At 42.8% G+C, this 72,089-nt stretch overlaps 1 protein-coding gene across 3 annotated transcripts; it reads right to left on the minus strand.

Annotated features, from left to right (window-relative positions):
• Window positions 1-4,334: 4,334 nt before the first annotated feature.
• Window positions 4,335-52,291, minus strand: PRIMA1 (proline rich membrane anchor 1). Of its 3 annotated transcripts, none has more exons than XM_069858751.1 (4): window positions 52,076-52,291; window positions 46,118-46,268; window positions 23,593-23,722; window positions 4,335-5,206 (listed from the first exon to the last, which is right to left on the minus strand). In XM_069858751.1, the coding sequence occupies exons 1-4, from the start codon at window positions 52,166-52,168 to the stop codon at window positions 5,107-5,109; spliced, it is 474 nt and encodes a 157-aa protein (XP_069714852.1). In that variant the 5' UTR covers window positions 52,169-52,291; the 3' UTR covers window positions 4,335-5,106. The 3 variants fall into 3 exon arrangements, with proteins under 3 accessions (XP_069714852.1, XP_069714853.1, XP_069714854.1); XM_069858752.1 differs by lacking the exon at window positions 4,335-5,206 and adding an exon at window positions 8,104-8,259; XM_069858753.1 differs by lacking the exon at window positions 4,335-5,206 and adding an exon at window positions 16,800-16,824.
• Window positions 52,292-72,089: the final 19,798 nt, after the last annotated feature.

Below are 72,089 nucleotides of genomic sequence, written 5' to 3' on the forward strand. Positions count from 1 at the left end.
TTTGTCACCTGGCTGTCACTGAGGAGGAGTTAGTTTAGGCTCCTTCTGTGGTTGGGGAAGGAAAAGCCCTGTTCTGAGGGAGGGTTCAGGTTGTGACACCTCCTTGGCTTCAGAAGACCCCATAGTGACTGCGCTCTTCACCACTCTCTATTAAAGGCCTAAAACTGAGGGGTGAATCCCAAAGGATCCAGGTTTAGCTACTGCAAGCAAGTGTTGGTCTGTTAAAGGACTGGTCCATACTTTGCCTTTGTTCTTGCATGGAACAGGGTGGGTCTGGTTGACACAGGGAGTTAAAAACATTGAATGGTGCACATAATTATCTCTTGCATAAAAATAAACAAAGGCATGGAGTATTATGTGAAAGTTAAAAGAAATCGCTCTGAAACTAGAGTATGTTGTTAGGGAAACTTCATCTCCTTTGGCATAAAGGGGTTTCTTGAGCTTTGGGGGGGGTTGTAGGAATGTACAAGTGTAATTCCTTTGTTTACAAAGCACCAGCAGTGCACTCAAACTGCAGGGTTAGGAGATAAAGAACACAGCCAGACACAGGCATGATCAGCAGCCTTGAGCTTCCCCACAATCGGAACAAAAAGTGTGCAAGCATGCAGGGTAAATTTGGGCAGTAAGAGAAGTGCAGCCATGGCTCTGCAGCCATTTCTCCCTTCGGCATTTCTCTTCAATGCTCTGTTCTCAGCTAGGCTCTGTTCTCAACTACATAGCTGACAGGACACAGGAAACTTTTTACAAGTACATTTTTATTTAAAATAAAAATTAGTTATGGTGCCTTTTTAAAATAGGGTACTGCACAATCTGTATATGCAACACAGTTTTTGGTACGGAACATATTTATTGAGCAATATCCTTAAATACTAAATATACATTAATGGCTTGTTTGAGAAACATGACAACATTAATTCTGATATTTTTCTCTTTAGTCATTTAACCACTGATACAGATTTCCTATAAACAATATTCGTTTTCATCTGTACATGTGGTACACAGTCAAGAAGGCAAATCTTAGAATATTTACATTCATGCATTGATTTAAACACACTATTTTGCAGTTTAAAATAATATATTTTTGTTTGTACAGGTGCAGGGAGTATCGTAAATACATATCTACCACAGGCCTGATTCTCCTTTGCTTGGCAGCATCTATGGTCATGACCTGGTTGGAGTAGGAGGCCCACACTCGCTTGACATGCTGTGACCATATGGCATGCAAGACTGGACAATTAGGTCTCTGTATAGATATATATCAATATATTTATAATCTTATACTTAGTAGAACTCTCCTCTTTCCTTCTGTTGCTGTTTTTGCAGCATCTATCCAAGGTAGAGATGCTTTCCTGGTCATACCACTAAGCCAGGGTCTGAGCCAGGGAGGATAGCAGGGCTGGGGCTTCAGCTCCACCTTCTTGGCGCTGCTGAGGACTGAGGAAGTTCAACACTTTGCAGCTCAGGCTCTTAAAGTGCATTGCCTGCTTGTGTCTGCTAGTGGTGATCCTGGAGAAGAAATTTTGAGTTGATGCTGTCCCCCAGACTGAACACAGCAGTTTTCTGAGTCTGTCTGGTGGTGGTAGAGAGGTCAGAGCAGAGCATTTAACTTCTGCGTAGAAACTGGCCACCTTTTAATCTGCGGGGAATCTGGCTATTTTGTGAACAGAGCTATCCATGACCTTTCCAGACCTGATATTTTGGTGGCTAAAATCAAACTCAAAATGCTTGGAAAGCTGTATTTTGGATTGCCAGTTCCCAAGATTCAGGGTCACTGTTTAGTGAAGCCCATATCAATCAAGCACATTTCCTTCCCTTTGCATTTAATTATATCATAATAAGGAAGCCTCTTTTATAAAACCTTTGCAAGTAGTCTGTAGATTATTAAATGCAATCTTAAATCACATCAGCAAACATCAGAAATCATTCCTCAACGGCACCATCTTTCTAGCCTCTCTTTTCTGAAGACCTACATCTGCTTCCAGTATACTTCTACAAGTACCTTTCTGAAGATCACCTTAAATTTGGGTGCAATGTAGTCAACTGTACTTAGACAGGAATCTAAAGGCAAAACTACCCTGTGCAGATTTTCTCATCTCTCTCTGCCATGGAGCTGTGGAAGAGTTGAGAGCAAAGACTTTGGACAAGCAGAGGAGCAGCTCTCAGCCTGTCTGCTGCTGTCGCTCTTCTGTGGCAAACGGATCAAAAAAGCACACTGGGAAATGTTTGTTTCCGGAATAATTATGGTGAGGATGTGTCCAAATACATTTATTTAATGTCAGCATATTTGATATAATGACGTGTACCTGCTTATGCAAATAGGATGCATCTATATCTCTGAAAATACTGCCACAGAGCTGGTAAGTATTTTTGTCTTGATTATATAGATGGGTAAATTGAGGCACAGAGAGGCAAAATTACTTGCTAGTAAACAGCAGATCAGCATCTGAGTTGAAAGTAGATCCCAGTCCTTGCAAGCTGCTCCTTGACATGTCCTGTCTCTCTAACTCTCCATATAGTTTTTAACACTTAATGTTCCACTGAGGAGACCTCGTGGGTCTCGGGTTGGTTTGCTTGTGGGTTATGTCATGCACCAGGATTATCTCTCAGTGAGGACATTTTACCATTGACATCACTGAAAATCAGACAGCATCTGGTGACCATCTTTTTAGACCTCTTCTTGCAAACCCAAACACATTTGGATGGAAATAATGAGCTACAAATCCCTTTTGTGATTTTTGGCCTTACAGAACATGCCTTTAAAGCTGTATGAGGATATAAATAAAATCAACAACCTTTAGGAGAAAGTGCTAATCCTGAGCCCGTATCATGCTAAACTCATCTGTATTCATACTTTATACTCTCAGCTAAACATGCAACCAGTCTCAAACTATGGCACATTTAGGCAGAAACAATTGGAGTAAAAAAAGAAAGGCAAACATAGGTAACTACACCAAAATAAAAGTTATAGCTTAAAAAATACTCTAGAAATATACTTGCAATATTTTTAATATAGTATTTAGAGGCTAAGTGTTTTAGGCAGTCAACATTTGGGATACTAGAGTCAAAGTGTAAATTCTGTCATTTTAATCCCACTTTGGATCTAAGAACATATCACTGTGTCTTGTGCAAGCACACAACATGAATATGGCAGAAAATTATCGTACTCTCGGGCAAAGGGTTACTTATTCCCTTTCACTTTTGTAATTGCATTCACTTCTCAAGAAATTCTACCCTTTAAAAATAATTTTATGTACCTAAACTTCTACATAGTGATGACAGGCTAAAAAGCTAAGTGAGTAACTCCATAAATACCTCAACAGCAGTATATAGCAGCATTTCATTTCATCATTGAAAAGATACTTATATTTACATACACCCTATTGTTCAATAGGTAATAGAAAACTAGAGATGGGCCTGAGCTGGAACTGCTGATGTGAACATCCCAGAGCTTCTTCGGAAAGACCTGCAGAACATCATCTTCATCTACCATCAGCCCAGACTCTACATCCTGGTGACAGACCAACCACAGACAGGAATGTGTTCAAAATCAAAGTCTGATTTCCGCAGTTCAGGCACATCTTTATATAAAATAAAGCATTGGTGTGTTGCAGTACAGAGGGACGTGATAGCCAGGGCGCAGCCAAGTCTCGGAGTGAGACTGGCTCAGTGCCTGGGAGTTTCTCACAGACATGGAGACCTAGTGGTATCAAAGCTTAATGTTCAGACAAGAAGCCAGGGCTGAAATTTTGTCTTGCACTGCATCACTACTTTCAGCACAGAGGTAAATGGAGACATAGGCGTGGAGGTGTGACATGGAGGAAAGTTTTCAGGAGGCGGGGAAAGACCAGTGTCTCAGCTACTCTCATCACTTTTATCCTAAGGGTTACTTGATGAGTCTAACCTGAGATCCTACATGAAATGAATTTGGGTGGATACAGTTTTGCTTTATGTAGTCTGCAATCCACATCACAGAAAGTAAAACACTAAGCTGTTATGCTGAATTTGGCACGATTGGCAGTCTCTGCCCAGGAGAGGCAGAGAGTGAGTTAACGTGGGCACAACCAGCTTACCAGACCCTCAAAAGTGGTCCTCCAAGTCAGACCTACAATGTCCTTGGTGGATCAGTTCAGGAAACTCGACACTTGCAGGAAACACCACTGATCAGTGAATGAAGAGGACTTCAAAGGGCTGCTAGTCCTTTCAACACAACCTTGTCCAAACACAAGATGTAAACCAACATCTTTCCCACAGGGGTTTCCCTGGGGAATCAGCATGATGCAAATATAGAGAAATGTGTACAATTTCACAAAGGAGGAACTTTTTAAAGATTAAAAAAATAAAAACGTGATGCAAAAAAAGGAGGCTTATTATGAAATAATAATGTTCAAAGCACCTCTTAATAATATCTCCCTCTCAATAGCAATACTAATTGCTAAAATCTGACATTTTGATTTCTTTTGCCTGAAAAGTCCTCAGCCATGGAAATTGCATAGTCACCAGACCGCAGACGAATTTCCTAGGTTAAGTCACAAGTTCATGCAATTTTTGGTCGTTTGATGGCTTAACAGAAACCTTTTTTCCCTTTTTAATAATGAAATAATAAGAATGATAAGAATGAAGTAGAAGTGTATAAAAACCTGCACAGGCTGGAGAAGCACATAGCTGACAGCTCCACCTGTGACCCTCAGACCCACTTACAATAAGCTGCTGCCACTCTGGCAGATCACTTTCTCCTTGAAAGACCCCATTTAAGCAGCTTTTTGCAGACACTCAATTCAAACTGAGAAGTAGAGGGGAAGAAAGGAAGAAGAAGAAGCGGGAGGCATCGTGACATTGCTTTCACGAGTTGCAGCATGCAATGCTTATGCCTTTGTGAGGCCTTTTCTCCGGTCAGCCCGGGTGGGCAAGTTTATACTCCCTTGGAGTAGCAACAAGCCTGAAGAGCAGCCTGCTTTTCTCTTCTGAATCACTGATGCGTGCACTATTTCTGAAATGAAGTCCTTGGACACAGAGCTCCTTTCGTTGCCTTATTTCACCCACCTTGCATGCTCCATGTGTGTGCTTTGAAAGTTTACCACCTCCTGCGCCTCAGCGGGGTTTCGGGGATTATACAACCGCATTGTTATCAACTGTTTTGTTGTTTTGGGAGGAGGTCATTGCATATTCAGCCCGACTGGTTCCGTTCTCTTCTTTTCTCATTGGTTTCCTTGGGTGATCCCAGGTTTGGTGATGTATAGGCAGGGTGGGGGGAGAAGAAAGAAGAGAGATAAACATCTTCTTTGTCAATACAGATTGAAAGCAAGGACATGTAACGTGCATCATAACACTGAAATTTTCCTCTCTATTTTTGCTTTCTGAACAAAGGTTGAACCAGCAATTAAATTTTGTCAAGCCTCATGATCCACCTGGAAGATGAGGGATCTGGTCCTAAGGCCTGTTGATCTCCTCTGTACTAGTCTGTATATAGATACAGGCATGTATTTTGCATGAGATAAAGGCTGCTGGAAGCAGTGCCCTCCACCATCACCTTCATCCCTGGAATGAAGGCTTGAGCGCTGGGTCAGGCTCTGCCTTAACACAATCCTGGGCCTCTCTCCTCATCATTCCAACTGGCACGATGACTAGCCATGTCCACTGAGGATCCAACTCACTCACCAGTCATCACAGTAACACCATGTTTGGTCCCTAGGAGAGGACCCGTTTGACCAGTGTAGATATGTACATCTGCGGTGGCTAACCCAGCCTACCTCCAGTCAATGGAGAGAAACATGTACTTTTAAAACATGGTTCAGAACAGCTTTTAAAGTGAATAACCAAAATATGCGAGATGCTTTGTGCTCAAGGCATTAGTGTTTCTCTGCATTGCCTGCGAAGGAAGGCTAATGTACTAGTTCAGACACAATGTCCATGTTCCAGATGTCTGAGTTAGTGACTGAAACATGGTGCCTGGTGATCTACCAGTGCCAGCACACCAACCACCGAAGCATGCTCGTTTTTATTTTGTTTGGTGGCCAGGACCACCAGGGCTAATTGTGAGGCAGTTCAGGAAATACCCAGCAAGTGCAGAAATCTAACAAACACCTGCACATTATGGAACATAATAATTTTATTTGTAATATTAAAATGACTGTGAAAAGGCAGAAACTGAGCGTAAGTCCTGTAACAGAACATGTTACATCATATAAGTGTTTCCCCCACAACTTCTTTCCTCAAAAGTGGTGTGACCTTTATTTAAAGCTGAAGCTGTACACGTAGGAGGAGAAAAAAGCTTCATGCTTTCCACACAGATATTTCAGACATTAGTGCTTTAAGTTGCTTCTAAGTGCAAAAAGAGGATCAGATAAACAAATGTAATGCAACAGTTCGTGCACTACTGTTCCTGACACAATTTAACAAAACAAGCAACAATTAATAAAAAAATAGATAATTACACTGAATTTCAGCAAAGTATTAGTATGATTACAGGAAGATGAATGTGTTTTGCTTGTAATCTCGAAGAAAATACTTTTGACTCTGCTACCTCACACTGCTCTTTGGCTTGTAAGAGTTAAGGCTTGTTAACATTAGCCACGATTCTAGCTGTTAAAGAATGGAAATGGAAGGGAAGGGGAGACTAAGACCTTGGCTGAACCCTTTTTCAGCCATTAACATGCTGTGCCTGTCTGCATCTGACACAAGCTTCTGCGGCTCTGTCTTTCATGACATTCTAAAGCATTCATCCACCCAGCCACATCCCTGACAAGAGGAATGAAGAATTTGATGGCAACACTTCTCTTATTTTTCCCTGAGCAGGACAAATGGTGTGGCTGTGTTTAAACATCTCTGCTGCTTTCAAAAACTATTCCCCCAGTTCCAACCCTGAGTCAGCTCTATTAATGGTCAAAAAATGAAGACATTTTGTCCACTTCTATTTGCAATCTGTTTGCTTCCTATTTCCCCCCTCTCTTTCTTTGTTTTGGTCTCCTATGCGTTTCTGCACCTCTCCAGTTCCATTTTCTTCCCCTGTCTAGCTTTCCTATTCTTTCATGTTAAAAAATGTCTTCCTCTCATTTTTATCTACATTTTTCTTTTTTTCTAGAAGTGATTTCAAGACCAACTTCTTCAGTCCTCCTGAAACACTTTTTCCTTTCCTGCCCCTTTTTTTGCCTCAGTTTCTCTTCCCAAGAGCAGTCATTGGCTCTTTTTCCCTCCCCAGTCTGGTCTCCCTGTGCAGACCTGAGAGTTTTGGAGGCTCTCTTCTGAAGGTGAGACCTCTCTGGAGACACTGCTGGAGAGGCTGATGGTGATATTACACCACTAGCACTAGCATACACTGGAAGCACATTTTTTCAGAGAATGCAAATAATAGAATAGAGACATCATCAGGGTTCTGCTTCTACCTTATTGACTGCTCAGAGTCATTGTTAGCAAAACAGAGCAACTGCTTTCTTGGGTCTCAGTGAAATGGCTGTTTGAGCCATTTATGTATTTGTTTATGGCAGACACAAAAGTTCAGGCTTGGAGAATGATCTGTTTACCTTCTTCACTCAATTTGTTTCCCAAAGTATGTCAGGCATGGATTTAGAGTTAAACTTGCCTCGGTTACACCATTTAAATGCCTGGCTTGACAGACTTGTATGCTCTTGCCACAGAAATTCAAATTGACCTATATATTTAGATATGCAAAATCCTTCTGGCCTGTTGTGATTTTTCAACTGCCTTTTAGCATCAGGGTACTAGGTCTTTTTGCGCCACTAACTCTGCGTGTCACTAGCTCCTTTTTACCTCAAATTTCATCCAGTGTTGAGATCCAAGCATGCAAGTTTTCACTTACATGCCAAGGGGAGCCCTTTTACCCTATTTTCTGCCCTATAATCTAGGTTATGTATGATGTTCCTACATGTAATACTCCAAGCCCCCTTTCAGCTGAAGGGCTGTGACCCTGTTGTTATACGTTTCCATTTGAGGGTTGCTCTTCATTAGTGAAAGCGATGTTTCAAATTAGTGAGGGAATGAGTAGGAAACTGCTCATAGCTGTGACATACTCACTTGGTGGCAGGTGAAACAGGCTGTTCGCTAACAAGTGGTTTGCACTGCTCTACAGTATGATTTACAACTCACTGTGCTTTGATGTTTAGCAAACAAATTGGTGCAGTCTTCATGCCAAACATCTGTGAATGAAAGGTACATGCAACTCTGTACAGCTTAGTACACGCCTGAAATGACGCATCAGGGTCCATAATGACCTCTCCACCATGCATGCATTAATTTGCACGTGTCCTAAAATCAAGAAAGCATCAACCATTTAATAGTGTATTTCACATATCAAGCTTCAATTTCAGATGATGTTCTGATCACATCATAAAACTTATTTATCAAAGATATTCATATTGGCTTGTACCAGTTCTCTGCAGAGTCCTGTGTAAAGGTCAACATAACGATGCACAGTCAAACATAACTTACATTTTCTGTCCTTAGAAGCTATTTCTTAGAGGAGAAACAGATTTTGGCCCTTGATCCTGTCTAGACACGAAATTCAGTTGGCAAATTTGACAAAACCCTCCCTGCCAGCTTTGGCTGCTGGTGTAAATTTGGCATATACCTACTGTCTGCAAGGCAGCTGTGTGGTAGAGTACTAGGGCAGGGTTTCACCTCATATCTCATTTGTACACACTTAAGAAAAAATCTCTCTATATGACTTCTCAGACAAAATCAAGCAAAAGCTGAGCAGACTACTAATTTAATCGTGACTTTGCTATGCCTTGTTACTTTTAGGCTTTTTGAAGCTTTGAGGAGAGTAAGACCACCTAGACACAGGAATAGAAGTTTTGCCCAGAAAAGTAAATGGCAATAGATTTTAAAATGCATAACTCAGTCTATAGGCTCATACTCCTCAAGGTACTTTGTGCTTGGAAGAATGAGAGTTAAGAATAAAACCTGATTTCATAAGACAAGCCTGAGTATTGTGAACCTGTTTCCTTCTGCCTACCTCCAGATTAATGTTTCTGTTGAGTGCCAGTGCACCATGGGCAGCACCTGGGAAGGCTGGTCCCTGGACAAACCCAGCCAGATTATGAGGGGGTGACCTTGGCTGGCAGCAGAGAAATAAAAGGATCCTAAATTCTTCTCCTTCTGGGATTCCGATACTTGAATCAGCACTTTCAGGAGGTGCCTGCCTCCACATGGTATTTGCAACCCTGTGTTATCCTCTGAGGGAAACACCTATCCTGTGTCTTAGAGAACACAAATAGTGTGTCACTCTTCTAAAATGCAGCTAGAGGAGGGAAGGCTGCTTTTCTCTCCCTGCTCTGTGTTGCAGAAGATGCCCAGGGCTCAGAAGACTACAGTGCAACTCCATTCTTTCCTGAGCATTGGTAAAAAATTGTAAATTGTCGTTAAAAGGCACCTGCAAAATTATATATATAAAAGAGATTTTATTGAATGGGTATCAGTATCAACCAACAGAAGATTTTATCAGCAGTGAGGTTTCCCTGTACTGCCTTGCATAGCTGTACCCATTCCAATGCACAAGGTATCCATGCCAAAAATTGTTTCATGTTTTCAGTTCCTCTCATGAAAGTGCTTGTAGTAAAAAATAAAGAATTTGCCTCTCCTCTCAAAGTACTTTCATGTCAAGGTGGCTCCTACCTTGAACAAAGCTGCTACCAGGCTTTCTGGGCAGCCCCACTTCTGCATGTGACAGCATGGGGCTGTGCTATGGGGAAAGAAAAACAGCCAGTGAGCTGGTCTACTGGCAAGCGTCACCGCAGCTTGTCTGCCCCTCCTGTAGTGGCAGGCACCAGGGTCATGTTTGCACCCGCTGATCCCTGGGGCAAAGCAGCAGAAAGGAAGAGGCAAATCAGAGAGCTGAAGATGTATTGCTTATATGTGCAGCAACTTCAAAGCTCTTCTCCAGGCTCATAAATATTTCATTAGCTATCAACACATAAAAATTAATGATTTTCAATAAAACTGGGTCTCACATGACACACCCATTTGCTTCATAGGATTGGTCTACCCTGATGTGCCCCCAGTGCACAGCAAAAATATTATAGCTAAGCTACCTATATACCAGTAAAGATCCAACTGCAGCAGCATCTTCCTGGATTGCAAAAGTTGTCCAAGAAACAGGGTAAATACCTGGTGGGTATATTTTCACTTAGTTTCATCTCCTGGGCTAGGAAGCTAGCAGTACATGTGGCAGCTATATTTAGAGCTCTTGGCTAGATTTCACTGCTGGAAGCCCAGACAAGATGATGTGTGGGCTACAGTCACACTTCAAAACTGTCTTTATTTAGCAGACACAGGATAGGAATGGATGAATAAGTTTTGTAATGTCATTTAATCACTAGACCACCTCTCCCAGTAACCTTAATGTTTATAAGATCATGAAGAACATGAATGGGGGCTGTTTACATCTCAGTCCTGAGGGCGTTCATGAAACAGCCATTTGATTCATACTGGCCATTAGCCATCGGAGGTGAATCAGTTCCTGTGACACCGGCTGGTGGGAGAAACGACCCTGCTTTCTAAGACTGGTTTGGGAACATGATCCCTACTAGAGGGGCTCAGTGCACTGACAACAGTTGTTTTTCAGGACGCAGCCATTGAATTTGTGTGCAGCTGCCCACCACGAGCCTTGCCTAATGACTAACCGGGGCTGACCAGCCTCGCGCTACAGCCCAGACATATGGGGCTCATGTTAAAGAAGGAAACTTCTCTCACAATAGTTTTCAGAATAATGGAAAGAGAACCACATTCTGGCTTGTCCTTTGACTGTCTCAGAGGGACCAGAAAGAATCGATCTGGCCTGGCTATTTTTTATTTGACAATGTGAAGATAGAAATACAAGAAGAAACCCTAATGATGAAAATTCTCAGAAACCTTAGTTTTAATCTATTAAATTAGTTAATAGCCATATATGAATCATTTATCTGTCCAGAAAACAAGCAGCATACTATTCATGCCTCATAGGAAGAGGTTACTGGCTCAACTACCTCCCACGTATAAAGCAAATGCTTTACAGTTACAATAAAAGCAGCTCCATCTGCACAGCTTTCAGCAATGCACTCACTACTGTTCAGTGTTTGTCCAGGACCAATGTACAACACTTTCAATCTCCAATGGCTTCTTACATGTATTACCTGTATGTCCATTTTTGGTCTGGTAAGTTAGCTAGTCCAGCATCTGAAAGACAAATAAACTGTCTTGCCCCAGTGTTTATAACTTATTATTCCAATATGTGATGTTTTTGACTTACTCTTCCAAACTACAAAGTCCAGGTAACCTGATATTACCTGCACTGTTTGGAAGGACTATGTATATTAGGTGACTTTCAGTTCTGGACGTTTGATGGAGGTCTCCTTCCTCAAGCTGCATTGCCCCTTTGCATACAATTTTGAACATCTTCAGACCTTTTCTGTCTCTCTTAGAGAGAAGGGGAGAGGATCTGGACAAAGGTGTAGTGCTAGGACCATTATGCAAGATGGGAAAGTCTTTTTCACAGCACTGCAAGTCAGGTTGCATCAACAAGCTTTGACCTAGCCCTAAGATACCATCTCCTAAGAAGAGTTTCTTTTCTGGCTGTTCACATGAGCATTTTCAAGCCTGCAATTTATGGCTAATTCACCTCTCCCTCACAGCCATTTTTAGCTGACCAGTTTCTGGAGTATATTTAAGCAAGCTCTGCAGCCATGTGAGCCATTTCTGTTTTGGGGGGTTCCACACTTGCCTGTGATAGTCCAATCCCCCTCACTGTGCATGGATTGAAGATCTAGCCTTTGCTGAGCACTTTTCTCAGGGAAAATAATAATTCTATACAGAGCTGCTCTGCAGCCATTCATCAGCACTTAGAGGTTCCCTGCGTTGATGCGTATGGGCTACAAAATGTGGTGTGCAGATGTCTTTCTGCAGAAGTGCATCTATCCCAGCCTGCTGAAGTTGCTCTGGGTATACCTGAAGGGACGATTTGGTCTGTTCAGATTGCGAGTAATTGCAATAGATTGCTGAGCCACACATGAAATTTAAGAAGTGGAGTTTAGCCTTCATTTATTTTCAGCAGTGCAAAGTCAGAGTAATTCTACAGACTTTGGTGGACTTGAAGAGGATTTGTTCTGATGTTACAGAGGAAGATCTGTCCCTGGGAGACTAAGGTGATGCAATCACATTTCCTACTAGGTTTTCAGTTAAGCTACCTTCAGAATTACTGCTCCTACACAAAATGAATCTTAAGGAAGAGAAGCAGCTTCATTACTAGGATAATGGGCTATTAAATTACGTAATTGATAAAAGTACTTCCAATGACCCCTCACATTACAAGCCATTCTTTGCATTCCCTATAATGTTCTTCAAAATATTTTATTGACTGGAGGGATATTACAGCTGACGTTATCCATTGGGAGTTCATAGTGCAGAATACTTCATCGATGTGTTTGGATGACAAAAGGAAAAAATGAATGGGCCTTATGTGAAAAATGGAGCTCACAAAAAAAAAAAAAAAAGGAGAGGAAGATATTTAATGCATAATGAAGGCACCTCTGCTTTGAACAAAGTCAAAACATGCCTGCAAGATTCAGGATGACCATGGACATGCCTAGCAGCGTGCTACACACCGGCAGTGACCTTTGGGGATGAGCTGGGTGTACCCTTCTTCCTGTCCTGCCACAGAGCTGTGTAGGCAAAGGTACCTTCACGAAGCTCCGTCCATGGCGTACCACACTCTGCCAAGCAATGCAGAAACAGCCTGGGATTGTCAATAATATGTAGCTCTCAGATATACAGGACTATAAGTAGCTCTATTGCATTAGGCAGGATCTGTTTGAACAAGCCCATAATTTTAAGAAAGAAGCCAATTCAATTTCTATCCTAATTTCCTATGGAAGACAACAAACAATCTTGAACAATCTAGTGTAATGAAAAGAGGGGATGGGATTGGTCTCCGGGAACACCAGGAAAGGAAGAACATTTGAATGGAAGAAATGGGAAGCCAACATGGATAAATTTAGACTAGAGATGCAAATAAAGTTCTCAGAAGAATAACAGTTTGAATTGGGCCTGCTGTAGGAGGTGAAATGAAGAGAGGGAAAACTGCACAGCTGCAAGAAGGAGACTAATACGGCTACAAGAAGGATTAAATCCCCACAATACCAGGGACAGACAGGGTGACTCAAGGGTCTTGTTCATGTCCTGTATTACTAAGATGTCTAAGCTGCTACCCTGAAGAATCAAAGAAGAAATACTGACTGCTCCAAGGAACTAAACAATCACTGTTACAGGAGAAATCATTTCACTGAACGTCAGGTGCCACCAGAACTTCCCTGGGGTTGATTCTCAGTGATCAAGGCAATACCTATAGTCAGAGCTGGACATGGGGTGTGTTGCTTTACTGTGGAACACAAACTTGTGTGATGGCTGGGAATAGCTAACAGCTGGATAATGAAGACAGCACACTACCCTACTTTGCTTTTTTTTTTGGTTTTTTTTTTCTCTGTTTCATTCAGATTGAAGGGGGATGAGAACACCATTTCCCAGAGCCCTCTGGTGAATATCCTACATGACTAGTCCAGAGTGGATGCATTACTGCAGTAGCAGCATCATGCTAGCATCTCACTAAAATAAAAGTCATTAAGCCTGTGTAATGGTGGAAAAAAATGTAAGGCTGCCCCCAAACTAGACTGTGTATGCTCTGGGCTTTTGTGCCCACAAGCTGAATGTACATGCAGGTTTGGTCCTTAGTTTCTGCAAACGTGTGGCAGCTCTCCATGACCCACACAAAACAGACATGCTTGTTCTCACACATGCTGGCACAGAATCAAAGAATTGTTTGGTTGGGAAAGACCTCTGAGATCATCAAGTCCATCTCTACATGTTCATTACTAAATCATATCCCTGAGCACCTCATCTACCCACCTTTTAAACAACTCCAGGCATAGTGACTCAACCACTGCCCTGGGCAGCCTGTTCCTAGTGCCTGATAACCCTTTCAGAGAACACTTGGGCACACTGCTGGCTCATATTCTGCCAGCTGTTAACCAACACCCTCAAGTCCTTCTCTGTTTATCTTCCACTCGGTAATACAAATCCACTAGTGGATGCCCAAACTAGGATCTTTCTTTTAACCTTTTAGCATTCTCCATTCTCTCTGGAACAGACTGAGCAAGACCTATCGTGATTCAAGGGTTTCTATCTCAAAGCACTTAACAAACATTAATTAGGGAATCTGTAGAAACATGCTTTTCAGGTGCCCAGTTGTACTAGCCCTGATCAATACTGTTCTAGAAATGCCTTTAACAGAAGACTGTCTGCAACACAAATAAACGCAAAGAGCTGAGAAGAAAGCTAAAACTTGCAAAATGAACTGACATTTGCAACTGACTTTTGCAAGTGTCTAGATCACTTGAGGTAATCTGACTCTGCCACCAACTACAGTAAGACCACTGATTTCCGAGCTGCTGCTTCTGACTTTCTCCACTTACAAAGAAGAGAGCCAGACCCTGCTCTTTGCAGGCTAAATGCAAACCCACCATGAGCAGACTGCACTGGATAGTCCTGGCCTTTCCATACTCTAGGTGTCCAAAAGGGCAAGTCCATAGAGAGGCACAGCAACCAGCATATCCTTCACACCTTGACATCTACACAAAGATTTGGCTTTGTGCAGTTTGGGAGCTAAGTGGCTTTGGACAATTTTAACTAGGGACAGTTTCTGAGGAAATGCCCTCTGTCATTGCCACTTAGCAAACTGAGATGGACAAACCAGAAGCATCATTCTCCAGCCCTGATGTGCTGGAGGGGGTGGCCACATGCCTTCCTATGGAGGGAACACTGGAGTCAAGGGGAGGTAAGCGCGTGGCAGAGGCAAGACCACCCCAGAAGATGCCACCTTCTCCCACCCCCAGCTCTGCCCACACTGACCCCCTGCATGTCTTGCCTTCACAGCAAGGCTATCCTAAGTGGGGAGCTATGCGGTGCTTAGCAACCCAGGAGCATTATAAATACTTAGAAGCAAGTACGGGAGGAATGACAGAGTAGCAGAAATCAGACCATGCAGCCACACAAATGAAGGCAGCATAGCTGTAAGGGGCTTGAGATTGGCTGCAGACAATCGATGTGCACCTGAGAAGCATTGCAGCTCTGCGCAGGGGACCCTGACTGCACCCCGTTCACCTCAGGTAGTGTGGCTGCACAGCAGCAAACAGCAGAGCAAGGCAGGCGAGTGAATGATGTAACCTCCCTTCAGAGCAGAGAGAACACCTGAAACCAGCTAGCGTGTATAAGCACCCCTGAGCATTCCTTTCTCAACATCTGCTCTCATCTGGGGCATGGAAAAGCTGAGATGTTGTTTGAACACCAAGTTGTGACTAACTAGACAAAAGCATGAAATGAATGTGCATAAATTACAGTGCGAAATAACGCTTCTATGGTCAGATGCCTCATTACCTCTGCCTGAGATTCCCTGCACAGAAGGAAGCGTGCCCAAGCTCAGCTCCTGCCATTCCCTGAGCTCTACCTTTCCACAGGGTCTCTGAACACAGAAGTCCTGGTTAGAGACAGGCATCAAAACCAAAGTCAGCAGAAGCCACGAATTAGAAGAGCCAAGAGTGGCCTCAAACCAAGACTGCTGACCAGAATTGTGCTGAAAGGTCAGGCAGGAAGGGAGGATCTTCTGTGTGGTCAAAGCTGGGGCAACATGAGGATGATAGAGGAACCAAGGCTCTGTGGAAAACAAGACAGGGTAGAGACTGGAGGGGAAATAGGGCATGGACACAGGACTGAGACAAGCGCTGAACAGTCCTGAGCATCTTGAAGGTATTTGGATGCCTGTGATGGGTAGGGGACCAGGTAGTGCTTAGCTGCTCCGTGGATACGTTTGGCTTCTTGTCACCCCAAGGCAGAGGGCAATGAGTCTGGGCAGAGGCTGCCTGGGGCAGCATGGGGCACATGTGTGAACTGCTAGGGCATTTCCACACTTTTTGGCTTTCTTGTTCTAACTTCTGGGGTTTTAGAGGTACTGTAATCCACTGTCTGCTGAACCCACCAGGAGCTGCAGTTGTTCAGCCACTGGAGAAAAGGAAAAGGGGGAAATAAAGACACCCAATAGGTTCCTAGGGGATTCTCATTGTGTAGAGGGAATTCCTGAATGATACAGACCTGGAGTAGCTGGTCTACACCTCCACCTCACTACCGTGGATACACTGTGGATACAATTTACTGTTGAGTCATAAAAAGATTGTCCAGGCATTCCAAGGTGCTGCTGATGGGTTCTTGCAGGTTGTAAGAAACAGTCTTAAGCTCTGATATCCCAGATAGTCAGGCCAAAAACTTTCTTCAAGTGGCCCTGCACACTGTGCTGCGTCCATCTCAGCCACAGCTGGGGTTTTTGCCACCAGGGTCAGCCATAAATGCTCTCCTGTTAGCTTATGAAAACTATGATTGGCTTAAAAATTAAATTAACTTGTAAGAAAATTAGTTCTTGCCTTGTAGGATTTTGAATGCATCAGCATCTTGAGCTTAAAGTCAGTTTTCGGACTAGAAGGTGAAAAGATCCCTGATCTCATATTTATTCAGATTACTGTAGAAGTTATCGCTTGAGGGAAAAAATGTAATAGAAAACTCATGGTAAATCTGGCAACTCTCCTATGTTTCAAAACTCTAGTACACACTTATATCTTCTAATTGTGTTGGTGTAAAGCAAGAACATTTCAACCAATACAATTAGACTGGCATAAGCATTATATTCTGGCAGGAGCCTGTGAAGTCAACCCATGGCTGTTAAAGAGTTGCACTGAAGCAGTAAGGAACACTAGTTGAACTTTTTGTAAGATTTCTGGTTTGATGTGGTACCTTCATCTGCAGTAGAAAAACAGAAAAACAGCCAGTTTGTTTCTGGTCACAGTAAAAATGTAACTCATCACAGGATAGAACGTAAAGCTTTACAGGTTTCTGTTGGCATCTTTGTCCATACATCACAAATTAGGAGTGAACAACTGAAAAATGATCTATAGGAGAGTATTCTTTGGGACACTTGGACCACTTGTTTTATTCTAAAGACTAAAGCCTCCTGAAGGCTTCTAGTGTTCCCTGTTATGGGAAACAGTAGAGCATTCTATCAATTTATGACAGCAAACTTTCCCCCTAGCAGAATGTGACTTTGATATAACTTAAAAGAGACAGAGAAATCCTGCCCTATAATAGCTATGCAAGCATGACGTGCTTATGAAAATCCCAGACCAATAGCACTGAAAAGCAGATCCTCCCACTTATCTGACCAGCATGTACTGCACAGGCAATAGCAAAGCAAACTTTCCTGCGCAGCACTGCCCATGCAGCATGGGCATCTCTCCAAATGTAAGGTTCTTTTATCCACTTTATTCATCAGTCCTTGATCTGTCAAATGAATCTGTTAACAAGCAGTAGCAATACTTTTGCTATTATACTTAAAAAACAAGACCAACCCTTTTTTTATCTTGATGTATCCAGAAAACATTGGGCAGCACTATTAGTCCCCCATCCAAAATCCCCAAGGATCCTACTGAATCAGCAGATTTAATACAGCAGAGCTCTGGTGTCTCCAATGGGCTTTGATCAAGTGTAAAGCTCTTCAACAGCTTGTCTTGTATATACTGGAAATTATTGCACAACCAACATCAATACTGTTTGGAAGAGCAACAGATTTTCATTGTACTAGCACTCAGTTTTCATCAAGCAGACCTACATTTAATTTAATAAATAGTGACAGCTTTGAAAGAACCCAAGAAAACCAACAATAACTCAGAGAGGTTGTCTCCATCTGCGGAGCTATTAAAAACCCAGCTGGACACAGTCCTGGACAACCTACGGTAGCTGACACTATTGAAACAGAAGTTTGGACTAGATGATCTCAAGCTGTCCCTTCCAACCTCAATCATTCTGTGAAATAATTTCTTTATGGTTAAAAAATGGGATATCCTGCAGAAATATTGTTTGCGTAGGGGATTTCAATTGCCATTAGTAGATCATCTGCAACCTCGTTCCAAGGATGGGAATAAAATGGAAGACTATTAGGCATAGAGGCTAAGGAGGATGCTGGGCTTTGGTTAGAGAAGACTTGGACAGCAGTGCTCAGCAGCTGGTGCCAATCCTGTTGTTGATAAGCATCAACATTCAGCCAGCAGAAAAGATAATCAGGCTACAGTGTGACTGTCTTTTCCTTGTTCTTCCAAAATGTTGAAGTCTGTCTTTCTTTCAGTTGTCCTCAGTGACATTCCCAGGTCTTCCTGCTGAAGATCATATTCCCTTCTGAATGACACTTCTTGGGGGCCAACCACTTTTGCAGCGCTGAACTGGTTTGACTTCAGAGAACTGCATCAAAGCCACACAGATTCTGCCCACATAGTCCTCACGAAAATAGTACTTTTTAACCCAGCTTTTACACCAACTACCTCACTTTATCTTCTGAGTAATTACTGTTTTTCCAGACATCTCCTGAGAATTAAGGCACTATTTCAGTACAAACCCTTCTAATGTGTCAGGGAGAATAGAAGAGATTAACAATCTCAATGCACTTTGACCTGTCTGCCACCAGCCACTTCAAAGCAATTAAGTAAGCTTAGGACACTGCTCTGTCTTCTCTCCCCAAATGAAAAAGGATTGTTTTGTTGTAATTTTGGACTAGATTGTGTTCAGTCTCAGTGCTTCTAATAGGAGATGGCCATGTGTGGAAGACTACACAGTCCTTGTACTTTGGGGCAGCGAGTAGTACAAAACAGGTTGGGCAAGAAGTGTTGGTCCACGTCCTACTGAGCAGGACAGACACCTCTGCACCACGGGACACTCTTCCACGCATACCGGCTCGCTACAGCACCAAATCCCAGTTTCTACCCTCCTTATATGAGCTTCTGTGCTTTCCCCTTGCAAGAACCTCGTTTTGTCAAACAAGACCAACTTTCTAAACCTGCTACCAAAACTAGACCTCACAGTATACAGGGTCCATAAATCATACACTAAGGTTGAATACCTAGAAGATACCTGAACAATGAATTTTAAGAGAGTTTAAATATAACCTGTCATTTTATTTTAGCACAATGTTTTCTTCCATTTAGTCATTATCTGAAGGTGAACTCAGCATCTATTTAAAGAAGTGCATATGTAGGCATATATGGTACCCTTCTCTCAGGCTACAGAACACCTACAAAACAGTGGCTTGACCAAGATAGAATAGTGAGTCAAAGGCACATCATGTAAAATGTTGCTATCATCTGTCTGTTTTCTCTGCTGACTTAGAAAGACGGGTCTTTGGCAGCCAACCCCATGGTACACCTAAGAGCCTAAAACCCAGCGGAGCCAAGGAATCGCATCCCTAGGCACAACAGGCTGCTCATGGGTCATCTCAGACCTTATGGATATTCTGGAGATATTACATACAGTTTTTTCACGTTCGCAAACCATTCAAAACACCTCCAGCCAGGCTGCATAGCTGGTGCATCAGCTGGCACACAGATTTGTATGTTCTGCTTTGCTTTCCCCTTTGAGGTTTGAGAGATGGCTCCAGTATCCTAATTTTATGCAGGGAGCCAGGGATTTGTTCTTCCCTTTTATGTAAATACCTCACTCCCCCCACAGACACTGATACACCAGTGAACTGCAGAAACAGGATTACATACTGCAGGTCCCTCTCTCCTCCATCTCAGTTGCTTATTTACCAAACAATTCCCATTAATCCTTTTCACTGTGCTTACTTCCCACTTTCCTCTAGTCTTCTTGTATTACTATTATTCAGGTGCCTGGAGATGTTAAAAAAAAGGCTTAAGAGACAACCACCTCCAGAGCTGATTAAAATGAACTGAGCTCCACTGATTGTTTTTGAATCCACATGGACTCACACCAGATGCAGATTTGTTAGAGCTGCTGGCATTCACAGTGCACTTGCCCTAGTCCAGTCCACAAACTTTGTAATTCTGAAATATCCCAGCTTCCTCCAGCCTGTGATAGTTTATGAATTATCATTGGACCTCCTGCTTTTACTTTGTGGTGACAGTCTTCCAAGGAAAGAGAAAGAATGACAGGTTTTTACAGACAGAGAGATGATAAAGAAATACCTGGAGGTATTCCAGATTTTGAAACTGTTATTCATCTGCTCATTCAGACTTGCTATGTGTTAGAGAAATCTCTGGTCGTGAGATCAGTTTCTTTATCCATGAAATGAGCAGAAAAGCCCTACTGCTTACAGTTGATCTGAGACCTTGCCAGTGAGTGATTAAGCTTGTCCTGGAAATCTGCAAATCACAGACTGTGATTGCTGCAAGCACTAAGCGCCAATCCTTAATTTTTCTCATGAGCCATGGAAAAATTTCACAACTGGCCCTTTGAAACCAGTAAATGAGATTTTTACTGAAGTACAATAGGATTTTTCTTTTTCTATTTAAAATTTAATTCTTATGAAAGTGCGGGATTAATACAACAGATCCAAGATCTCTGCCTGCACTTTTCTACTGAAACTTTAAACTCTAGCTACACCCTACAACCCAGTGGACTGCTGTTGTTTCACTCTGCCACATCTCTTCAGTGGATGTAGGTGACAGCTTTGTCAGAGATGCTGCAATGACAGAGGTCCCAATTACAGGAGCTGTGCAGGAACGAGGGCCTGGGAGGAGGACTGCAGAGGAGAGCTGGTGGGATGGGGGTGTGAGAAAGGACAGGGCAGAGTGTGGACATGGAGCTGGAGGCTGGGAACACACTGGAACGACTCTTGGCTTCAGCATCACCCAGATTAATCCCCTTACTCTTTCTCTAGCTGCCTCTACCTCCCAGCAAAACATAGAATGAAGGATTTCTCACACTAGCTAAAGCCAATTCAGCTCAACAATACAAGATAATACTCTGTGTTGAAGGAAGAGACGCCTCTCCTATGAAGCATCTTATCTTATATCCAAACATTAATCAATAAATAACTTTTACAGTGGATCAAGGAACCTGACTACTGGAATGCTGCCAGGCACTACAGGGCATCCTTTTAGCAGAGCTGTTTTAGGAAGGGCTCATTGACGAAAAGAAATGCTCTAGTTACTGTGTAAAAATATAATTAATAAGACTATTTTTTTTTTATAGCTGTCCATCTCACTTCTAAGCAGTTTTCAGCTTAGCATTTACCAGCAGTGTGAATATCAACTATATGAAGATCTAAGAGGAAATTTCACTTTTCTCTGAGCCTAATGACTGTTCAAGCGTCTGACTTACGTGTTGATATTCACACTGTTGACAAATAATACACATCTTCAAATATCAGTATTATTCTCCGACACAAGCATGAGACTGTTATGTGAACTCCCAAAGCCTTTTCAAGGCAGCTCTGAGTTTGCCTGTTTAAATTTATTTTCTGTTTCTTCCCATTTACCAACATCAGAGCAGATTTGAAGAGCAATTCTTTGCTAAGCACAAGTTGCCCTGGAGAGCTACTGCTCCCGTAGGTGTATTTGCAGCCTTGGCAGAAAGCATTCACAATTTAGCACTAGGCAGACAAACACAACAGCCGTTTTTGAAACTAGTACAACTTTTCACATGGAATTGGATGAATCCCCTATGAACAGCCAATGGCAGATTAGGAACTACAAGTAAGAGGTTTTGCACTGTGATACCAGTCCAATTGGACTCCAATTTCAGTCCTCCACAGATGATTTTTTAAAAGTGCAGCTGCTAGGGTGAAAGCTTTCCAAATCCTCAAAACTAATAAGCATTCATTTTAGCTAAACGAGAATAGCAAAGACACTTACATAAATTTATTAAGAAATTAGACACAGACTCCTGCCTTCTTGTTTGAATTCTCCCTTTTTGATGCTCTTGGATACACTATCTTTCAAATCCTGCATAAATTTTTCAGATAACCACAAAACATGTGCAATGTTCCACTATTGTGATATCCCTGCTGAGGCTCATCAAAAGTACTGCAATTGCTTTGCATGCAGCTAACATTTTTTCATGAAAGGTATTTTAATTTTTTTTCCTTTCTCCCCTTCCGCCCCCCGCAAAAAATGTCACTCAAAAATCATGAAGTTGAAAATAAAATCACTTAATCCTAGCTGCAATTCAGACGTCACTGCAGTATCTCATGAGAATTATGGATTGCATATTGCTTTCTCTAGTGCAGGCTGGGTCACCTGGCTGTACTAACAGCTCTTGCCAAAGACTCCCACGGACACCACAAAGCCATGACTATGGGTTGTTGTCAAAGCTGTAGTGGTACCAATAGAGGGGAAAAGAAACACGATCCACAGAATCATAGAATCCAACCCCCATGGTTTGGGTTGGAAGGGACCTTAAAGATTATCCAGTTCCAACCCACCTGCCATGGGCAGGAACACCTTTCACTAGATCAGGTTGCTCAAATCCTCATCCAACATGACCTTGAGCACCTCCAGGGATGGGACATCCATGACTTCTCTGGGCAACCTGCTCAAGTGCCTCACGGCCCTCACACTAAAAAAATTTCTTCCTAATATCTAATCTACATCTCCCCTCTTCCAGCTTAAAACTGTTCCCCTTTGTCCTATCACTACACTCTCTAGGTCTCTGGAAGGCTACTATAAGTTCTTACTGGAGTCTTCCTTAAGCTAAACAAGCCCAACTCTCTCAGCCATTCCTCATATCGGAGGCGCCCCAGCCTTCTGATCATCTTCGGGGCCCTCTTCTGGACTCACTCTAACAGATCCATGTCCTTCCTGTGCTGAGGACTCCAGCACTGAATACAGTACACCAGACGAAGTCTCACCAGGGTAGAGCAGAGGTAGACAATCAACTCCCTTGCCCTGCTGGTGTAGCCCATTCAGGCTACAATTCCCACAAGTCACTTTGTTCTCTAAATCAGCGCTTTGGACTTGCAGAGTCTTCATGCAGAAATGTTCAAGTTTTGACTTCTTCCATGAGAAATATTATTCAGGTGAAGAAATTATTCCCACTCCCTTTTTTTCCTATGTAACTGAAGTCAATACCTTTTAACGACCAGAGGACTGTAGACAGTGAGCTGGAATGGGTACTACACACCATGTTGTACATTTGCTTCACATAGGCTTTTATATTAAAAAGAGACAAGTTTTGAATTTGATTCTGAGGATGATAATTTTGAAGCAAGAATAAATTAGAAGTAGAGTCTTCAAATGCAAAACTACATATATTGCCCTAGAGTTTGAGTTAAAAGAGTCTGAAAGAGTCTGCATCAATTTCAAATGCTACTATTATTAATGAGCCTGGGCCAAAACTCTCACATCCCACACGTAATCTTTGAATACTACCAGAAGTGGATAGGACAGTGTTTCCCACCTCAGCACCTGGCCAAGCCAAAGCTATCTACATCCCCCAGCAACCTGCAGCCATTTGACTTCAAGAAAATTTTTAATAATCTGAACATTATGGTTCTGTCCAATTTCCAGTCTTTCTCCTCCTCATGTGACTGTGCATTGAACTGCACCCTTTACACAGGCAGGATACAGTACATAAAGTGACTTTCCAGTGAAAACACACATTGACAAACAAGATGCATTTTGCCTTTAGGATGCCTTTAAACATAAAAGGTGTCAGTCAAGTCTTGGGTCAAACTTTGTGGGGTTTGTATTGACCTAAGCACAGTAAAAGCATCTGGAGTCTTACCTTTTTATTGCTTTGTAGCAAATGATGACAACTACGAAGAGGAACACTAGTGTGGTGCAGCATACTGCAATGATAATAACCAGGCCTGGCCACCAGGTCTCTTCAGTGGGACAAAAGGTAGACTTGGGAGCTATAAAAAGAGTGTGGAAAAATACATGAGTTCTCCAAAAGGAACAGTGTATAATCAGATACGCTTCAGTCACCCATGCAATAGCACTATGTGAGGGCCACAGACACATAGGAAGAGGTTATTTCACATTTAGGACCCATTTTTTTCCCCAAACTATCAACTTCTCTGCTTGGTACTAGATATTCTTGTCATAGTCCCCAGATGACAAAGTTCTCTGAAGCAGCATTGTTCACAAACTGGTTCTGAGATCAAAGGAGAAAGGTTCAGCTCTGCTACCTGAGGGACACCTCTCCTCTCTTTGCATTTACCATCTTCTGCTGCATCACATTAATTTTAGTGAGAGATGTTATGCTGATAAGGGTAGGCTTTCAAGCCCCACTAGGGGAGGTTTGTTTCTTTCCATTACAATGCCTTTGAATTTTACATCCAATAGTTAAGAAATGTTAACATTAAGAAATGTCAAGCGATATTTTGCATCAGAAGGAACAGTGGCATTTAGTTAAAACATTTTCCTTCAGAGCCACATTCCTTTTCCTATGTTTTGAGGGGACACGTTTCTGGAGGATGGCGAACAACAGACAATGTGATGAGCAGCCCCACTGTATTGCAGAGCACGATGAGGCTCCTAACGCAGTGGGTGCAATCACATAAACTCCACAAGAATTTGGGTCAACTTAAAGGAAGTTTAATAATGAGTAATTCCATGGGCCTCTCTAAATCTACATGTTCAGTCAATTAGGAGAGATAATTAAATATAGCAAAAGGCTTTTTTTTCCTTAAGTCAAATTATTTGATCCGATATATTCTATATTCCGGACTGCCTGTTATACACATCACAAATAGCTGCACAAGTCAAATTTGTGACCACACCTGCATTATTTACTGTGATCTGACATCTCCTGTGCCTCCTGTGTTTGATTAGGAAAAGACACACATACTCTGAGGCTAACACCCATTAGGTTAAATCATGAAATACAAAATTACTGAGAAAAGTTTTATTTTTCTGGTTGCATGAGAAGAATTGGCAACATATACCCTAAGAAATATGCATAAGTGTCTTAGATTGCTAAGAAGCAATCAAAATAATAAAACCAGCAGCCTGATAATTTAAAGACAGTTCAGCATTTAGTGCCACATAAGAGGTCCTATCTTTCTCACACACATCAATCTTCAACACATGCTATCACTACGATCATATTGTCTAGAATCATAGAATCATAGAACAACCAGGTTGGAAGAGACCCACCGGATCATTGAGTCCAACCATTCGTATCAAACACTAAACCATGCCCCTTAGCACCTCGTCCACCTGTGCCTTAAACACCTCCAGGGAAGGTGAATCAACCACCTCCCTGGGCAGCCTGTTCCAGTGCCCAATGACCCTTTCCATCAAAAATTTTTTCCTAATGTCCAGCCTGAACCTCCCCTGGTGGAGCTTGAGGCCATTCCCTCTTGTCCTGTCCCCCGTCACTTGGGAGAAGAGGCCAGCACCCTCCTCTCTACAACCTCCTTTCAGGTAGTTGTAGAGAGCAATGAGGTCTCCCCTCAGCCTCCTCTTCTCCAGGCTAAACAACCCCAGTTCCCTCAGCCACTCCTCATAAGACTTGTTCTCCAGCCCCTTCACCAGCTTTGTTGCTCTTCTCTGGACTCGCTCCAGAGCCTCAACATCCTTCTTGTGGTGAGGGGCCCAGAACTGAACACAGTATTCAAGGAGCGATCTCACCAGTGCTGAGCGTCTAGCAAATATTGTACATATATTGATTGTATGAGTTGTTTTTTTGGTGTTTGTTTTAGTTTTTTATCTATGGTAGAGAAAAATAAACATAAAAAATTAAGTGATTTGTAGAACTGTTGGTTGCTGGCTCCTCTTTTGACACTGTGTCCACTCCCAGACTATCTCAGCAACTGAGTTTCTACTTTATTCCTACTTCAGGTGCAGAAGTCAGTTTTCAGTGGCTGACGGAACTATTTACCGTGTTGTGATAAAGCTATTGTTTTTAATATTCTCTGAACATTTTCAATGTTGTTATTTTCTAAGATTCTACAACAGAAAGCATTTCAAAGATAACAAAATGTTTGTATGAATGAGCAGGCAGTCTCAGGGCCAGTGTTACCCTCCTAGCATTGCCCTGACAAATGCAAAAGGTTGAAGTGAAATCAAAGGAAGCATGTCCATCAGCGGATGCCATGTAAAATTAGATAATATCATAAAAAATGGGGCAAGTACAGCTATCCTTATCTAGTCCTTCTTCCTCAAAGCCAGGATTAACCAAACTAGTTGTAAAGCAAAATGAGATGGTGAGACTGGGTTTCTTCTTGGCACAACAAATGAGACTGATAAATGGCAGAGGTAGGGTAAAAACAAGGCTCGTCACATGCCTGTGCACCACTTGATCATTTATCACAATATTTTTACATGGAGAATAAACACTGAAACACTCACTGAAGAGTGAATATGCCTCCTGACAGCCTGTATGTTGTTAATAACGACAGGAAAATAGGAATTACTCGAATGGAACTGACCCCTAATCCACCTGGCTCAGTTCCCTTCCCCAGTGGTTCAGAGCAGGCACTCAGAAAGAAGCATGAGAAAGCACACTGAAAGCTATCAAAGCCTGTTTCTTCATGGTTGGTGGGTTTATAAAGCTTTAAAACTTTTTTTTTAATTATTATTTCTAACCCTTATTTTTGCAGTGCTATGTAATCTAATTTTCCTGAGAAATGGCCATTCTTTTTTTCCAGTAAGCTTCTAGTTGCTCTTTTCTGCCTTTCTCAGTATGAATTCACACAGCCCTCCTTACCATAGAATTTCTATGTCCTTAATGCATTTTTCCTCATAAGCATCCTCTGAAGAAGAGCAGAACTGCTTTTAATCCCCTTATGCTGATGCCCAGCCCACATAGATGCCTTTGTGTGCAGCTGGGAAAGTCAGCAGAGAGGGGAATTTCCCAAAGAGCCAGCAAGGTACCTGGGAAGTGTCATTTCCTCAGAGAGGTGTCTCTTGGTGAGTCCCATACTGAGCTCTTGATGTTAGGGAGGTGTTGATGTCTCTATGCTCTTGGGACAGGGCTCACAGCACTGCTCCCTGGAGCACCCCAGGGCTAGGGACGCTCTCCATCCTGTGCCTGGGTCCTAGACCCCAGCTCATCACACAGCTGAGCCCACATGTGTCATGCCCTCAGTGATCTGAAATTATCCTAGGGTGAGGACACCTGCAGCACCCTCTTGCAGCTGTGCCACTTTCTTGCGCAGTCTCTTGCAGAGACAAGATGTGGATGCCAAACCTTCCTCTAAGGAGACACTGAAACTTTTATAAAAAACGCTGAGCAGATGTCCCACACTACCTGTAACAATGACAATGTTCAATTGTTTCATTGTCTTACAAAACCTTTAACGAAATGCAGGAAAACGCTTCAGTTCTCATGGTTGCCTCCTTTGCACCACCTCTTTCATACCCACTAGCAACCCCCAAAAGGTTTATGGATTCAGAACCAAATTGCGTCATTTCCCTTGTCATGTAAAGAAATAACAGGGCATGTTCTGCTGTCATACGCAGCAGTGTCTTTGGGGAGTGGAGGGCACACTTGGGCACAGGGAGTCCCTTCGTCATCACTAAGGGACTACTGAGAGCTGAGGGCTTGCTAGCCTAGTCACAGTGTTTGCTCCCTTGGCAATCAGGGTGGATCGCACATGAGCCGCTACAGCTGCTCAGGGTGTGATTGCCTCTTGGTTTGACTCACTACTGGCTGCTCTTCACTGTTCTCAAAATCAGCTGAATGGAGAAAGTGATTTTCACAGTGCAAAATAACTCAAGGAAAATTTACTTTCTCTCCTAAGCCTCAACGTGTCGTTGTGCACACTAAACACACGGTTAGGTGGAAAGTGGTAGGAAGGTGATGATGTTTTAAAGAAGATAAGCAGGGTGAGCTAAGCAATCACAGCCTGTCACCCTGACAGAAATCCTGCCAGAATAATGAATATCTCATTCAACTAATAAAGTATTATAATACATAATGATGCCAAACAGCATAGGTTCAGGAAAATACATCTTGTCAGACTAAGTGGATATGTTTTGAGGAGATTATTGGTTCGGTAAATAGATGTATTAGTGCTAGTGTGATAACTTTAGACTTTGGCATGACATTCCACTTAATTCCACATGATGTTGGGGTTATGAAACTATAAAGCTACAGTAAACGTGACACACATGAATTGAGTTAAAAGCCAGAGATCCGGTGTGGCTCAAAATCTAATTATAAATGTAAAGTCACTGCTGAGAGAATGTGTTTTTTAAAAAAAATGGGGTGATGGGTACTGGTAGAATTTGTAAATTACTCAGGAATGTACTCTATTACAAGCAAAGACTAAGACTGGACTCAGATAAGAATAAAGTAAAGAAAATGCTTTCTCTCTAGAAGTTCACATGTTCGTTAGGTTTATTCTTAGAAGGCCAAAACTTTCAACTATTCCAAACACCACCATGCCTAAATAAATATAATGAATAAGAAGACCCATTTCAGGCCTACAGTGGGTGGCTGGGTCCAATTTCTGAAAACGAATGAAAAAGTACTTTTAGAACAAAAGCATCCTGGGAACTATTTCAGCACCACAAAAAAGCCTCACACACTTGCTTTCTTTTACTACATTTATTTTGAAGGCTCAGCATAAAGACACAGCTCCAGTTCTAATGTTAGCAGGTATCTGTACACACACAGCCCTGGCCAGAAATGCGCATACCGAGAAAGATTAGCTCAGCTACAGAGGGTTTCCCTCAATGACCAGGGAACAAAAATAGAAGTAGTGTCACTAGGAAGGAAGTTTCCATAAAATCACAAAGCCTCTGATTTCTTTTTAGCAAATCTCAGAATGGGTCACTCTCAAAATTGCTCTGAGCTACTAAAACCAAAATACAGTGATGAAGCTGTTTTAGTCTTCTGGACTAAGCACTAAATGCTTGTGTGTGTAAGTTTTAAAAGCAACACGTACTTGTCCTGCCTGCAACAGAATATACAAACAGGACTTGGAATCCAGGTTATCTCTACTGTTCATGGCTTTATAAAGCTCAGACTTTGGAAATATGCACTCCTGTAATTTATTTTGACTAGGGTTATTACTTTCCATTGCAGTATAGGTTGTAGGCTAATTGCTCCTCACATGGCACTGGAAAGCAGCACCACCGAGTCTGTCAGGAGACAGTCAGCACTCCATCACAGGGGTTATGCTGGGCTGAGTTGGTGCCTCAGCACAGCCCTCCGCACTGTGCATCAGGCAGGCAGCATGCATTAGGGGATCCCTTTCAAACGGTCCTCGCCCATCAGCTAGCCCAGCAAAGTAAAGCAAAACAAAACCCAACTAAATACAGGGTTGAGCTGGAAAACAGCTGAGGGAGGCAGGGAGGCACCCATCCTCCCATGTGCAGACCCTGCAGAGGTATCTCTGGTCTGAGCGTGTCAATCTGCTTACAGGCTCAGTCTCAAGCAGCTGGTAAGCATGTGTTGATGTGACATGGTAGGATGACAGTGACCTTCCTCATCTCTCTACAACAACAGTAACTTCATGACTATAAAAGGATGAGTGTTTCCAAGATAAATCAAAACTGATTATTGTTTTTTCTCCCGCTTTTATTACTGTTTTTCCAGAAAGGTCAAGAGTGCTGGCGTAATCATGTTTATGAGACATCTGCCTGTTTTTAATATTGTATACTCACAACAGGCTAAACCCTGCCATCTCTATGCCTGCTGCACTCCTCTAGCTATTGGAGGGCTGCCTCGATCAGCCATGCACTTTTAATTAGCACGCTAGGAAAAGAGACTGGATTCTATTTTGAAGGCAGGCTCACATTCCAAGGGCCTCAAGTATTTTATCAGTCTTAGCTGGAACTTGAAAGGAATTGGAGATGAAGGCAATGTATTTCTAGCAGCCTCTGCACACATATTTTAAGACCTGTTGAACTGTTGGCCAAGGCAGAGTTTGGGGTTCTAGTCTCATCTTCACACTTACTTGCTTTATTAGTTTGATATGTTCACATAATTTGCATGTTAGCATCTCCATTGGAAAGACCGGGAGAAGCCACTAGTTTCTACAGCTATTAGCACACTGGGATGCAGGAATAATCCCAGAAAATGCAGAGAGGTTTAGATGTGATTTGAGATACGAAGGCATATGAAAAGACTTCCAGGACACTTCATGTGTCACAAGGGATTTTGAATCTGTGGTGGTTTGGGTCTGCTTCCTCTGCTTGCCCCAACCTCACGTCTGCCCCGGTGACTTGCATGTCACCAGAGGGAACCCTGAGCTCATATCCACATTGCAACCACAGCTGCACACAGAAGGCAATGCTCAGGCTGGGGATTGTGTACAAAGATGAGCTCACAGAAGGAAGGATTGCCATTTTCCACTGACAGATGAATGCTTGTCTAACCACATCAGGTTTCAGTGCATTCCTAGGGTTTGTGTATACACACACACAATCTATGTATATAAATGCATACATAAAGAAACTGCTGTCAATACTTTTGTTACACATTTCCATACTGAGTGACTCCTCAGGATTTATTCATAAATAGTGGTGACAGAACATGTGAGAAACTCTACCATCTCCTTTTTCCCTTCTCCCTCTTCCCTGCACTTGTGATTTCTTACATCAGCTGAACACATAAAGGAAACAAATGTGATTGGGGCACCTCTGTTTGTGTCTATAATGATTCCTTTTGATGATATAGGAGCCATAAGATATCATATGATCACAGAATCATAGAATGGTTTGGGTTGGAAGGGACCTTAAAGATCACCTAATTCCAACCCCTCTGCCATGGGCAGGGACACCTCCCACTAGACCAGGCTGCTCAAGGCCTCATCCAACCTGGCTTTGGACACTTCCAGGGACGGGGCATCCACAACTTCCCTGGGCAACCTGTGGCAGTGCCTCACCACCCTCATTGTGAAGAAGCCCTGCTGCTGCTTCACCGTTGCTTCCCCCTGAGAAGCAGAAATAGAGCTAGCTCCAAAGGAGAGCTCCAAACACTAAAGCAGTGCCAACTGGATTAAATCCAGGAAATACAACAAAATACGAGATTTCCAAGGCACTGTGGCTTCCCAAGGCTATGCTGCTTTGAGCGACAAAGCTGGTGAAGGGGCTGGAGAACAAGTCTTCAAGAACAAGAAGAGCGGCTGAGGGAGCTGCGGTTGTTTGGCCTAGAGAAGAGAAGGCTGAGGTTCTCTGTAGAGAACCTTATTGCTCTCTACAACTACCTGAAAGGTTGCAGAGAGGAGGGAGCTGGCCTCTTCTCCCAAGTGACATGGGACAGGACAAGAGGGAATGGCCTCAAGCTCCACCAGGGGAGGTTCAGGCTGGACATTAGAAAAAAATTTTTCATGGAAAGGGTCATTGGGCACCTGCAGAGGCTGCCCAGGGAGGTGGTTGAGTCACCATCCCTGGACGTATTTAAAAGATGGGTGGATGAGGTGCTCAGGGGCATGGTTTAGTGGTTGACAGGAATGTTTGGACTCAATGATCCTGTGGGTCTTTTCCAACCTAGTGATTCTGTGATTCTGTGTGATTCTGTGTGATTCTGTGTGATTCTGTGTGATTCTGTGCGCCCAAAGTCATAGACACACTGTTACCTATTAAGAGACTGAGGGGGAAAAAGTTGCAGGATGGGCAGCACAGAAAGGCAGATCTACTAACAGCCATCATTAACTTGAGGGACTGAGCCAAGGCAACTGGAATGTAAAGCAGGAATGGATGACAGCTTCAATAAAAGATGAAGTCCACTCAGGACAAGTTCAGCTTCAGTAAATCCAAACACGATGGAAAGGATTTGGCTTAATACAGTCTCAAGAGAGCAGTGACCCAGAAAGCTGCTCTGCAGGACCCTTTCTCTGAGATCCTGCCACAGAGAACAGATTCAAGAGGAAGACACTACCCAGTGAGGAAAGACCAAAGAACTCCTTTAGACCAGCACCCTAGTTTAGTCTGGGATAGAGCTTATTTTCTTCCCAGCAGTTGCTAGTTTTTTTAGATTTAGTATATGAGTTGATAATACATCGATGTCTTCAGTTGTTGCTAAGAAACCAAGGATTTTTCAGTCTCCCATGTTTTGCTGGTGTACAGGTGCAGACCCAGGACAGCTAACCCAAACTGACCAACAGAATATTCCATACCATAACGTTATGCTTAGTATAAAAATGGCAACTGGGCCGGGGGGCCAGGGAGGGTGTCTGTGGCAGATGATCCAGATTCCACGTTTGGAGTTCCATGCTCACTGTGCTTGTTGCTATTGCTGCACTCACTGAAATAGCTGCTCTGCATGGTCTAGTCATTGGGCAGTGTGCAGTTATTCTTTTAATATATTCTTTTATATATATGATTGCATTTTTATTTTTTTGTTGTCTTTATCTCAACCCATGAGTTCTCATTTTCTCTTCTGATTCTCCTCCCCATCTCACCAGGTGGGGAAGCATGAGAGAGTGGCTGCTGTGTACTGTTTAGCTGCCAGCTAATGGCTAACATATAACAATCAGCAATATCGTATCCTACCATTCTTACCTATGGAGCATGGCTGTAACTGTACACGATGTGCGATAAACTGACTTAAAGAAAATAAGAACTGCCTATCTTTGGAGCTAATTTTGTCAAATTTATTTATTTATTTATTTATTTATTTTTACTTCCTCATATATATCTGTGCCTTTCCTGTTGCTTGTAAACTGAGAGCTATTTCCAGGCAGCCTTGAGCTACTCAGGTAAACACCCACTACAAGGCAATAGAGGTGTGCTCAGCAGAAAGCCTGTCCCGATTTACTGCTTCTCTGGAATAGTTAATCTAAATAATACTTGTGGAAATCCGCTATTCCTGTAGCAGATGATACTTCTGTTACCACATTATGTTGCAGACAAGTTTATATCATGCAGCCTGCTCTGTGCATATGTTCCTACTACACTTTTAAGGGGGATATTGCAATCAATATGCAGAGGGAACTTCTGCTATAATAAAAACATGTGGGATGATGCTGGAGAAATTCCCTCCCACAGCTCTTACACTGTAGACACTGTTTTTTCTGCATTCTCGGTTCCCCCATCACCTTAGTCTTCTCCCCCCTTCTAAAAATACTTCCCACTGAAACAAGAAACACGCTCAATTTTGTGCTTAGTTTTGGAGACTGGAGTTTGCAGGAAGTAGAGGGCGGTTCTTCAGGAGTTTTCTGAAGGTCATAGGTGATAGAGGAGTGTGTGGCTGATTGGAAGAAATAGGACTGCAACAGCCAGTGAAAAAAATCTGAGCCTGGATACAGCCATGGAAAAAGAGTGGAGCTGACTGGGGGAGTTTTAAGTGTGGTGCTTATGATCTAAGCTTTAGGAGTTATTGAACTTGTACGTGTTTAGGTTTGGATTTTGCAGTGGATTTCACTAAAGTCCCATGTCGCTGTGCTGTCTTGGTAGGTCTCATGCAGCTGCTTTTCATTGGCAGATCTGAGAGTCCTTTAGAAAATGAACATATCATTAGGAACAAAATAAAATGATAGCAAATGAAAGTATCATCGGCCACCCAGGCATAAGTGAAGCACACCGTGAGGAAGCAGCTTGCGCGAAGTCACAACAGCTCGGTGAAAAAGCCAGGAAACAAAATGTCTTTTGACTCCTAGCCGGTTCTACCCTCTGGATCATGTTGACTCCTCCTTGGGAGTAGATGCAAACACTGGGTTTGGCCGTAACTACATTACAAGGGCGAAAGCAGCAAATTCCCTTGTTGACTTCCTAGACAGGCGCCAGATCTCTGCCCTAAGCTGGCAGGCTGATGCTGTGCCTGGGAATTCTGTGTGTCTAAGGCCTATGGACAAAAAAGAGATGAGATTCCATAAAGTGCCCAGGAAAAAGCTTCTAAGGTTGTAGGATAGCTTGTATTCTTTTTGGCACTACTGCAGAGGAAGAGGAAGATTAGTGTTTCAGCTCAGAGTCCTATGTGCTTAGGGAAGGATGCTGTGCAGACAGCAGAGCAAAGGGCTAACAAAAAAGTTGGGAGGGAAAGTCTGTGCTACAAATGACTGACGGGCTGAGGGCCAGATCTGCCAGCCTCAGTCCTTTAGGTTGTTGGTGAAGCTGATAGGACCCACCAGAACTGAGATACAACCCCGCAAACAGAAGCAAAACATGGTTTCAGCTGCCAAGGTCTTTTGGAGGAGAGAGGAGTTAGTGAGCACAGAGGGAGAATCTGTTCTGTAAAGGATGATCTGGAGAAGCAGCAACATTTAAAGACCTCTTGGAAAAAAAGGCTTTTAAGGAGATTACATCATAGCTAGTTTCTGTGTTAACATTTGGCTCTGGCATTTATCTTTACAATGGATTCTCACGTCAGCCACTGCCCTCTGATCTGTCTTTGTCACATGTTTTTCTAACCAATAGGCTCCCAATGAGAAATGGTTTCTCTCTTGTCATCTGATTCTCCCTCAGCTAAAAGGATGGAATTGGTTTTACCCCGATTAAATCAAGCACTATCGGTTTCTGTCCCAAGCAAATGAGAATTGCCTTGCAAGACACCTTCCTCCTTGCACCAACATGCTCATTCTGGACAGCCTCTTGGGCACTGTGACATTTCCCTGCTCTCTCTGCAACCTGGATCAGTGCCAGACTGGGAAGCATGGAGACAGTTCTACTGACACTCCCAGAAAGTCCTAAACACTGCCTCCACATGAGAGCTGTGGCTAAGGTAAACCCTACTGTACCTAGTGGTCTGCTTGCTGAAACACAGGATTTGTGGATCAGATACTTGGTGCCTCTAAGAAACAGGTCACAACTGAATGAAAATTTGCTGTTTAATTAGTACCCGTGAATTTATTTTAGAATGTGACCTGATTTCCAGAGATTCTGAGCGCTCAGAGAGCCAAGATGCTTTAACTTCGGTGCTTGAATGTAGATACACAAACTTAAGTTTAATCTTCAGAGTTTTATGGTACAGTCTTTAACCTCTCGGGACTGATCTTTCTGACAACTATATATTTAAGCAAACACAGTGGCAAGGCTGTGGTCTACAGCTGAATAACAGCAGTACAGCACTGACCTGAGGACAGTAATTCTCAGTTCTTTTGAACAGAGGCACCACTGAGAGGCACAGAGATGCGCCAGCACAGTACCATCCACTTCATTGCACAAACACACAGTCTGGCTCTCCAGTGGCGAGTGACACACACAGAAAGCACTGGCTATTCTTCACCAGGGAAAATCAGCGCCCAAGATCATCTGCTTGTACCAGCAAATTGTGAAACCTCATCACATTACAACAGTAAAAAAAAAAAAAAAAGCATCCTGGGGAAAAGAGGTCTGAAAACACCAAACATTCCATGATAAATCTTCCCTTGCCATTTCGGTGCTCTGATACCTGGAAGCATAGTAGCATACTTCCATCAGTATTCAACAAGCACACACACATGCACACATACACACAGAGAGCTATCTAAACACGTCCCTCCCCCATTCCGCTTTAGCTGGCACAGATTGCCTAGATGAGATCTAAAAGCAGTTATGATACACAGGCATGAGTGAAGGCCCAGCACTTTTTAAGGATGAACTCAACACCTGTAGCAGATGTCAAACCATCAGCCTTGCAGAACAAGCAAGTACTGCAGCCTGTCCCCTGCCAGCATGCCCCACGTACGCCTGCCCTTCGACCACTTCTATGAGGAGCTGGTTGGCTGTCCTGCTGTACCAGGCTCTGGTTTCCTTACTGCATCTTGCAACAAGGTTGAAAAAAAACCAGAAACTTCTCTTTTGGCGTTTGCTGTGGTGGGCCACTTGCCCGCTGAGCTCAGTACACACATGAGCAGCTTCAATATGGGCAAGAGCAGATTCGCTGCTACGAATCCAATGTGGAGACTTTTCCAAGCTTCTTGGGAAAGGGCTACCTTTCTTTGCGGGCTTGTGGTACTGGGTCCCAGGGTAGGCGGCAGTGGTAAGCACCAGTGAAAGCAGTAAAGGGTTCCACCCAAATGGGAATTCACTGGGGACAGGAGATGCATTTTCCCACAGATCTTTCCTCCTCCATCACCTCCTAGATCCACTGAAGTAGAAGAGGTATGAAGAGAAACGAGTTTCCTGGACAGTTGTCTCCTCTAGTCAAACTGGCTTTCTTTCAGGCTGTTTCAAAGCCTGCTTTGGGGCAGAAGATGGCCTCATCACCAACTACCAGATATTTCAGGGAGAGACAAGTTTCCACATGTTTCTGCATGTCCTCTTCAAACAAACATGGTGTGGGCTATGGCTTACAGAATCACAGAATCCCTAGGTTGGAAAAGATCTTTGAGATCATCAAGTTCAACCGCACCCATCCACTGCTAAATCATATCCCTAAGCACTTAATCTACCCATCTTTTAAATACCTCCAGGGATGGTGACTCAATCGCCTCCCTGGGCAGCCTCTGCCAGTGCTTGATAGCCCTTTCAGTGAAGAATTTTTTCCTAATGTCTAATATGAACCTGCCCTGGTGCAGCTTGAGGCCATTCAGTCTCATCCTCTCACCTATCACTTGGGGGAAGAGACCAACACCCACCTCTCTACAACCTCCTTTCAGGTAGTTGTAGACAGTGATAAGGTCTCCCCTCAGCCTCCTCTTCTCTAGGTTAAATGACCCCAGCTCCTTCAGCTGCTCCACATAAGACTTATTCTTCAACTCCTTCACCAGCTTTATTGTCCTTCTCTGGACACACTCCAGGACCTCAATGTCTTTCTTGTAGCAAGGGGCCTAAAACCGAACATGGTATTCAAGGTGTGGAAGCTTAGGGCACTTGCTGGGAGTTCAGTGGTTTGGAGAGATCATTCAGCACTTATTTGCATTTTACAGTGATAAGAGCCTTTGAAAATCTGGTCTTCAACTTTACTGAGCCTCAGGCACCCTTGGATGAAAACCATGTCCCAGCAGACCCTGTGAAGGCAGGTACAGCTGAACCTGTTAAGATACTGGTATGTGGCACCCATACAGACACTTTAACTGCTGTTAATTCCCGTATCTGCTGGTACTCACTCCTTTGCCAGGGGTTTGCTGAAGCTTTATCATCACTGACAGAGGGAACATGATGTAGTGATGTTTTACACTATGGGCTCTTGTCCAGCCCCTCACACTGCCTCCTTTCTTTCATTACTGCATGGTGACAGGACGGCCATAGGCTTGGCCTCTGGGTCGCAGCCTTATCGTTTTTGCTGTCTGTTGTGCAGCATCTCTTCCATGGGTGGTAGAAAAGGACATAGCTGATGAATTCTGTAGCAATTGCTGTTCACTTACGAGCCTAAAATTAATAATCTTTAGTGCTTGAAATACACTAGTCTCGAATCCAAAGTTTACAGAAGTGAAAAAATATCTCATTCAGATATGATAAGTTTGAGTGACTGACAGCATCGATGACTCTCTAGGGATCTCCCAGCAGGTCAGTGGCACAGGGAGAAGCAGCACCCTGGACCCTCTTTTCACCATTCCCCCAGGGTGGGCAAGACAGCTCCTTTGCGGGAGTCATAGTACGTCACCATCAAATCTTCTGAAAGCTGATCATCTCTTGCTGTGAATAAGTGTTCAAAGGAGGGAGGAGGGATGATATAGGTTGAAATTCAAACAGCTGAAATATGATTTTGGAAGTCTAAGCTCCAACATCGATGACCAGTCTTTCACTAGCAAATGATTAATGAGATACCTCAGGGCTGGCAGATTCAATCCCACAGAAAGATGACAGATTTTCTTGGTATGATGTTCTATATACAGATCGAATCAAGGCCCAGATCTGCACAATTTCTTGAGGCTGAACAATATTCACGAGTGGTGCCATCAAAGTCACAGGCTATGAAAAGCGAGTAAAAATCAGTGCTACTGGTATTATTAAGTTATCTCTTAGATCCTTAACGGCTTTTTAAAGAGCTCAGGAACCTCCAGATAATAGCAAGGATTGGACAAGCTTCACAGCCTGGAGCTGAAACTTTCTCAGTACTAGTGCCCTCAGAGAAAGCAGACACAAAACCAGCTTCAGCCAATGGCAGATGAAATTTCCTAACACAGGTTGTGTAAGACTGATAAGTTTTCATGCAGAGTCCGTAAAATACAGAATACATAAAACTGCAATTATATCACATTAACAGATCAAGTCATTTCACCACGCCACATGTTCAACATGAAGTCCTCAGTCACTATTCAGAGTACATTTGGAACTCTCTTAAAGCTAAAAGACAAGCCACGGGCTATCTTACAGTCACAAAAGCAAGCAAATTGGTTACTGGCTGCTATCTCTACTTTCCTCAGGCTTTACACAGATGTGTGGGCTGGCACAGGTATAGAGAAGCTTTTGCAGAGATGCTGCTTGCCATCACTCCCTGCTGGAGCCTACAGTAGCAGGGAGCCAGCACTGCAGAATGATGCCCCATAAGGTTGAGGTAGAACACCTGCAGTTTGACAAATCAAACTGAGAGTTAAACTAAACCCTCCCTTTCCTTCACTGATAGTCATTTCCTTTGATGGTGGCTATGAAACAAGATTATGCACTGCTTCCAAACGGAAAGGAAAATGTCCAGGGACGATTCAACAGAATCTGCTCCACTGGTATTGAAACAGATTTTTGTGTAAAATATTTCTTAGCAATGAACTGATGAAATATTAGCTCAATTCAAAAGACACTTCAAAATAATAAAATGATTAGTTTTAATAACAACTAGGAATTCACAATTTGCTACTATATATATGTTGTTAAAATGTGATATGATTTACTAGTGAAAGTGTTAAATTAACTTGCATAATTATTAATGACAGTTTTGGGCATATTAACCTATGTTTGTATCATATTAATGGGCACTAAGTACTTTCTCTGGGATAACATCCCCAACATCCAGAGTGCAGCTTCGTTGATCTGCTATATCAACTTAAAAATTACCCATAAGTTGCAATTACACAGGTGTTGCAACATCTTTACATCATGTTTACAACAAAGACAATGCACAAACCACTACAAGAACATACATTTCTGTGGGTTTGCTTTAGTAAGGTTAGCTCCTCAGCCTTCCCTGCTGGAATAGCTTATGCCTATTAAGAGTTTACTTCTGACTTGTTGAGATAAGGCACAGCTCCTTCTGCCAAGGGCAGAAGAACCTACAATTACTTGTAAATTAGCAGCCTCTGACTCATCAGTAACTTCACTGAAGATTTGTTATCTTCTTAATCAGTGAAATAGTAGGCATGTACAAATGGACTGGTGTCCACATATGGAGTTAATGTCTTCAGCTTAGCCAAGTCCTTTTGCTTAAAAAAGAAATAAATCAGGCTGTCGGAGTATGCATCTCAGAGTAGAAAGGACTGTTCTACTGCAGAATCAGTTTAATATCTAATGCTGCTTTTTTCAAAATTAGACAATAACTTTTATCTATAGCTAACAGAACTCCCACTGTTTCCTGCACTGCAAATTCTGGCCCGGGGCTCTTACTTTTAAATACTTCGAAATGTATGAGCAAGTGCATTTCAAGAGAGTGGATTTTTCCATAATATGGATTTATTACTGCATGAAAAATTCAAAACAAATCTGCAAGGTCCCAGAGCAGGGGGACGATTCATCACCTGCCTAAATAAAAATGAGATTTGACAAAACATTTCAGTATTTATTGTGGTGATAAACTCTGAATTGAGAAAGCAACATAAGCTGTTACTGACAGCCTGATCTAACCAGTGTTTTACAAAGACAGCCAGGGAGTTTACCACAGCCCAATATAAGGAGATGGTAGGTGCACAAGTGATAGCAGAAACCTATCATTAAACTATTAGCATGAGCCTTTCCAGTCTTACCTGCTTGCCAGTTCTTCATACTTAATTTAACATCCTAGATGTCCAAACTATTTCAAACTTCATATTAGACGCTACTTAAGAAATCTCCTTACCCTACATAATTCTCTCATTTTGACTGGGAGGTAAGGACTTGTAACATCTGTTCATACACCAGAAATAACTTCTAAATGCACAAACACCAGAATAAAATCACAGGTATCAGCAGTTTGAAGCAGGAAATCTAATCATTGCATTCCTGATCTAGGTGGGTGAATTCTACCTAAATCCCATCTTGGATGCTTATTGATTTGGTTCACTGTGGTAACAGAGAAGGTAAAGCCTGTGATGTGAAGAAAACATGACAGTAACCTGGACTAGGCTCTGCATGTGCCATCATCCATGACTCCACACTGCAGAGCTGGATTTCAATTTAGATATGAAAACCTTAAAATCCTATTGCCAGCTCTTAGTTACAGTACGTCAGTGAAATAATAGTGTATGTGGGAGAAGACAAGCACTGAATTTTGGTTTTGCTTTGTAAATTATAAACAATGCTTTCACACAAGACTGTAATTCACAGTATGACAGCTGTGCTACCAAAACTGAAAGGGCTTTCCTGTTTCAGCATTCTGCTTGCATTTAAAAACATCACTGTCTAGACCAGACTTGTGGTAAAACAATATTCTTTCATAGTAGCTGTTATTATCATAAATGTCTTGCTGTAGGAGACGATATGCCCCCTGCCATTTTGGTGCTACTCTAGTTCTGCTCCATCACTGCTCAGTTTTGGTAGTTGCTACGTTGTATGAAGTATGGAGGAAAACATCTTCCTCGTGTTATAAAACAAAACCACCTCCACCTGTGTGCTAACAATTCCTCTGAGCATCATCACTTGGGGAAAGCTAATCCAAGACTCCTCAAGTGCATCCAAATATTTCAAAACTACTTAGAATTGGTCCTTCTGGCTGAAGGGCAGTAGGTAAAAACTGGTTCTGCCATCTGACTCCTTCGGTCAGAACTGCACTTGAAGGTACAAAGCACGCACAATACAAAAGCCACACACAAAGGGAAACTTAAAAGTCGGAGCTCTCCTAGACACTCAACCCATATTGCAGCAGCTACACCAGATTGCTCACAGCAAATTCTTTGGCACCGCATGCTTTAAAACACGTAGTGGCCTCCAGGAGAATTTCAATTCAGTTTGCAATCACAACCTCCCCTCACTTCTGAGGGATAATCATAGATCTCTGCCAAGGACAAAGGTCCTTTTGGCATTGTGTAGGCAAGCACATCAACACCTGTACCCATGTAGTACAAGAAGCACTATAGTGAACATCAGGACCATGCTCCGCTCTCTTGCTTGTATGGCCATGTGGAGACAATGCTCAGCATGAGGCTAACTCATTTTCTGGATCCACGCTGGGTTACCCTGTCCATTCTACCACCAGGATTTAGGTTGTAGACAAGCCTGAGGAAAAACATTTCTTATTCTTATATGCCCCAGAGCCACATGGGTTTTACTTCTATAACAAGTTCCTGTTGTGAAAGTCTGTGTTGTTAACAGTCAGCAAGACAAATCTGCAAATTTTAGTTGTCTTAAAACCTACTCAAAGTTATAAGAAGCTCCAGAATGTTCCCATACTTCAGACTCCTGCCTATATACAATATTGTGACCATCTGTCCAAAAGATCCAACTGTCTTCAGCTTTCCTACTTGTACTGAAAGGACCCTGCACAATTTCTGAAATTAAACTATACATCTGTGCTTATATAGTTGCCAAAAAGTTGTGTCCTTCCTGCGGCTGGTCATTTTTGTTTTGGCATTCTCACCAGCCCAAATAATTAGTTAATTAGATCCACTATCTCCAAAGATAAAGGAAAAGATTTCACCTTGAAAAACTAAACCAGACAATTACAGCCCAGAGATTAGTCATCTGCAGTGATGTCATTCACTTTGACTTCACATTGACTTGATTGTGCTTCATCTCAATTGAAAGCTCAGGGCAAATTGTCACTGAGGTCAGGAGCTGTAAAGACTTCACTGTGTAGCTACGTGCAAGTGTCTGGGTCAGAGGTTAGCACAGCTTGCACTGATCTCAGAAAAACACTTATTTTTCTTCCTCTGAATGTCAACTGAAGAATTGTTCTATTGGACACTTCCATTATACAGGGAGGGATGGCAGCACCATGGGGTCCTTACCCAATACACGTGACTGGTAGAGCAGAGACAGCAAATGTTGCTAACCAGCAAATGAGGAGTTCATGCTGAACATACTTTCTCTTCCTTCTACCAGTCTGAAGAAGTCACGTCTGAAATGCCTTTTCTTCAAACTTCACACAGGTTAAAATTGACACTGACTGCAGTATTTGTCTCTACTTGGATGCCTAGCTTAAATCTTCTCCTGTTTTGAAAGCCTAGCTTCCACTTCCAAACAAAGTCCTTTCTTCTTTTTAATGTCCCTGGAAAAAAACGTGTGCTCACAAATTGTTTAAGGGCAGTATTTTAGATTTTGAAGGGTCAACATAATTTGAACTAGCTTAATCTCATGGGTCTGTAAAGCTGGGTTAGAAATGTTGCCTAAACAAGTATTTAATCTACTCTGTCTTAGTCCTGTCTGAAATTCAGAGACAAGGAGGAAAGCAGATGGGGGAAAAAAAGAAACAGTAAAAGGCCAGGTTCTGAGCATCTCTAGCTCTTCTAGGTCATTAGAGCCACATCTAGGGAACACGCTCAATTTCATTTTCAATTCCTACTTTCTTTGCTGTCAGCATCTAAGCTTAGTTGGCCTTAGGCCCCTCGGAGCCTCATGAGCTCTCCCTTCATTTCATGAACCAGAAGTTTTCTAGGCACAAGTTAAAGAGCAGGCTGCAGCTTGTATAAGGCGTTACTGCAGAAGCATCAATATGCCAGAGCATCTGCAATTGGCTCACCGACCACATTTCCTTACATTCCCTACCATCCTAGTTACTTCTAACACGGGATGGACGCCCTCTCCTTGAAGACCCTCAATAAGGTTCGTGCCTACATTGAAAAAAGCAGCAGTATCTCAGCGGGATCGCAAGAAACTGCACCTTGAACAAAGCTCAGGAAAGTGAAATCTGAAGTGCTTCTGGTGAAGATCTAGGTGTCCCAGTTAACGTAAAAAGACAAGGCTGAACTAGCAATAATGAGAGAAACAGCATCCACAGGGACCAGCATGGCTGATCCTAGTCTTCATTTAGATACCATGAAGTAGATGGATTCACTGGGCCAGACCAAGAGACCTCCTTAGTGAGGAGGGGGCATGTGGATATGCTGCCATGAGAGCTCTCCCATGACAGCCGCAGAGCAGATGCGGTGAATAGGGGTTGGAAAGGACATCAGAAACACAGGTGGTCTAAGTGAGTGAATTAGAAAGATGGGAAAAGGAGGCCTGGGGTCATGGCTGAAGAAGGACAGCCTCTGTTTTCTTCCCTGGGGTTTGGAGTCTGGGTGGCAGAGGGCTTCTCTGAATTCACCAGTCCATAATTTCGTTGTCCATGTTTGGAAATATATGGGCCACATGATCTAAATTAATTTCCCATTTTCATAGTGTTGAACAAATGATATGGCTCCTCAGGGTGCACTGAAACGCACCTCACACCTTCCTGTTTTTTGTAAACACGTGACTATAATAGGGAGGTGTCAGCTAAAGCCTGGAAAGATGGTGTTTCTACTGCTGCTCATGTATTTAGACTGACTGCTAAGCTGTGTGTGATTCTATGTATTTTCTGTTGAGGGAATTAGCTTATCCTCCCCCACAGTCAACACAACATTTGCCAGTACTTATATGTGAATTCTGGAATTCTCAGTGTATAACAGATTTTATATAAATCTATCTCCAGGAAGCAGGGCTAAATATTTGTTGCTGGATCAACCTGTCAATATCAAAATGTCTAAAGAGACACTTAATGCACTGCAATTGTTCCTGAAAGTTCTCAGTTGTCCTCAAGCACAATAAACATCTTTCAGGGAGTGATTCAGCTGCTCACAGTTAACCAGTGACATCCCAGACATTCAAGTGTGGTCTGCAAAACATTCAGGTGGGACTGACGGAGAGGACACAAAGAGGGTCCTCTGCTTTTCCATACCAGGAGCTGGAGATCAGACAGGGTATGTCAAAGAATACTAGAAAGCTTAACTTAGCACATAATTGAGCTGCTAAGTGTCCGTAGTAACTGGACGAATAGGAATTTTGTATGTACTGGCTTTCACCATCAGGCCCAATGCCACAATAGCTGTTTCAGAAGGATGCAGAGATAATCTAAACCTCCAGCAACTTTTGGTTTGATCGCATAGAGCTTTTAAGGACAGTGCCTAGCAGGCTGCAGCCTTTTGTGGCTCACAAAGCTCTGAAAGCAGTGTTAGCATCTTTACGAAGTGCCTTAGTGCAGACACTATACCTCGTAAAGGTAAAACCCTCACAGCTCCTTGGCTGCTGCTTTTTGCAGAGGTCTTTCCAGTACTCTAACTTCAATCACTTAAAAAGTGTTAAGTGGAAGTCCACCATCTACCACTTAATAGTAGCTTGTCTTGTCCCTTTACTTCCCTCTCCTCTGAACACTGTTTAAAAGCAGTGTCTATAACTTCAATATTTAACCACAAGGCTTGCTCATTCTCACAAGGATGGGGATTGCTGTACATGTGGGCTAAATCACAGTGCCTAGACAGCTGATAATAATGAAAGCATCTTTCAAGATGAGGCACTTGATTGCTACTCTAAAGCTTACTGCTGAAAGGAATGTGTAATATATTTTTTTACTGCATTTGAAATGAAGCAGCTTGTTTAAATATTAGTCATCTGGATTTATACAGCTCATTTTTAGAACTGGGTTAACACCTGGCAATCCAGCCCTGAGTAAGCACCAGGCTATCCCAGTTGCCAGCCCATTTGATTTCTCTTTCCTCCTTTTGCAACGTGTGACAGATTTATTTTTTTTTTTCTGGTACGATTTCCTTCCCACTTCACACGAGACAAATCCACGCACTCCGACCAGCTGCCTGATGGCAGCCCAGGGAGGGGAAGCAGAGCCTGGCAGCAGTGCCATCCTCCCAGCACAGCTGAGCAGCAGGGCTGCTCCCCGTGCCAAGGACTGGTGCTGGCACTGCTTTGCCACACCTCATGTGGGTAAGGGCAGATCCCTCAAGGCAACAGGGTACTGCAGGTGCAAGAAAACAGAGTTGCAAAGTAATTTAAGTAATTTATTTTCTGACTGGGAGACAAAGATCAAGGGAATTTTCAATATTACTTACTGTCCATGACATTTTCCTGAACACCAAAAGGGACTTCTCCTGCTATTAAAAACCCTCATCTCTGCTTTCCAGGTTGTCTATGTTCTTCCTTTCCCAAGTGTTTCACTGGTTTGGTTTTTTTTTTTTGCCTTTGCCTTAAACTTCTGCAGTATGGTACAAATATGAAGCACACTCCTGGCAGAAAACACATTGCAAAATTCTGCCTGTCCTCCACACAGCTAAAAGCCGTCTTCTTGTCTTCTGCACATCTGGGGATCCTGCTGGTAAAGACAAATGATGCTGCCTCATGATTTCTTTTCCCTTGGTGGAAGCACTGAGAACGATAGTAGATCTACTTTGCAACACTGTTTCCGGGGGAGTTTATCTAAGCAGGGAGAATTAATAGGCAACCTTTTAGGAAGAGACAAATTTCGAAAGAATACAGAAGCGTTTAAGAGATTTGTGGGGATACCAAATACCTGGGGCCTAGAAATGTCCAGCCCGTGCCCCTGCACCTAGCCAGCAGAGTTAGCACTGCTGAGCTCTGCTGAGGGACTGCCTCTCCGGGGACCACTGGCACAGCTATCGCCCTCCAGAAAGGTTCTGTGTGTCAGGGATCACAGGAATGCTGATGTGGAAGGAAGCCACCAGAGCTAGCCAGCAGGAACTACGGGCACAAGGTGTGCTGGACACAGGGATGCACGGCTGGAAATTAGGAGGAGCTCAGATGGGCAGGCTAAGGCTTGGGAGCACTGCTTTGCATGAAGAGAAACAGACGAATATTAGCCTGTGGGAAAACTGCTCACTTGCCATTGACTCCTGATGTGTCTCTGATTTTTGCTACAGCTGTATGTGATTTAAAACCAGTGAGCCTGATTTACTGCTATGGTAAGCCAAAAGAGCTCTGGTGTTGAGATAGACAAACCTGCAGGATGGTCTAGACAGAGTGTTCCAATTTTTGCTTGCTTATAAATTAATTTGCCTTGGAGCATCTGGACCTCCAAGCTGCACACCTGATGAAACAGGAGGTCATATAACTCAAGGGAAAGCACAGTGTTATGTTTCCCTAGGAAGGCATTTCCCAGGGCTACGGCATCAGGGAATCATTTAAAGATAGGGAATCATATATAATACAATGAAAGGAGGGAATTTCTTTGGCTTTCCTCCAAAAACCAAGCATTATTCATTGATCAGAAAACAGATCTCCATCTCTACTGAGAACATTTTTTCCTCCATTTGCTAAGTGCAAAATGACAAACGAGCTAGCTGTGCCCTCTCCCACATCCTCTCTCCTTATGTCTGTCCAGGCAGCCCCACCGCTTCACTCCCCTTCAGCACACCACGACTGTACCAGCAGCTACTTACTTGGCACCACTAGCAACCTCGGGGGCGGTGGAGGTGGAGGAGGCGGTGGTAATGGTGGAGGTGGCCTGCACTGGCAAATTTGCTCGCAGCTTTCTGTGACTTTGTCGGCTACAGGCTTGGAGCATGACTTCTGGGGTTCACCCTGAGTGATCTGTGAAGAAACAAGTCACTGCATGAGAAGCTGAAACAGTGAAAACTGATTTTCCACAAATACATTTCTTGGAACTGAGTATCCAAGCAGCACCTCAGACCTGTAGTGATAACTGAGCTTATGTTCCTCATTAAGGCGACTACAAGTGGCCCTATATGGTCCTTGTTTTTTATTTTTTTACTTAAAAAAATATTTTCAAGGCCTCTTTCTCGCTGTGAAATTTCGCTGAAATTGGACAGCTAGATTCTGAGTTATTATGGAGTAAGTAGAAGGCACGTAGGGGCAGACAATATGATTGCATAAGCCTACTTTCCTTAGGAAAGCCATCTAGCAGCATGTATTATTCACAGGCTGGTTGCCGCAAGCTGAAGACAGCTAATAAAAATTATCAGGCAGTTAAGGTCAGGATTTTGTTCATTTTCCTTATGGCAGAACCGAAAGCCAGAGGAGATCTCTCTGCTGCTTTGCCATCCTCCCTTTGATGTTCAGAGAGCAGTGCACACAGCATTATACTTCCCACAAAGAGGAGAGAGACCCCACATTTTACTCATCTGTGGATCACAGTAACGACACGGTCAAAATGGAAATACCACAGACTGTGACTTGTAGCCTCCATGACATGCAGTGTTGGCTAGTGATAAAGCTGAAGATGAGGCATCGTAGAAGCTGAGCTTAAGTATTGCTTGGCCATGGACAATGATTTAGGCAGTGTTGGTATACAATATATTCAAGAGCTTGATCTAGTTATGACAAGGACCATTTGTTAAAAGCTAATTTCTCTTACCATCAGTAATGTTTGCATGACCACAGATTTTAGGAATATTTAGTAAAACCCTTAATCTAACACTATGAGATGAAGAGGAGTAAGTTCCCAATGAAAAGGAAATTTGCTGAACATCACAGGAGCTTCCAAGAGGCCTCTAAATCAGCTCTTTTTGAATGGATTGATACTCAGACGGAAGGTACTGCACACACTTTTAAGGAGACAAAGCCTAAAAGATGAATAAGCATGTTATCTAACAAGGACTTCGAATGCAGGATTACAAAACCACCTGGGACAGACTTGGGTCTTGCCGAAGCTAAGGATAATTATGCTAGCATTCAACTGTTGCTTTGTACAGTCTGATCTTGGGTGAGTTATTGTCGTAATAGACTTGGCCTAACATCATCTTCTTTAATTAGCTCTTTTCCATAACATGTTGGTAACTACAAAGTGAATGTCTCACGCCATGCTTTCTGACCCCTAAAGGCAGGCCTCTTCTACCTCCCTACCTAACCCCAGGGTCACCCAGGATTGCCTTCTTCCCACTCCTCTCTCCTGTCCAAGCTTTTCTTCCCTTACCCTGCCAGCTCTGGGCACCGAGTCTGTCTCCTCTCTCCTTTCAGCCCTTGCCCCCAGTGCTCAGCATGGCCAGAGAGCCTCTCCCACCATCCACAACTGTGCACTAAGGGTGCTGTGCTGTCTCTTGGCTGCAGGAAAGCCAAGTCATCTCGTGTATTTCTGGCCAGAAAGAGAGATGAGGCTAATTAAAACAACATTGCTGCACAAAGGAAATGTTCATACGTGTAGGAGGTTTCTAAATGCAGAAAGATTCATTACTCTGGCCTCAGGGAGATGGAGGTAGGGCTTTGTTGATTAAATATTACAGAGAGAAAGGAAAGAATAGAAGAGGGTACGCACAGCTGAGTTGGAAGGACAGCTAGGCACAGTACAAGTCAGAAGGCTCAGTTCCTTAAATAGCCTGTCAAAATCTATTACCAAACATAGGGAAAAACAAATTTAGCACAAGTGTTTTCCAACTTTCCCCTTCACCATCAGGTAACAGTAAGAGAATAGTTAAAGAACATCCCAGGCAGCTTCCAGGAACTTATACAAACTCTCTGAATGCTCTAATGAATCAAAATGACTCGGCTTCATAATCCCTCACGGCTGGTGATAAATCTGTCTGCTAAGCAGGCTTATTTATTTTTAAAGTAAGTGATCATAAGCAGCAGCCTATCCTCCAGACTGCTTCAGCTCTTCCAGTGCTGTTCACACACTTGATTGGGGTGCTAGGGACTCCCCTCAGAGGAGCCCCAAAGGAACAGCACCCACTCCATGCGGTGGTCGTGGCACACCTGGGACACCTCCCAGCTGTATTGGTGTGACAACATTTACTGTGTAACAGGGGAGGTAGTGCAATATCTCTCCAGTGGCCCTGGCCGTTGATTAGAAAGCAATTATTAACTCCAAACTACAATTACCATCCTCTACCCAGTTCTCCAGTTACTTGCTACAGTCTTGTGGGAGGCAGTGCGGTGGGAGAGGATAGAGACATGGCAAAATAACATTGAGTAGACTTGGAGACAGTTTCATTTGCAGACCAGAAACAGCTTTGTCTATATAAGTCTGAAGACGGTGATGGTGTAGAAAAGCTACATTGACTTATTTTTCTAACTTAATATCAAGCAGAACCAAAGGCTTGTTCTGTCTTTTCTTAGACCTATTGACTGTTTTTAAACCCCTGGAGGCTCTCATATCTTAGGCTAGTAATAGAGTGTCCCCAGAAACCAGTGAATATTTTTCCCAATTACTTGGCAGACAAGATTAACCCTATACATGCCCAGTCATCCACTGCTCCTGTGTACTTTAAAAATATTATTCCTCAAGAAAAAAAAGTTGCTCTGCCTCTCTATACCTTAGTCTGAACATTTATCAAAAATCCTCATTATCACTTTTAAATGGTTGGGAAAGACCTGGCCTTTAAAAGCATGTGCTTTATCACTCATTTGCTTCCCTTCTACTGTCACTCAGTAAAATGCTTGGTTGTTAGAAGATAACTGTAGGAACATAGATGTTACCTTGTCAGTGGTTTGTCTTAGAGAACTAGTTTAAAATAACAAAGATATTGTAATTTGGCTGAAATCTCATGGGAAAAGGAAAGACCTAAATCAAGGTTGAGGGCCTTGAGGAAGAGAAAAATAGCCAAGGACTGCTGCGAGAATATTAACTAACAGTAGCACGACAGAATTAAGAAGAAATGAAAAGACATTTCATTTCTTTTTAAGAAAAAAAAATTCTCATTGTTTATGTCTATTAGTCTACTTACGAAAAGAATGAAAGCTATTACTTGTGTCTTCCAAAGGCAGGCAGAACAAATCACTAGAAAATATGCTTTAGGGAACAATCTTGCTCTAGCAGAGGATGAAGAAATAAATTACTCCATGTTTCTTCTGTACTGAATGCCATTCAAGGTAAGCTGCCTTTACAGGAGATGGCTGGAGAAAAAAAAGGCATGTTCAGAGAGCCTAATCTTTCTCTGGCTTGCTCCCTAGTTGTTACTTCTGCACCTTCCAGCCACTCCTCCAGGTGCTGGAGGTGGCATGAACGTGCGTCTCCTTGGCCTGCCTAAAACTTGGTTGCTTGTTTGGCATGAGGCTGCCCTAGCACACCCAACAGTTGGCCAGTACAGATACTTATGTTGCCTGGACTTCAAGCTGATGCATTATTTTTGCCCTGCTCTGAAAAGACATAAAGACTTTACTTTATGGATTTGTGCATTTTATATGAACATGCTTTGCAAAACGGGACAAATGCTTTCAAATATTCATGACAATTAAAATCTGATCCAAAAATGCCCAGGGAAAAGCAAACAGAAAGTGGTAACTGGTGGTTTCCTTTTGTAGATTTTCTGCTTAAGTTCGTGCCTGTGACGCATCTCTTTTTAATTCAAGATCTTCTGAAACAGTGGTCCTAGTCCTGCTATACATAGAGTGGAAGAATAAATCTGCATGTGGTCAGAGCTGTTTAGTATTTCAGTAGAGTCCCATGGGGTTGCAGCTGTTCTTGAGCACACTCGACAGAGTGGGATGGCAAAAAAGGATTAATACAGTCCCGGGAGGGTGGTCCTCTTGTGACTTTTTGAATCAGGTAAAAGAAGGAGATTGAAAAGAGAAGTGCAGTTGACTGAAAAGGCAGAGAGACCTTTAAAAGCCTGCTGATATGGCAAGAGCTTTGTCTACAAAGCGGTCTACAGAGACGAGATCTCAACACTGCTGTGTAAATCCCAGGACAGCTCTGCATAATTCACATCAGAGTTAATCCAGATCCACATTTATGAAACCAGAAAAAATGTGACCCTGCTATTTATCATGACACTTACTGCTCTTTTTTAAAATTATGTCAAAAGCCTCAGACAGAGTCGTCCCTTCTTGTCACAGTGCTGGCTATGATGCTAATAAGAAAAGATTGTGGGTTTTGGTTTGGGTTTGTTTGGGTTTTTTTCTAATAAGATAAATGCTTCTCCTCTGATTAGCATCTGACTGATTCTCTTAAGTGCCTCAAGGCAGAGCCTGAGGAATGAGCGCAAAGATGTGGGAGAGAAGGCCATGACACACATAAGTCATTGCAGGAATGAAGGGGTGAAGAGGGCCTGGGCAAGGAGACACAAGAAAACATGATGGCTGCTATAGATGGAGCAGGGGTAGAGGAACAACATGATGGGACGTTACTGGATAAGTTGAGGAGCGTACAGTTTTGTGAGACTTTGAAGACAAGAGCAAGGATTATAACTCAACACGAGGAAGGAAGTCATGGAAGGGATTCAAAGCTGAGGGAACTCCAGTCACAGAAAAGCTGGCCTGCTAGTGAGTGCTCCACATCTGCCATCGGCACCTGCTGATGGAAGCTTTCGATACATCCTAATTGTGGAAGAGCTGGAAAAAAAAGCTTGAGTATGAGCAAACATATTGATTGCCCTTACATGGAACAGCAGGTAATAGCACAAGTATAGGTGGAGAATGGGACAATAAAACTTACAAATTCTTGCAAGGAAAGGCTGGGCCCCTTGGCTTTTGCATTTCTGAGAGAGCCTGTTTCAATTCTTATAAACGTGGTTATTTTTGAAAGATCAGCTTAGATTACCAGAGTAGTTTGCCAGAAAGATGTTTATACAAGTTTGTTGTTTGTTTTTGTTTTGTTTTTTTTTTTGACTGCTTGATTGACTGACTGATGACAGGAGACAGGTTTCAGAAGGCTTCTCTTTTTACACAGTTGTCTTTCCCTTAAAAGTGCACTCACAGATTTAACGTCTAGTTAGCCACCTGAGAACCAGAGCAGGACAGCTCGAAGGTAGCGCTGGCAGAGATTTTTATGATGGGGCATTAGTTTAAAGGAGGCTGTTCTTATTGTATTTCTGTTCATTTCAAGCTGTAAGGTGCACAAATCCTCTTTGTCATTCACGGCAAGAGACAAGACGCTAAAACAAACATCGTCTGTTTAATCTCTTGGGAGTCACTAAGTTTAGAACAGGGAGTAGAAGACGTGGAGTCTCCAGTGTGTTTCCTCCAAGAAAGAAACCGCAACTGTTCTGTTCTTGAACAGCATTTGGCTGGCTCATCAATCACTCCTCTGAAGATCTACATTATAAATAAACTTTAAAATATCCAAGTGACGCATTCCGAGTTGAGCTTCGCTGCCTTTCTAATTATCTGGATGGTCGCTCCATCCCCATCCACCGCTCTCCCCCAGTTCATTTTTCCAGCCACCCCCCGCTCCCACCAAGGTCACTCACACCACAGCGCGGGAGTTGGCGACAGCCGCTTCAGCCCCTTACCCAGAGAGTCCCGAATTCCCGACCGACCCCGCAACCCTACGGCGAGCCGTGCCCAGAGCGAGACCGCCGGGGCTCCTCTGGCTTCGCCGCTTCTCTCCGCCGCCTCCGGCCAAAGGCGCTCACCCCCCTCCGCCCGCCCGAGGGGGTCACGGCTACCCCCGGCTCCGAGAGACCTCCCCGAGCTCACCCCGAGCAGGCTGCGGGCAGCCCTACCTGGACGGAGCCCCAGAGCGGGTGGAGGGCACAGTGCAGCAGGAGGGAGGGCCAGCAGCGGCGGAGCAGCCCCAGCAGCTCCCGGAGCAGCATCCCTCCTGCGCGGGCGAGGGCTCCGGGCGACCTGGGGAGGGAGCAGAGCGAGCCGGCAGCAGAGGCGGTGGCTCGCACCCATCCCCGGAGCGCCACCGTCCCAACTTTAATTCGAGAGGGGAGGGAGGGAAGGAAAGGGAAGGGGGGGGGGGGTGGTGGAGAGGGAGGGAGGCAGGGAGATGGGCGGGTGGGGAGGGGAAAGGGTGGTCGGGAAAACCCAGCGCCCTGCGAGTCGCGGCTCCGGCGGCGGGAGACGCGCCGCCCCCCGCCCTGCCCGCAGCCCCCGCCGCCCCTCCCCGGGGCGCCCCGGCGCTCCCCGCTCGGCCCGGGGCTCCCTCGCACCCCGGGCGGGGGGTGGAGAAAAAAACACAAACCAACCAACCAAACAAAACCCCAACAACTTTGGAACCGCGAGCGGGGGGGATAAAGGGCTGGGGCGCTGCCGGAGAGGCGGAGGGAGCGGCGCGGCGGCAGCGCGGCCCGGGCGCGGCATCTCCCCCCTGCCCGCCGGCGATGCTGCAGCGATTTTTCAAGCCCGTCGAGGCAGCTCCCCCGCTCGCTCGGCCCCCCGGGCTTCTCCTTCCCCGCCCGGGCTCCTCCCGGCGGCGGCCGCGCTCCGTTCGGCCCCGGGCAGCGCCCCCCGCGCCCTCAGCCCCAGCCCCGGGGGAGCCGCGGCCCGACCCGCAGCGCTGGCTCTAGGGGGGCTGCTGTGCTTTTTCTCCCCCCGAGCGGTGCGAGGGCTCGTCCTGGCGGAGACGCGAGTTGTCGGGGTGATGGAGCGAGGAAGACGCTTCGTGGCGTTTGTGCTTCTGTGGGATAACAAAGCGCGAGGAAACGTGTAACAGCGGCCGTGGGGCAGTGGGTGGAAGATGCCGGGTACCCAGACGCTCTAGTCCGGCCTCTTTGCGAAGGGGAAGTCAAAGATGAAGGTGGTTTTGCTAACAATGAATGAGCCGGACGGCTGCTCTGCGACCGGGGCTCGTTGCAGCGGGGTGGCCTTAGTGCGGACCAGGGGACCCCAACGCCTGTGTTGTGGGGTCAGCGGCACGGGGACCCTGACCAGTGTTTATATGACGTGAGGAAATGATGTCAAACAAAATATTTGCCCTAGGGTTTGTTTTTCATACGCAGAGATGAATGAGTTTGAGGACACCGATTTTAGAGTTCTGGGTTTTTTTGTGGGTTTATTTTTTGTTTTTTTTTTTTGTTTTTTTTTTTGGTATTTCTGGCACCTACTAAGCCAAGTTAGATAAACTGTTTCATAAAAAAAAAAGTGCTCAGAGAAGCAGGAATGCAAATACATTGACTCCTCCACCGATACAGGGCTAAAATTCTCTTTCCGTATCACCGTTACACCAACCTCCATTCCATTCAGCCCCGACAGACACTGGTTTAAATGTCAGGATTGCCTGGCCCAGCAACATGTAATAAATGAGAGCAGCACAGTGGAATTCAATGGAGTTACACCTGAGTCAAGATAGACCCATTAAGCCTAGTCATTTATTTGTAAATCTCCATCTTATGGGTTTGTAAGGGCAGAATACAGAGAGACAGAGATGTCATGACCTTGGGTACAGGCAGCAATTGTACAGCAAATATATTTTATGTAATGATGCTGAAAAAGATGGTGTCCTTTTCTGTAGGTCTGCTGTGTAACATGCAATGCTTAATATGTTGTGCTCATTCAATTATAGTTTTAGTGAGCTGGAGTTGCAAGAGACAGCAAAGCTTTTCAAGCTTACTGGTAATTTCCTGAAGGTATTTCAGCACTTGGTCACAGAACAGAACATAATAAATTGCACTGCCTGTATACATAGTTCTTGGTTCCTGACAGAATGAGAGATAAGGCTTTAGGCATTGTACGCCAAGAAAATACAACACAGATTTCTTTTCTTTCAGTATTTACAATGCCTTAATGTCAGAAGAATTGTGGATTTTCCTGCCATTAGCGATTCTCCAAGTAGTCATCTCAAAGTGTTGTTCTCTGGTTCAAAGACAACCCAGGGAACTAAGGACACAGGGCCAAACTCAACCCGCAGTCGCACGGAAGCAAGTGCAATCAGGGATATTGTTCTGACACAAACAAGAGCAGAGTTTGGCCCAGGTAATCAGCATCTTTTCTGTTTCGCACTGGTAATTGACAGTTCCCTTGGGGAAATGACCAGGCTGCAGATATATTAAATCCAGTCTTTGGCCCCAGTCACGCGGTCCACAAGCAGACATTGTTCCCATTAGACTGAATGGCTGGAGAAAGGGCTGAATATGGGCCCTGTTCTTGTCCATATGATACCAGTGCTTTTTGTTAGTTGCATTGGCTTCTATTCTGTAGTTTCTGTGGAGAGAAAATAGAGTCCAGGAATTTTTCCCGCTTACAAGCAAGATAAATGATATGGTGCAGGTAAGATTGTGTGCCCTGAATCAATGACACACTTGAAATATGGAATCATAGAATGGTTTGAATTGGAAGGGACCTTAAAAATCACCTAATTCCAACCCTCCTGTCATAGGCAGGGACACCTCCCAGCAGACCAGGCTGCTTAAGGCCCCATCTAACCTGGCCTTGAACACCTCCAGGGATGGGGCAGCCACAGCTTCCCTGGGCAATCTCTGCCAGCGTCTCACCACCGTCATCATAAAGAATTTCTTCCTAATGTCTAGTCTAAGTCTTTCCCCGCTCCAATGTAAAGCCATTCCTCCTCATCCTATCACTACATGCCCTTGAAAAATGTCCCTCCCCAGCTTTCTTGTAGGTCCCCTTCAGGTACTGGAAGACCCCTATAAAGTCTCTTTGTAGCCTTCTCTTCTTCAGGCTGAACAACCCCAAATCTCTCAGTCTGTCCTCGTAGCAGAAGTGCTCCAACCCTCTGATCAGCTTTGTAGCCTCCTCTGGACCCATTTCAACAGTTCCATATCCTTCTTCTGTTGAGGATTCCAGAACTGGACACAATAGTCCATGTGGAGTCTCACAAGAGAGGAGCAGCATGGGAGAATCACTTCTGTTGACCTGCTGGCCACATTATCCTCCATCCTGCATTGAAACTGCAGATTGCTCTGACACTGTTGTAGGACCTTGCACGTGGCCCTATTGGAACTCATTTTGCTTAATAACACAGGAAGTGTTCTGTAGCACTAGGACTGGTGTGAGAAATAATATGAGGATTTATCTGCAGCAGTCACACTACTGAAGTGTTGAGATGGGTACTGGCTACGGCTGTGATCCCAGAACCACGATTTCCTGGACTGTAGTCCTACTGCTAGTTGTGACTTCCTCTTCTGCCTTTTACACATTTTTAAAATCATTTGCACCAGATTCCAAGCCTGTCAAAATGACACATGCAAATCCAGCTACCTGAAGACAGCAGTGTGTTTGGTGGTGAAGGCAGTAATGGAATCCTGTCTTTCAAGATGTATTTAGCACATTACAGAAATCAGGACCAATTCCAGATCCTTTGCTGATGTGATCAGCACTGGTCCATACTGTGGCTCAGTGCTCTGGAGATGAAAAGTGCCTTTTAAATAACTATCATAGCTCAAAATAAACACTTCAGCTATTTAAAAAGATTTTTTTTGTTGTTGTTTTTGGAAGATAAGCACATGAACAGTATCATCCAAGCAGTCTTTCAAAAATTTAAGATTTATGTTAACACTCAATAGAATGATGACCATTACTCTTTCCCCCCTTCATCTTTGGTTTGAGAGTATTTGTCTTGTTTGCTTTGTGGGTTTTTTTCCAACAGTTGCTGATAATCAGAACAACCATGATTAACACTCCAATACATCAACTACTTAGGAAACATTAGTAAGGACTAAAACACTGATTAGCTGTACAAACAAATATAATCCTACTGCTTTAATCTAAGTAGCCATAATAGTTACAATGGACTCTGAGAGGCTATTTATTTTGTCAGTATAGATTGGATTTACAGTATGTATTCAAGCATTCAAAGGGCGTGGGAAAAGATTCTCTTCCAAGTTGACTTGTTAAAACTTCATTAAAATCCATAGATATCCAATCTGACTTTAGGCAGATTTTGTTCCTATGTCTTCTCATACATGGGAACAGGCTTTCAGCTTGAGCCAGCACAGGAGAAAGTGAAGATGACCACTTCTCAAGCTTTGTGGTCAGTCAGGCCCAGGAAGAATCCGCCTAAGCTGTGTTTTGCTAATGACATTTCTGGATGCGAGTCAATGAACTCAAAAAGAGTGTCCAACCTGGTGAAACACTGGCCAGAACATTTAGCACTGGGATTTCATAGCCTCCTGCAGTCCAAAATCACTGTCTCCCTCTGGCTAATTTTTGCATTTGAGTCTAAAATACCACCAATAGGCTGGTAAATGTACAGCATTGTTTCAATGTTGGCTTGCACGGGAAATGTTCTTGTTGCTGTTCTTTTAAAGGCATTTTTATTGCTCCATATATCTAATGCAGTGCTTTCAGCATGTGGAAAGCAAATTAATTGGTTTTGTATTTAAAGAATCTACCCAGGAATCCACACCTTATTTGGAAAGTTTTAGGAGATTACAAATTAATAAAGGTGACGGCAGCAGAAACAGTGGAAGAATTTGCAGTTCTCCAAACACCACCGTGAATTCTCAGGGAGACTCAGGAGTTCTTAATGTTTCCAATTATTTTAAAGAATATAGAAAAACAACAGGACCCTTAGTAGTATTTACACATGTGAAGAACGGATTTGATTTTTGGCAGATTTGACTGTTCAATTGTTTGATAATTCCAGCTTGTGGGAAAAGGTTCCCAACTTTGAGCACATCTAGAATAAATTGTCAAGACAACTGATACTTTAATTCTCACTGTCACCTCCTTGTCCTCCATGTGCTTTAGCATAGCTTCTAGGAGGATCTGTTCCATGGTCTTCCCAGGCATAGATGTGAGGCTGACAGGTCAGCAGTTCCCAGGGTCATCTTTTCCACTCTTTTTAAAAATGGGGACAATATTACCCTTCTTCCAGTCATGAGGGACTTCTCCTGACTGCCATGACTTTTCACATATCGAGGAGAGTGGATTGGCCACCACATCAGCCAATTCCCTCAGGACTCTTCTTGTTAGTTTTCACTTCCCTTGCCAAGTTCAGCTCCAGCTATGTCTTGGCTTTCCTAACCCCCTCCCTCCACAACTGGGCAGCATCCCTATACTCTTTCCAGGATCCTTGTCCCTGCTTGCACTGCCTGTGCAGTTCCCTCTTGGTCTTTAGTTTTACCAGCAGCTCTTGACTCAGCCATGCTGGTCTCTTTCCTTCCCTGCCTGTTTTCCTACATCAGGAGACTGAGCACTCTTGTGCTTTACAGAAAGCATCCTCAAATATTTTCCAGCTCTGTTCTACTCCCTTGTTCCTGAGGACCATATCCCAGGGGGTCCTACTGACTGACTCCTTGAAGATCTGGAAGTCTGCTTTCCTGAAATTTAGGGTCCTGACTACACTCCTCACTTGCCCTGTATCCCTCAGGACCTAGAACTCCACCAGTGCGTGATCACTGCAGTCCAGGCTACCTCCGATCTTGATGTCACTGATGAGCTCGCTTGCATTGGTGATCATCAGGTCCAGTATCATGTATCAACCTCAAGTAGGGTTGTCTATTACCCAGGTTAAAAAATTATCTTCAATGCACTCTAGGAGCCCCCTGGATTGCCTACAGCTTGCCGTGCTACTTTTCCAGCATATGATAGGGTGGTTGAAGTTCCTCCATAGGATGAGGGCTTGCAAGCATGAAGCCTCCTGTAGCTGGAGGAAGAAGGCTTCATTGGAAGGCTCTGATTGATCACGTGGCCCATGGTATACACCAACCATAAGGTTCCTTTTGTTGTCTCCATCTTTTATTCTCACCTGTAAACTCTCCGCCTGTTTGTGGCTACTCTTCAAAGACAACTCTTTACATTCTATGCTTTTTCTGATATAGAGGGCAACAACTCCACCCCTCTTTCCCAGTCAGTCTGTCCCTTCAGAACAGCCTGTAGCCATCCATAGTCACACTCCAGTCATGGGATTTGTCCCACCAAGTTTCAGTAACGGCAATCAAATCATAGCTTTCTAGCAGCATGGTAGCTTTAAGCTCCCCCTATTTGTTACCCAAGCATTGTGTGTTTGTATGGAAGCACTTCAACGGGGCTGTTGGCTGCATTGCTTTCTTATTGGAACACCATATTTCCCTTAACGTGTTTTGTGGAAGTTTCCTTACTGGCTCCTACCACCCCAGGAGCCCCCCCTAGCTCATCTCCACAAGAGGTTGTTACAGATGAAGGATGAAATAAAACCAGAACCATGATGTCCAGGCCATTATGGAAATTAATAGATGACAAACATGAGGTTGAATAAACATTACAGAAGTACATGTAGTTCCAACTGAAAGGCAAGAATAGAGAATCACAACTTCTAAGAAAAAGCTATCAGTATAGCTTCTTTTTTCAACTTCCCTGCAAGGAGAATGCTGCACATATTTTTGTCTAATTGTTTGATCTGACTGATCTAATTGAAAGTCTAATTTTGATTGTCTCTTTAGTGAATCCCAGGCATCAGAATCTTGCCCAAAGCTACCAGTCCAAGAATTTCTATGTCCAGCAAAAATATGATTGAATTGGTGACTAAAACCTTTGTCTGTAGGTCTGTATATTGGACCATGTTTCATCAAAATGGCTTGAAAAACAGTCTGTTTCACAGAACAGTGCTTTCTCTTTCTGCCCTCCCTCTTTCACTTCTTATCTCCGTTTCTAATTGACTCGATCCATGGTCTGAAAAATTAGGAACTGAATTTTAGAAAGCTGCTTGTCTGCAGATCTCAGGTGCGGGTTGTCCAACTAGTCTTTTTGGCTGCAAAAGCACAGACCATGTGGATTCATATCTGGGTTCCATGCGGTGGGGTGCTTCAACCTGAGCCCTCAAGTGAGAGGATGAGGAGTACAGCGGAAAGTCCTCAGAGGAGGTGCAATGAAAGGGAGCAGAGCAGAGCTGATGTGTATCCACCTCTTCGGCATCACCTGCAGCAGACCATTGTGCTGCTGTGTAGGGTTAGGAAAGTAACGAAATAAACTAAGAACAGCTTCTCAGACACAAGGTAGTGGGAGAAACAGCACTCAGCAGAGCAAAGCTTTAGCATAGAGAGGTTCCCTCTCTAACTGCATGCAACCACACACATAGGAGGCAGGAGTACAAGATGCTGGTCTATTGATTCCAGTCTGTAAGGGGTTTGGTGATAGTATAAACTGCAGGAAAAACTTGAATAATGTATGAAATTATTCAATAATTAATAAAAGTCATTAGAAGCACTCCACTGAAAACTGGCTCTGTAAATAGTTTTCCACCATTGTTTTTCCTTATTATTTTGGTCAGTGGGATACATTTGAAACTTGATGGCAACATTGTCTCCATTTTGATTTAGCACTTCTCTGCCTATATTGGTGTAAGGGGGAAGAGGTGTGAGGGGTTCACTTATTGCCTGGCAATAGCTGTTTCTGTTACAGGTGAGTGGAAAAAAATGAAATCTGCCACAGGAAGCCAAGCAGATGACTTGGCAAGTAAGCAGTTGATGTGAGGTGACAGGAGGAAGGAGTGACTGTATTCACTGAAGAATGAGGAATCCGACCACTGTGTTCATCTCTGTGTGAGCACAGACTTAGGAAGGAAAGAATGGAAAGTTGTTCTTACCTGCCTGCCTTGGTTCTTCTAGTGCTTATTCACACCAGACATGCACCTGATTGTGAAAATCCTGCAAATTACCCCACAGTACAAGGCAATCTGAGAGGAATATCCATGTGAAATCAGGAAGGAGAGTTACCCATGTGTAAGTGCGCATATGGGTGGTCACTGAAAGGAAAAAAGGAAGTAACTTTATAATGAGTGTTTTTGAGGTGTGTATTCTATGTTTTCATTCCCTATTCCCTATCACACCTACCCTGCAACCATCAGGAAGACTTGAAGGTGCTTAGATATTGAAGTGTAGCCTCTACCCAGGGGAGAGCAGGTGTCCTTATGTGGACAGCTGAAGTAAAAGGAGTTTTTGTTTTGTATCACAGTGGTACACGTACCACCATGGTTTCCAGGGGAAATAATGGTGTTATTAATTGTTGTAAGAAAATACTGGTAGAAACACACCTCAAGTTACATTTTTCTTCGCTTGGCCTTAAGCTCCACAGTGAATTCTGGTAAAGTGCCATTCTACTGTTTCTTTAACAATACCTTCAAGAAATGGAGCATCCATTGTGGTGAGGAGGATGTGATAATTTGTGCCAGTGATTAATGTGTGACATTTGTTAATGGCAGGGAAAGAAATATGAGGTTGTGCCAATGTCTAATATAGAATTTTGGTGAATGTTTTATATCAGCCAAGGTTAAGAGTCAGATGCCAAACAGGTCAGATTGTATTGGGCCCATTTGTCTCATAACAAGAGCTATTGATCGGTTATTAGTTATAGCTAGTGGCAGACTATCACAAAGATACCACTGGTAGCAGGGGTAGGCCTGGTGGCATACACATTGCAAGGAATTTTCTCTGCTAGACACAAAGAAAATACATAAATATGTTTAGAAAATTACAATTCAAAGAAAAAAATTAATTTCTGGAATGCTTTACCTTGAGCTTCTGGTATGGAGGTTTTCATTAAATCAAACACAAATTACACTGCTTGTAGCTTCTTTTATATCAAGTATTGTCACTGCAACTCCAAATTGCTTCACTGGCAGAATGTGTGGGTACTGGGATGTCCTCTTACTAAGGCCAGCAGTATCAGCAGGCATTTATCAGGTCGACAGAGGCCAAACCTGTTTGGAGACTTGAGGATGGATCAGATCCATCTCTGTCAGCCCTATTTGCTCCCCAGACCACCAAGTATCACCCTGTGTCATGTTTCCACAATGGTTTTTGTTTCAAAATGGGCTAGGTTTTGAATGTTCATGTTTTCACTTTTACCATAATTTTTTTGCTGGTTAGTTGCGTTTGTTTGTGCAGGAGATGCAGAAGAATGTGTGGGTTTTTTTTTTTTAAGTTTGGAATCTGTGTTTTCACATTCTGGCATCTTGAAAACCCCTGAGAGCCCTTGCTTTAAGGAACCTACTCATATATTTCTCTGATGCAGTGCTGGGAGATAACTAGTGTGCAAGGTGTTATGAAGAGGTAATGATAACACTCTTCAGCTTACCATGGCACAGTGTCCTCATAAGAACACAGAGGCATGTGCATTCTCAGAAGAGTTGGCTGAGGACACTCATTCCTGTGGAGATAACACGCTAATGCATTATCTCTCACTGCTGACTACCGGTCATGTGGTTTCATCTATCCCTGTGTTTGAAGGTCCAGTCTTGGTTTGCTGACTGTTAGGTCTCTGCTGATGCTTCCTTCTTCCTTTACCTTATTGCTCGCTCCAAATCCCAGGTGCATCACCTCTCACTAGCTGCTAATTTGAAAAGAAATGCACCCAAAGCTCCACTGTGAGACTGACATTATTTTGCATTCATCTCAGTGCCTCTGAAGCGTTTTGAGATCCTCCATTGAAAGTCATTACATAAATGCAAAGCATCGTATTGTTAAAACTTTAAATCATGACAGATTTTGCATACATATATTTTGTGACTTAGTCATGAATAATCATGATTTGCATATAATATTTTCCCGTACTCAGCATACCTTCCTTCTCATCTAATCCTTCTGACTCATGCTGCTGTAATAACTTTGAATTTCAGAAGTAACTGTGGATTGCCTTGCTGTTGACTTGGTAATGAGTAATCTTGATATACCTATAGGCAGGAATATACCTATAGGCAGGAATCTTGATATACCTATAGGCAGACAACTGTTTGGAATGAGCATGGAGGAAACAAATAATGACAGGAAACATTCCTCTGTTTATGAACAGGTGCATCCATTCTGTGTTCTTTGTATCCAAAGCTATGGTGTCTGTCTAATATAAATATTATTACCTTGTGCTAATTGCTGCAGTGCCAAGGGATAAGCTAATATTGGGGGTTCCCTTAATAAGGACCTAGTCAGATACTGAGAAATAGGCAGTGATGCCCCAGTGCACTTACATTTTAAAGAGCAGGACGGGCATTTGGTGAGAAAGTATAAAATACAAGCATTGATGGAAAGTAATAAGCAATTCTTTGTCTTTGAAGCATCTTTGTTTGCAAAGAACAACTTAATTTTTCTTGGAAACACTATACTATTTATCTAATGAGTTCCATAGCTGCCATTTGCTGGCTTCCCCTAAATATACCAGCCAGGTAGCAGCAACAGTCTTGCAGAGTCCCAGCTGTGGGGGAGGAGCTGAAACGCCTGCAGCAGCCTGTGTGTGCCTATGCCTGTAGAGCATTGGCCAGTCAACTGGAAGTCCAGAGTCTAGCTCCACACACTTGTCCTGGATGTACAGGAGTAAAACTCTGCTATTGTATACTGGATATTGGAGGCAGGAGACCATTGTCTTTGTTGCCTTCAGAAAGGGACATGACCAGAGTTAGGATCTTCCTGGTCGGGAGAAGCCCTGGGCCTGCTGTACTGCTTTTCATAATAACTGCTCACTGTCCTTTTGAAGATCCTTGCGATGTGTTGTCCCAGTGGGAGAGGAATTAGGCTCTGAAGATGGTACATCCTATGGATCCTTTCATTACGACAGGTTTTAGCTGGGATGCCTTCTTGCCTGGGGGAACAAATGTTTACTCTAGAGTAAAAGAGCTGCCTCACAACAAAGCTGTTTTACCAGCTGCTGGTTTGCCCCATCCTTCTCCTGCACTAGCGTGTATTCTCATAATGCTATTCTGACAATCCCACACAGAGCTATTTAGAGCAACTAAGAACTGGTTTGGGTCCCAGAGCAAACAGGATGGTTCTCTTCCCCCTGTTTCTTTCCTCCTTCATCCTATCAGTTAATCTGATACTGGCTTCCCGCTCTCCCCAACCCTACTGATCGTGGTGGTGTTGAGACACTTGCTGGAGTGTGAAGCCTGAGTCCCAGGGCATTAATCCCTGCCCCCTGCACTCTTTCTGTTGGGTTTTGGCATCACTGTCTCGAGCATGTATTAGTCCAGCTTTATGGCGCTGGAGCATAATTAGCTCTCAGCTAGTACAGCTCTCACTCTCCTTATCTTTTCAAATGTAACATAGTCATCAGCTTTTTCCCAGGCATCTCATATGAGCAGTTATTGGATCCCATTTTCCTGTTAGAATCTAGCAGCTGAACTCATCATTGCTGGATTGGGAAATAAGCCACTACACAGCTGCAGAAAGAGGATAATCTCACCAGAATGATTTTGGTTGCAGTTACTTGGGGTAAGCTGACAAACTTTCCAAGTGCATTTTCACATGCTGGTTTCAGTGGGATAGCTGGCACGCAGTGCACCACCTGTGTGCAGAGGCTTTCAGGCACCTTCAGCTCTGCTAATATTATCTGTCTCTCACAGTTCAAACTAATTCTGTAACTAGCTCAAGTGTAAGAAAAGACTGATTGGTACCTCTTCAGAATCAGTTTTAGATAGGATAAGGTTTTAGGCAAGTTGTAGCTTTGGCTTGATTCAAGCAGAGAGTTCTAGTCAGGATTGTCAGAGCCCACTGGATCTTACAGGGTGTGAAACTCCATCAGCAACAGGCAATTTGCATAGTTTCCTTTTGGAAAAGGGGAAAATGTGTGTCCAAAAGCTTTATCCAGTGTAAACCATCTGCTTTCAAGAAAATTTCTCTGTGCTAATTTCAGTCTGAACTGGGAGTGAGGTTTAGCCTTCTTCAGATGCTTGTTCATGTTTCCTTTTTATTTGCTTAAATTACACACATCCATCTTGTCCATCAATATGTTGCCTTGCTTACCACAAAGATAATAAACTCCTTCACCTATAAACACTTTGGTCCTAAACTTTTCTCACAAAAATATGGTCATTAAGTTTCCTGTAGGATGACTTGCATGGGGAAGATGACGTATAGTGACTGATAGGACGATAAGAGTCTGAGGTAATTGAATTAGCTGTAATAGAAAAATGGGTGAGCTGCAGAGATGGAATTCACTGATTTGGAGCACAGAATAGCCAAGCGTGACAAACCTAACAGCAAATTATGGTTGTTTAGATGGCAGTTCAGGAGGCTTTATAAGTTTATATCTAACACTCAATCTATGTATTATCTATAGAATGTATGAGGCCATGCACCTACAGATAGCTGCATACAGTATTCTTTGATGAAAAGGGGCCCTGATTAATACATTTATTCAGGCTAAGAAAACTACAGGTTTTTCACCACATTTCATAATCCAGTAACAGTAGCTGTCCCAAAAGTCTGAAACAGCAATTTATTTTTCTGTCTCCTCCTTACCCTTAGCTCTCAAATCTGAAATGACCCTACTCCCTCCATGCTATCCCATTGGCATGAACTGGAGGCACTGCTTGTAGGGAATCTGTCTATTTAGTTACATGGGATGTTCCTCAGAGCTACCTTTAATAAACAGTATTGACCTTTAACCCAAGTTGGGACATTTAGAACTACCTTTTTATAGAAAACTTCAATAATGTGATTCTCCTGGAAGCCTGGCTGCATAAAATCAGAGGTAGGATAACTCACTTATAGCATATACACGACTATGACTCATACCCATCAACTGGACAAGCTGAAATTGCTCAGTTTTGTTAATCTGTGAGGACTGATAGTGCCGCTGCTATGTTTTCCATGTCCCTCTTCCTGCTCTCCAAGGACTCCTGCACCCTCCTGTTCACAAAAAAAAAAATCAGCTTTCCTACTGATCTCCTTCCTGGGGCAGCAATATTTATTCTCTTCAGTGGTCTTCAGGATCTGCATGGGGCTCAAAGAGACCTGAAGTTTCGTGTTCAATCTTGTCAAAGGTGACTCAAGAGTCAGCTCTCTGCAGCCTCTTGAAGGCTGAATGCAGCCAGCATTACCATGATATCTGCCTGGTTCTGAGTTGCCAGTGATGGAGCTGTTGTTTCCAAACCCTCTTTACCCTATTTCATCTTCATTCAATTTATAGTTGTCTCTTATAGTTGAGATTAATGTGGATTTTATTTTATGAGCGAGCATGGAGTTCTTTTTCGGGGTATTTATTGCGCCAGCCACAGAGAGGAGATATATCATCTCTGAAAGAAAACATCCTGTTGCATGCAATGGGCTCAGTAAGTTCGTCTAAACCGTTAAAAAGTTCCTATTTAATCTCTGCCTGTGGTTAAGTCCTATGAAACTGGAACTGAGCAGGAAAAATAAAATACGCAATAGACAGGACAGGCAATAGCACAAGAATCCTGTTCATGCTGCCTTCCCTTTCCAGGGTACTCACCCCATACTTCTTCCCACAAGCTTTTAAGCTCTCATTCTATGTTCAGTGGAGACAAATATAACATACCCACAGCCCTCTCTTGAATGGTATAAATTCATTTATTTATATATTTAGTTACATATCTATATATTAATGCATTTGTTTTAAAAATCCCACTTACCTATAAATGGCTTTCCACATAGAAGGATCAAGATTTCCAAAGACAGGTGATGATTTTGAACAGCATTTTCGCATGCTCGGCCTGAAACATAAACTTCATTGAGATTTTGGGGATATATCTTTAAACACTCATGAGCCCATTCACCAAAACATTTTTGTGAATATCTTTTGTGTCTTCTGTATTACACCAGATCAATACCAGTTTGGCTGCTTATATTTTCCGAGAATTTCCACCCAAGCACATATGAATCTACCCATTTCTCTAGTTTAATATCACCTGTGAATATACACTGTCATCTCAATCTGGCTAGGCTTAGCCATTTTGGACTTGCTTTATAGTAAAAACTTATTTTTAATTCTCTGTTATCAACCAGACTATTCCCTATGCTTGTGCCATAGTTTGGTGTCCATTTAGAAGTGTCAGAAACAAATGTCTCTTGTTACCTTGCTCAGTAAAAGTTTTAAGAGACCTAGTTCTGAATCATCCAGAATGACAACTTTGTCCGCTAGCTGTATGTTCAAAATATGTGTATTTTGCTTTTGCACTTTGCAGTCTGTACTGATTGTGACATACTTTCATGAAAAAATGGTTGCTATTACTGCATACGGGGCATTCAACAGCTCCACGGGGCTGTTGCTGTGCTTATAAGACTTTCCATTTACATGCCAAGTAAACAACAGTTTTCAAATAAACCCAACAGATTATTTCTATTTGTCAGCAGTTTACAATGGAAACCTGATGATCTTTTTATTTCTAAAATTTGTCATGTCTGCAGTCCTGGGTATTGAAATATTGGAGAATGCTGTTTATTTTCAGATGTTCATTCATTCAGCTGCTTTTGATGAACATCCCAAAATGTCATGTTTGATTTTGCTTTCAGCTGCTCACAGAAAACCTACCTGTTCCAAGGGGACCTGTTGAATTAAATTAAAGAACCATTAGATGAGGGGGTTGTTTCATTGTGATTTACTGAAGCAGAAGAGGCTGCTTCTGCAGCTCAGAAGAATACGAATCAATCCCCTGCTTGCCCCAGCACTGTGCTCATTCATCTCTCTGGGTTTTTATGGGTAACATACATACTTGCAAAGAAAAGGATACTGTAACTTCACTGTTCAAAATACACTAATTTGGGATGTATATAATTTCAGCCTCTCTGTGCTCAGCAGAACAGCCGAAGAAGTCTGTTAGTTTACCATATAGGACAAATGGCTTCAGGAACTGAAATGCACTGATAATGGTCTCAGTCATATGGTTTAGTTTTAGGCAGCCCTGTGAGGAGAAGAGAGTTGGACTCAATGTCCCTTCCAACTCAAAATATTCTCTGATTCTGTGTTAGATCCAAATCTGTGATGTGGTTGTAGTAAAAGCCAGGAGAGAAAGGCCCCTTTCTAAAATAAAACAAAGCAGAAAACAGAACAAGTATAAGCTGAAGTGATAAATTATAGAGAACTTCATGTGGGGAAATCAAATAAATCTCTCTAAATAGTTTTAGCATGCTCACTTTCCTTTCAATAGCTCAACAGGAGGTTCAGTGGTCCCACCTGGCATTTTATTAATACTGCACTGATTGGTGAGCAGGCAGGAATGGAGCAGCACTGGCATCTTGGTTAATCACATCTTCTAGGAAATTGTGAAAATGGCACGGGAGATACTTCACAAACGGTGAGCTGAGGTTTTGCTGCCAACAAAAAAGGTCTGTTTTCACAGCAGGTGGTAAATAAATCTAGCACTGTTATGGATCGTTGCTATAAGTCAGTGTTTGACTGTTCTGAACCGCATTTAGCATCTGTCTTATTTGGGAGTCTGATCACAACCTTTGCTGCTAATGAAAGATGGAGTTTCTCCTGCATTTGAGCTTACTTATTTGCCTCTTGTTCATGGCTTTTATTTCAGCTCTTCTTTGTATTCTGATGTTTCAGAAGACTATTTTTGATCCATATAATCCTTCTGCAGTGCCTAGTGCTTTCCTTATTTTGAACTAAAAATATCTTTCATAAGAAATTCCCTAAAGAATTGTTCCTCTTACTCATATGCACTACTTGGATTTTCCCTCAGGGATGGAATGTTATTTTTCCTTCCAATTCTCTTTCAACTGCTGACACTAATGCCCTCTATAAAACCTGTTGTGGGCCCTGCTTTGAATCTCCTATATATTTGGGATTAAGGCAAATTTGTTATCACGTGATCTTAAAGCGTTTTTTTCATAGGTCTTGAGTACACTCCTTTGTCAGGTGAGTGCTGATTATATATCATAGAAAAAAAAGGTTATAAAAATAGATCCAAGAGTGAGAAAAATCTGAATGCTTGAATGAACAGTTAGGGGAAATAGGACTGGGAGGAATTTGCAGCAAAAGGAAAATCTCAGCTTCGATGGAGAATGCTTAAGTGGATGATGCTGTGTCTTCTGAATGGGACAAGCTGTGGCCTAGAGCGTGTCCCAGTACTGCTCAGCATCATGATGGCCAGACAAGATGGAATGACCCCGCACTGAAATACAGGATTTGGAATTTAGGATTTTTATTCCATTCAGCCAGGTCGGGGACATATAGAGCAGAACCCAGTCACCTGCTCAGAGAGCTCAATGCATAGAAACATGTACTGCATATGTAAAGATACATGATCTTCTAGAACACATATCAAGCTGAAGATCCATCCTTTGAATCAGGCTTTTTTCAGATATCCCAAATCAGACACCTAAATATGAAAACAATCCCAAACTCAAACCCCATTTTGAATGTTCTGGCCTAGCATTTCCACTGCTTTTGGAAGAGGTGTGTAAACTCATGAAAAAGTATATCATGCCTTGCACTTAGAGTGGTTTCAAAGGAAATCCCTCATTTAAGAAAAGAAAAAATAGTATTTCTCAGTGATCTTTAAAACACATAATTAAAATAAAAGACTGTGGTTTATGAAGGGGAAAATATCAGAAGTTAAGGATACAGGTCACAGAGAAAAATGCATTTTAGTGCAAAAACAGAGATTATTCTAAATACTGTCCAAAATCACAAGTTTGGGAACAGAGATAAACCCTTTGATGAATCACAGGCTCAACTGCTTGTTTGAAGTTAACAGTCATTTTATTAGATTTGACTTAAAAAGATACTTTGACATCATTCAATGTTATAAATTAAGAACTATTCAAATTGCTCACTGAAAATGTATTATTTAAAGATGCACGTTAAAAGTAAGCAAATGAAAGCAAGCTGTATATTTAACTGGTTACACATTTCATATCCAGGAGATCATTTCACATTGGGAACTATCGTGCTAACTTGTCAGTGTGATCTAGTGGTATGAGCAGCAGCATAGGAGCTGGTGGTTAAAAGGCAGGTATGTGACATTTCACCTCTGCGTTGGCTTTTCAGTTGTAAAATAGAGAGCAGTAGAAAAGCAAAGAAGCTTTCCTTGGGTCTGCACTGAGTTACTCTTAGTAGAACTCTTTGAGGGCTGCAAATGGAAAAGGTGCTAGAGAAGTGTTATAACTTCACTTATTTATCCTTTTTTTTTTTTCAAGTGTGGGTCAAATTCTCAGATTTGGCATTTTAGAGTTGCTTCTGTGTCCTTAGCTCCTTTGAGCAAGACAGATTTAGTAGCAAAACTTCATTGAAACACAGGCTAACTCCCAATGCGTAATTGTAACCTTTGTCTCTGGGAGTTATTAGCTAGGATGACAGGCTTAGCATTTATTTATTCTTCTAATGGCAGTGAGAACACCAGAGAGTAAAGGTCCCTAGGGGACTACTACATGTCATTCCTAATTGGGGTCTTTAATACTTTCTACCACAGGCATTTTAAGGTTGAATGTGAGCTGTGTCCTATTAGCCAGAAACCACTGTCCGGCAAATTGACAGTCAAATCTTTTAGAATGATATTATTATTTTTAATACACTGGCCTAAAGCTATTTTTTTGTGAGAAAAGGGAGATGTAATTATTTAGTACTGGAAAACTCAGGAACAATTTATGATCCATCCCTATCTATTAAAGTAGGATAATTTCTATATTGTATATCTAGGAGCAGAACTAGAAATTAGATTTGCATTTACAGAAACAAATGGCTTTTCTTTTATAATTGGTTCCTGTTTGGAGGAAACCTGTCAGCACATTCTGTGAATTTATTTCAGCCCAATCCAGTCTGTAAACACCTTAGTGACTGAATTCTTCTCCTGCAATACTTGATCTCAGGGGACTTCTTTGCCCTGGCACTAAAACTTGTAGTCTCAGAATTCAAAGCTCATTCCCTGTGCAGTGAACTGCCAGAACCCAAGAGGGGTGAAGTTTTTCAGTAGATAGCAATGTATTGTTGTCTAGGATGCTGGCTTTCTATTCCAGTATTGAATTTATGCTGTAGAAGGCTAAAGAGAGAGGCTTTAAGTCCTCAAAAGTCCTCTAAACTTTACCCGCCTGATTTTTCCCAACAAATAGCTAAGACTTGAGCTTCAAAGGAAACATGACTTTCACTCATGTTTTACGGAAAGGTGATTTCCAAAAATGAAAAGTAAAAACAGAATGAAAAAAGCTTGTGCTTCTTTCTGCTTCTTTTTAAAGGGCAAATCTTGGCAAATGCCTGTTTCCTTCTTGTGGCATCATCACAGTCAAAGTCAGGTACATGAACAGACACTGTCTCAGTTATCAACATATTTTTTCTGGGTCTCTTCTTTACAGTTCCCATAAAGGCTTTGTAAAGCTGAAATTGCCACCCTGCAAGATGCATTGTGCTGATTGGTATCTGCACCCAGATATTCTCTGAAGGGCAGAGGGTACAAAAAGATAAGGGACAGAGGGGATTGTATTAAGGTGAGAGGAAAAAAACTTACAGGCTGTGCTTAAAAACATAGTATATTTAAGGTATAGTTTGAAAGTGTAGTAAATCAAAACTATCTTCTACTCAGCATGGCTTATCCTTCTTTTGATGTATGTTCTACTGCAGCAGTAAGCATCCAACTTTTTTTCCCATTTTTATTGTATTCCCTTTATTTGCCAGTGCATTGAGCCAGATTTTACTGTATCTGAAATACAAGGTCATGGTGTAGATGTCTGACAAAGCAGAGAGGTCATATGGGAGGACTTGGTTATTAATTTTAAAGAAGAATCTGTGCACAGGGCGCTAAGCCAAACAAGCTGATGGCCTTAGGGAGAGATATACCAAGGGCCAAAACCTGACTGTGGTAAACACCTAATGTCCATACAGATCAGCGAGAGTTTTCTAATTAACTTCAAGAGAGGGTGGGTTAGTCCTCAGTCTAGAAGGTCATGATCTAAGGACCTGTGCTATTGTACAGCTGCTCCTCTGTAAGGGAACACATAGAGTAATCAGCTTTATGTATAACCTCTTACCCCAGCTTCATGTATCATCTCTTACCCATCAGACACATCAGAGACTGTATTCTTGGAGTTTTGTGGAAAGGAATGAGACAATTGCACACAAGCAAGCTGTTCTGAGATACGTGCTTACATTAAAGAAAAAATATATATACTATCTCCTCTTGCCTTGTTCAGTTCCTGTCCATAAGTTTTCTTTCTTTGGCAGGGTTATTAATAACAACTGGCTGAAGCAGCATGGTTGTTAGCTGAGATTCTTGCTGTCCTATGAACCTGTCAGCCAAGTTACAGGAGCAAGTATAGAGAATCAATACTCTTTTTGGCAAAGAGAAATAACTGACATTGATTCTTCCAGCTCTGGCAGCTGCCTTTCTTACTCTGCCCTTCGATGTGCAGTTGTGGTCCCATTACAACCTTGTGGGTTGTTCAGCACAGGAGGAAGAAGGGGACAGTCCCACAGAGCCACATCTTCCCTAACTTCCACAAGTTAAGGACTAGGCAAGTTTAGCAAAAATTCAGACTTTCAGAGGAATAGATGGGACTGAATGAAAAAGCTCCTCTCACTCCTTCCTGTCTTGGATATTTGACCATCTGGCAGTGTTCTTATTTTGAGGAAGTGCCCTTGTTGATCTTCTGGAGATTTCTTCTGTCATAATTTAATATATCTGACTAGATAATAAGATATGGTCCAGAACCACCATTAAATTAATAATTATAGATTGCAGTCTCAGGGTATGGTATAGACATTTGCAAGCTTGAGCTTGCTGGTTCTTGGCGAGTTTGCTGAGATTCAACACAGGCAAAACCAGAAAGATGGTCTACCCACACGATGATAGTAAAATTTACAAAGCAAAGAGTTATAAAGTCATTTCTTCTTAGCACCCATACATTCCTATCACTGCTCTTTAAGAACTGTAATACCATATTGGGCTGATGTTGCTTTGCAGATCTTTTGAGTTTGTTTTTTTTCCCACTCAACTGTGTTTTGAAATGCTGTGCACCTCCACAAGAGCCTACCCAGAGGTGGGTAGAGAATTTACTTTGTAATAATTATTCCTAATACTAAATGCCACCTTGTACAACAATCACTCAGAATTTGACTTCATTAAGCATTCTTTGTTTTACATCTTTAATTCATTAACCTTGGCATTGTCGGCATGTTGCCACAATC

The sequence above is a fragment of the Phaenicophaeus curvirostris genome, chromosome 5 (genome assembly GCF_032191515.1).
Source record: "Phaenicophaeus curvirostris isolate KB17595 chromosome 5, BPBGC_Pcur_1.0, whole genome shotgun sequence".
NCBI classification, from domain to species: Eukaryota; Metazoa; Chordata; class Aves; order Cuculiformes; family Cuculidae; genus Phaenicophaeus; species Phaenicophaeus curvirostris.

Bases quoted from the DNA above. Each gene is read 5' to 3' on its own strand.
- PRIMA1 (XM_069858751.1), bottom strand. From the start codon at position 52,168: ATGCTGCTCCGGGAGCTGCTGGGGCTGCTCCGCCGCTGCTGGCCCTCC. The intron at 23,723-46,117 runs GTAAGTAGCTGC...CTCTTTTTATAG, and splicing joins GAGGTTGCTAGTGGTGCCAA to CTCCCAAGTCTACCTTTTGT. The intron at 5,207-23,592 runs GTAAGACTCCAG...GGATCACCCAAG, and splicing joins TGCTACAAAGCAATAAAAAG to GAAACCAATGAGAAAAGAAG.